Genomic DNA, 69,424 nt, shown 5'->3' with positions numbered 1-69,424 from the left:
GTGACAAGGCCGACGATTGAGTCGTTGGCTGCTGTACGGACAGTTGCAGTGGAGAAGAAGTGTGGGCCCACATAACCCATCACCGATCCGGCAGCGATCATAAAGGTCGCCGACTTCATCTACCGATCAGCTTCTAAATTTCTTCAACCAGATGATCACATCTTTACCTCACCCTCTTTCATACCCCTCATCTCCACCTGACCAAACCTCCACCTCTTCGCTCTCCGCCACCCTTGTCACCACCACCGCCACGCGTCCCCAAATCCCACCTCCACGTCTTTGATCACGACTAGAATCAATGGCTCAGATTCGCCCTCCATTTCCTTCCCATTCGTTCCCCCAACCCGTCGCTTCCTCTCTCGGACTCGTCTATCTCTAGGCAGACTCCCCCAACTCTAACAAATCCCTTGCGAGTCTTGCCATAACTCGGACCTGCATGGTCGCGTCATGGGTCAGTCCTGGTCGGCTCACCTAACAAACCAATTACCTCGTTTCCTCGAAAAATATTTTGTGAAACTATGATGTGTTTCCTTTATACAATGACTAATTACATTCCCCACGACGAGGAATTCTAAAATGAATACAGTGATGAAGCTTTTGTGTGATTCTTCAAAGACCTGCCTCGTATTGAGTCTTCTTGTTGTCGCCGATTTCTTCAACGTCTCTCTTATGACCTTGTCCCAACAAAAATTATTGTCCCTCAAATATAAGAAGACTATTTTATTCTTTATTTTTATTTTTCAGAACAAAATAATTAATATATATATATATATCTCTACAATCAACTCATTCTCACCTAATGCAATTTTGTCAAATTACACCATATTTAACAAATGAAAAAGGGTTTTGTAATAAATATATATACGTGTGTGTATATATATAGAGAGAGAATAATATTATGTGAGAAATGAAATACAAAATTGTCGCACAGAGATAGAACGAGAATGAAAAGAGAGAAAATGGAAAGCTTTTTTATTCAAATGTGTTTTCACCAAGCAGTATATACACATGGGCTATTTATAGGCTCAAACTTGCAGTTTCCCAAACAAGCCGTGAATAGCCCCAAACTTGCAGTTTTCCAAATAAGTCATAATAAGGCTTTTACTGTAAGCAAGAATTGAGCTTCCTCCCTACACAAAGTATGTCATCATGGATGACTTAAATATTGTGGACCCCACAAAAAAATATATATGTAACACTTCCCCTTGGAGTCCACAATACTACACTAAGAATATGCCTCGTTAAAACCTTACTAATGAAAACCTGGTGGGACAAAACCATAGTGAAGGAAAAAGAGTACAGTATTCTTGTGTATGGTATTGCATAGATTAAAATCTACCTCATTAAAACTTTGCCAGGAAAACCCAATGGGACAAAATCTGGACAAAGGAAAAAGAGTAAAGTATGCCAATACGTCTTTAATCAATTGTTCCCCCTCATTAGTTCAACCCTGAAGATCCTTTAGTTAACGCATTCCAATGTTATGCACCAGCTTCTTAAATGTTGTAGTTGGAAGCGCTTTAGTGAATAAATCTGCTAAATTTTCACATGAACGTATATTTTGATTATCAATATCACCCTTTTTCTGGAGTTCATGTGCATAAAAGAATTTTGGTGAGATGTGCTTGGTCCTGTCACTTTTAATATACCCTTCTTTCATCTGTGCAATGCATGCCACATTATCTTCATATAATACTGTTGGGTTTTCTTTTATTAATGAGATACCACATGTTGTTCAAATATATTGGATCATTGATCTCAACCAAAAGCATTCCTTGTTTGTCTCATGAATTGCGAGTATCTTAGAATGATTTGGAGAAGTTGCAATTATTGTCTGTTTCATAGATCGCCATGATATAGCAGTGTCGCCACAGGTAAACACATATCCTGTTTGTGAATAAGCTTTATGTGGGTCAGAGAAATAGCCGAAATCTGCATATCCAACTAATTGAGAACTTGATGCTTTTGAATAAAACAATCCCATATCAGTTGTGCCACGAAGATATCGCAATATGTGTTTGATTCCATTCCAATGTCTGCGAGTTGGTGCAGAACTATACCGTGCTAATAAATTGACTGGAAAAATTATATCAGGTCTTGTGCAATTTCTAAGATATAAAAGAGCACCAATCGCACTGAGATAGGGCACTTTAGGACTAAGGAGTTCTTCATCATCCTCTTGAGGACGAAAATGATCTTTCTTGATGTCAAGTGATCAGACAACCATTGGAGAGCTCAATGGATATGCTTTATTCATATGAAAACGTCTCAGAATCTTTTCTGTATATGTTGCTTGATGGATGAGAATACCGCTCGAAAAACGTTCAACCTGCAACCCAAGGCAGAATTTTATTTTTTCGAGATTTTTCATTTCGAATTTTTTCTTTAAATAAGTGGCCGTCTTTTCGATCTCGTCCAATGTTCCCACAAGATTCAGATCATCAACATATACTGCAACAATAACAAAACCAGATTCTGATTTGTTAATAAAAATGCATGAACAAATATGATTGTTTACATATCCTTCTTTGAGTAAGTAATCGCTAAGGCGATTATACCACATTCGTCCAGACTGCTTCAATCTATATAAGGATTGTTGTAATTTTATCGAGTATATATTACGTGGTTTTGTTTCAGGCATTTTAAATCCTTCTGGGATTTTCATATAAATATCACTATCTAGTGATCCATATAAATATGCTATAACCACGTCCATTAAATGCATATGCAATCTTTATGTGACTGCCAAATGTATTACGAATCTAAATGTAGGTGCATCTATCACAGGGGAGTATGTTTCCTCATAATCAATATCAGGTCTCTATGAGAAGCCTTGAGCTACCAGTCGAGCTTTGTATCTCACGATTTCGTTTTTCTCATTACGCTTTCGTACAAACACCCATTTGTACCCAACAGGATTAACACCCTCAGGTGTCTAGATTACTGGTCCAAATACTTCACGTTTAGCTAATGAATTTAGCTCTGTTTGTATTGCTTCTTTCCATTTTGGCCAATTATTTCTTCTTCGACGTTTTGAGATTCCGAATCCTCATTATCAATATCAAGAGTAACGACATATGAGAATGTATTGTCGACAACAATTTCATTTCTATTCCATCTCGTTTCATAATTTAGTGAGATCTCATCATTTTCAGGTACCTTTACCTCATCAAGGGCATGTGCCTCATCAAGGCACATATCATTATCTGTTGTTTTTGTCTCATCAACATTTATTATTTCATCATTTTTAGGTACCTAAGACTCATCAAGAGTCTCTGCCTTATCAAAAGCTATTGTCTCAGATTGATCAATAATATCTGTTGCTCATTTTGTGGCCTCTTCAGGAGTGCCAGCTTTTCTTTGTGATTTCCTCTTACGAGGAACAATATCTTTTGCACTGACTGATTATCACGCTTCAGGCGTATTTTAGATACATTTGTTGCATTACTGATAGAAGGTCCCTCAAGGATAACAATTCGTGCTGGAACATTTGCAGCTGGTATATGTGATTATTTTACTTTCTTTGTATCAGTAAATGCATCAGGTAATTGATTTGCAACATTTTGCAAGTGAATGATCCTCTGAACTTTTCGTTCACATTGATTTGTGCGAGGATCAAAATGAGACAATTTCAAGGCATTCCAAGTAAGATCACGTTGCTGCTGTGCCTTTTCTCTCCCTAATGGTGGGAAAATAGTCTCATCAAAATGACAGTCAGCAAATCGTGCTTTAAAGATATCACCTATCAGGGGTTTAAGATATCTAATAATAGATGGAGAATCAAAACTAACATAAATTCCAAGTCTACGTTGAAGACCCATTTTAGTGCGTTGTGGTTGTGCAATTGTGTAATACCCCTAATTTTAAAAAGACAGTCCTGGAATTTAATTTAGTTATTTATTGTATTTTTATTAAATTAATTGATTATTTGCTTGTTTTAATTAATTAATTATTTGTTTATTTGATTTATTTTATTTTTAATTCAATTAATTGTGTTTTTATTTCATTAATCGTTTTAAATTGTGTTTTCTTTAATTAATTACTTAAATTGTATTTTGGTTTGTTTCATTAATTTAAGGGTTAATTACAATCACACCCCCTGAAGTTTGCCCTATTGACAACCAGGTGAAAGATAGTCCCTTTTTGAACAATAACGACCCCTCAGGTTTAATAAAGTTAACAAAGACACCCCTAATGTAATGAATTGACATTACCACCATTTGACTTATTAATTGACCTATCATACAATCACACCCCCTGAAGTTTGCCCTATTGACAACCAGGTGAAAGATAGTCCCTTTTTGAACAATAACGACCCCTCAGGTTTAATAAAGTTAACAAAGACACCCCTAATGTAATGAATTGACATTACCACCATTTGACTTATTAATTGACCTATCATATTATGGAATTATATTTTTATCCTTTACCATTCATTTTATTGGACCAAACTACCATTTTAAATAGTCAAATTACCATCATTCTTCCCCCTGCATCACTGTCTCAACTACTGCCACCTTGCCCAGTCCCATTGCGCTCCTCCACTCTGCTGCCACACCCAATCCCCCAACCTCCCACCCACCCTCTCTCTCTCCACTCACCACCGCAACCTCCACCCCTACAACCACCACCCACTATTATATACACAACTCACAAAAATAAGTACACAACCCAAACCTCTCATCATCATCTTCAAGGTTGAACAGATACTCCACGTTGGTGGTGATGAGTGGTGGTAGTTGCAATTGGGAGTGTTGGTAAGAGGTGGAGCAATCTGACGACGTCAACGGTGTCATGGTGCAAGACACCAAGAATCAATGGCGTTTTGGGATCTGTCGAAAGCGTTAAAGAGGGAGAGGTCGATGCCGTCATCTATGGCGTCGAGCGGTGGTGTTGGGAGAGGAAAGTTAAGTCATCGTTATCATTGTCGGCAATGGCTCGTTTATGTTTAGAGATGTGGTTACGGTGGTGGCAATTTCAATTTTGTGTTCGTTTTGATGGAGAAATTACAAAACCCCAAATTCTGTGGGGGTGATATTGGGGAGGTTATGTGTGCATGTTTGTGGATATGTATCTTTATGACTGTGTGCAAGAGACAGAAGATGCGTAATTATCTGTGTATGTATAGATATATGTGTGTTCGCAAAATAAAGAAGAATCGATTTCAATTGTCCCTGGTATATATATATATACATATATATATATATATACACACGTATATATATACATATATATATATATGTGTGTGCGTGACTTTGTGTCTCTGTCCAAGAGAGATAAGAAACGATTGATTTCAATTGTCTATGTATATATATATCTATATATATGTGTGTGAAAGAGAGGGAAGTAGCATAATTTGGGGGTGGTTGTAGCCCTAATTGTGGATGGTGGTGATGATGGGTAATGGTGGTAAAAGGTGGAGCAATCCAAAGAGACGGTGGCTGTGGCGGTCGGTGAGGAGAGATGATGGTGGCAGCCATGGTTGAAAGATGATAGTGGCAGCCATGGTTGAAAAATGGTGTCGGCACAGAGAGAGATGAAGATGAGGAGTGCGTACGTATGAAAATCGTTGGACAAAGTAGTCATTTTATAATTTGGGATATTTTTAATTTTTATTATTAAGATAACTTAAATATTGAAGGATAAACTTGTCTTTTCCCAGCGTTTAAGGGTCTGTTTGGATTCAAATTATGATTAGGGGGTGTCATTATTCAAAAAGAGGCCAACTTTCATATGGTTGTCAATAGAGCAAACCTCAAGGGGTGTGAATGTAATTAATCCTTAATTTAAATATATTTCTCAAGTTTAAATAATTACATGCTTATGTGAATTCACTGTTTTGGTAATTAGGGTTTCATGTTTTACATCGTGTTTAGGATTGGAGCCGACATATAATTGGTTTAGGATTTACTTTAGGGTTTGGTTTAGGATTTAAATTAAGGTTTCAATTAAAACCTATAAATACATAAGTATAGGTCTACCAAGGGTTTTGTTAACCCTATTCACGTAACAGAGAGTTGTGAGAGATAGAGAAACAGAGAATGAGTCTGACTAATATACAGAGAGGCTCAAGGAGGAAGGAGTGGAGTACTTTTGGGTTGAACCAAGAGCACCGGAGGTGGTGATCGGCAGCCTAGGACGTTGACGGGAAATCCAGAGACGTTGGTTTACAGTTTCAAAATCTGAAATTACAGGTAAGTCATTGTTCTTACTCTTTCCCTTTAATTCGTGTTCTGTGGGTGTCTAGTTAGACTCCAGGAATTAATCAAACATTAAAACAGATTCAACAAATGTTATAATTCATCTTGTATGCATGTTGAATCAGTATTTTGTTTCCATTGAATTAATCTGTTTGATGTTGTTTAAAAGTTTTAACAGAAATCTTGTTGCCGATTATTTTAGCACTTGTGTTAAATTCCTGTTGTGATTGGATATCTATGTTTTAGTATTAGTTTGAGACATTTAAATGAACACTAGAATAAGTTCTTAAAACAGTAATGAAGATCACCAAATAAATCTGTTGTGGGTTGCTTAAAATCACGGACTAAGTTTCTGTGATCGATGCTTCAAAACCTAGGTTAAATACTTGTTATATTTGGATATCAGAGATTTAAAATCAACCTTGGACTGAGTTTTAAGCCTAGAACAAGGATTAAAATCAGTATTTAAGTTCAAAGAAGGAATATGTGTGGAATTGCTTAAAAATTTCTAACTGACAAATTCTGTTGTCATAGTTTTCAAATGGCGTGTTCATTTCATGTCGTGATTGTGTACCGTTGATTTACGGTTAATCTAGAACAATAATGGAACCCTAGAACAAGTATTAAAATATTTACCAAGGCCTGGGTAGCGCCGGATGCGAGGAAGACGAAGTGGAAAAACGCAGAACGCGCCGGAAACGGAGAGAGCAGGCTCTCAAAATGAGAGAGCCAGCTCCCTCACACAAAGAGCCGGCTCCAAGGGGGCCTGGAGCCGCCGGCTCCATGCTGCAAAGAGTAGGCCCCCTAAGTTAGGGAGCCGGCTCTAACATAAAAGGAGCAGGCTCTAAATTTTTGGAGTCTGCTCTTGCCTAGAAAACTCATATAATATGGTTTTTGTGCGTGTTTGGGTTGTATAGTGTTTTCAGAAGCTATTTAAAGGCTATTGTAAGGTGTAATTAAATGTTAGGGACTTATATTAAAATTGAAAATGCTTAGTACAATAATGGATTAAGGAAAGGAGTAATGAACAGCTCAAAGAAACGGCTATACGTTGCACTGTTTGGCTAAGAATTTAATCACCGAAACTTAGCAAATTGTTGGTATATGAATTAATTATATTTAATCATATTGTCCACCATGTTATGAACGTAGTGAATTATCTGTAAATTCAACTATGATTGGTTGGGAATGAATTGGTACTTAATGGCTGTTAAAAGGTATCAGCTTATGGACTATATGTAGAATTTAAATACTATGAAATATTTTAGCAATTTAAATTGTTGGAATATGATATTTAGGTTCCGAAGTGAATACCTAATTTTGTTATATATGTATGAATTTATATTGATGCGTATTTTGTTAGAGGATGTAAAGGGTTGCATTTGTCATTGCAGTTTACAACATTTGATATGATTTTAGGGTCTGTATTGAATGCCTAATATTTATGTATATGCATTTAATTTATCTTGTGCATATTCTGGAGTATGGTTGATGACTATTTAATACTGTCTTTGTCAACTGTGTTAGCTGGAGGATTGTATGTACCGGTATGGGACGGTGACATACTAGGTATGGACTAGTTAAAATACTAAGTTTTACCTAATTTGGATTAAGGTATGGATTAATCATAAATGTTAAATCCATCACCTATATGTGTCATATCAATTGTGAATTGAGTAACCTACTTTTGGTTTCAGGATGGATGCGTTATACATTATATCAAACCACTACAAAGTTGGATGATATTTTGTATTAGGAGGAGTACGGACTTTATATATATATTTTATGAGCCATGGGATGAGCCTGAGTTTCAGGACCATGGTTAGGGCACGTATATCGTCTAGGATGGATAACTGGATATATGTGTTGTTCCTTGGTAGGTCTAGGTACTCATGCCAACCTTAGGGTACGTATTTGCATGTTGCCTTCAGATAGACCTATTGAACTAGCGAGCGTCCTATAGTGTGTACTATATATACATATATGGATTACTCTAGATATTGTTGAGTCTTCCTAGGATGTATCTGCGTATCGAATTACTGTATGGATCGTAGTAGAATAGGACTTGCATGTGGGCCTTACCCACTCTCTTATTTTTCAGGTGGTCGTCAGTTCCAGGGTTAGAGCTTGGACGTGCAGAGCAGATATAGATATTCATTCCTCCGACTACGTAGGAATCTTCTCTATATTAGCTTTAGACTTTATTTCAGTCATTTCAGTTTTGGATTGAGAATGTTAATAAGGGGTCCACTGGATGGATTCCCGAGTTGTAAACTTATGAAGTTTTGGATTATTGGATTTGGATAATTATATGTATTTGAGGATTTTAAATTAGTTTTCATTCAGCTTTTAATTTTATTTCATCAATTCATTTTGTATTCCGTGTTCGTTATTAAATATTAATTGTCTGATATCCCTCGGGTTTGGGTCTGAGCCTGATCAACCCGTGTCTCGGATTCGAGGGGTATCACAAATTGGAACATATACAGCACAACCAAAAACTCGTATGTGCGAGATATTTGGTTGTTGACCAAAAACAAGTTGCAATGGTGAGTACTTATGATAAGTAGTTGGTCGTATACAAACTAATGATGCAGCATGTAATATGGCATGACCCCAGGCAGAAACAGGTAATTTTGTTCGCATAAGTAAAGGACGACCAATTAACTGAAATTTTTTAATAAAAGATTCAACCATACCATTTTGAGTATGAGTGTGTGCAACAGAATGTTCAACATTAATTCCAACTGACATGCAATAATCATCAAAAACTTAAGAAGAAAATTCAGCGGTATTATCAAGACGGTTCTTACTTGGGTAATTAGGAAAGTGTGCCTGTAATTTGATGATTTGAATAAGAAGTCTAACAAATACAACATTACGAATAAGAAACATACAAACATGGGACCATCGTGTTGAGGTATCAATTAAGACCATAAAATAACGAAATGGTCCACAGGGTGGATGAATTGGCCTACATATATTCCAGTGAATTCGTTGTAAAAATGGGGGAGACTCAACAATGACTTTTGAAAGGGATGGTTTGATAATCAACTTACCTTGTGAGCAGGCGGTGCATATATGATTATTTGGTAAGATGAGTTTTTGATCTTTTATTGGGTGTCTATGTGAATTTTCAATAATTCGACGCATCATTGTACTTCCCGAGTGACCAAGTCGATCATGCCAAAGCATAAAAAGTTTTGGGTCACAAGATTTTTTATGTATCACAACATTTGACTCAATTGTCCTAATAGTTGTATAGTATAATCTAGAAGAAAAAACAGGGAATTTTTCTAATATCTGCTTTTTGCATGAGGTAATGGAAGTAATGTAGAGATATTCCACAGTTATCTCATTTGCGGTCTCAATATGATACTCATTACGACACAAGTCTTTAAAACTCAACAGATTTCTCCGAGATCTTGTAGAATATAAAGCATCATTGATTTGTAATCTTGTTCCATGTGGTAAAATGATGTTGGCTCATTCGAAGCCTTCAATCAAGTTGGTGGGACCTGATATTGTACTGACACTAGCGTCTGTCAGAATTAGGTGAGAAAAATATTTTTGATCTCGAAGGATTGTGTGTGTCGTTCCACTATCTGTAAGACATATATCTTCTTCATTTATTTTGGAACTAGTCAGATCCATTCCTATTCATGCAAATTTCTTTATCAGAAAATAAACTTTTATAACAAAAGAAACTTTAATACAAACTTGAAGATAAAAACTTTAATATAAGGAAAACAAAACATAGTAGACAGAATATGAAAAGAAAATAGGATTAATTGGTGTGGACATTTCCATCACCAATCAGGAAGTCTATCTTTCCATCACGGTCCTAAAAAAAATCTAATACATTCAGATTTGTGATGTTAACTAGCTCATCATGATCAATAAAATTCATTTCCTTTTGTTTCCCCTTTTTCTTTCATTGAGGCTTAGTAAAGTTCAGCCAGATGCTTAGGTATACGACAAATGCTTTGCTAATGCCCTGTCATGCCATACCGATAACAAGTATTATCATGTGCCTTGGGAGGTTGAGCCACATTCTTCCCTTTTACTTGTTTCATTTCATTATAATCTCGCTTTTAAGGATATAACGTGAATCTCTAATTACGAAAATGTGAGGATAGATATCCTTCACGGTAATAAGAATGATTTCTATCACAACCATATTCATTATTGTGGTAGTTATTTTTACCATGACCATATTCATTATTATAGTCATTTCTACCACCACGACCATGTCTACATCCACGTCCACGACTATGGGATGAGGCAACATATGTTTCAAGGATCGTTGTCGATCCAGTTGGATGAGACTGGTGGTTTCTTAATAAAAGCTCATTATTTTGTTCTACCACAAGTAAATATGATATCAGTTCTGAATATTTTTTAAATCTATGCTTTCGATATTGTTGTTGTAAGAGCACATTCGAGGCGTGAAATATGGTGAATGTTTTTTCCAGCAAAAGTTCATCAGTAATGGTATCATCACATAATTTCAATGTAAAGCTGATTTTAAATAGGGCAGAGTTATATTCAGCCACAGTTTTAAAATCTTGCAACCGTAATTGCTGCCAATCATCCCGAGCCTTTGGGAGGATAACTGTTTTTTTGATGATCATATCTTTCTTTCAAATTGTTCCACAAACACAATGGATCTCTTTCAATGAGGTATTCAGTTTTTAGCTGCTCACTAATATGGCGCCGAAGGAAAATCATGGCATTCGCTTTGTCTTGTAATGATGCATCATTCTTTTCTTTAATTGTGTTTCCAAGGCCCATGGCATCTAAATGGATCTGAGCATCTAGAATTCAAGATAAATAATTTTTGCCAAAAATATCCAAGGACATGAATTCCAGCTTTGTCAAGTTTGACATTTTCAGAATAACTAGATGTAACAATATAAAATTATAATTTAGAATAGTATATAAATAAATAAAATGGCATTAAATGAAATAAAAACATAATATGAATTATTTAAATAATAAAGGTGGTAAAATCAGCCATAATGAATAAATTATTAAACAATAAATGTGGTAAAATCGGTCATAAATCATGAAATAATAAAGGTGTTAAGACCGATCATAATTAGTAGATAATAAGGTGGTAGAACCGACCATAGTGTGAGCACATATATTATTTAAGTGAACAAATTTATTTTATGAATAATAATCCATAATTAAAATTTTCTTACCATTTGGAGTTAGAAATACTATTTTCTTTGATAAAGCAAACCAACCCAACAATCTATCAAAACTAATATCACAAAATAGATATATAGTTAGGATAGAAAGAGGGAGATAAAGCTTCTTCTTCAAATTTCAGATGGATATAGCTCGTGCTAATAATGTATAATAAATATATACATGTGTGTGTGTATATATATATAGAGAGAGAGAATAATATTATGTAAGAAATAAAAAACAAAACTGTCGCACATAGAGAGCGAGAATGAAAAGAGAGAAAATGGAAAGCTTTTTTTTATTCAAGTGTGTTTTCACCAGACATAATATACACATGGGCTATTTATAAGTTCAAACTTGGAGCTTCCTAAACAAGCCATAATAAGGCTACTGTAACCAAGAATTGAGCTTCCTACTTACGCAAAGTATGTTATCATGGATGACTTAAATATTGTGAACCCCACAAATATATATATATATAACAGGTGTCTTAATGAGTGTTTTGTTTTGTGTTTTTATTTTAATTTAAACGTTAATTTTACTGACCTCTCAAATATTTTTGGAAAATAATTATCACTTAGGTTTATTTTTACTTTTTCGTCATAATCTCCATTAAAAATATGAAAAATGACAACTTTATTCCTAATTTTTTTAATTCTATTTATTCTAAAATATCAAGTTATATAAATTACTTTTATACCCTTATTATTACACCAGCTGACCACCACCACCCACACACACAGCCAATACACGGATCCGGAGCTTTCCGCCTCATCCGTGCTCTACATGGCCAACCAAAATTTCACAACCCAATTAAAGAAAACAAGTTATCTCCATTGTTATACATATCATATCTATTTTACAACTATAATTGCAGGAGAAAATATTATGCCATTAAGTTAGAAGCAAAAGTAAGCTTAGTTAATTGCTTACCCAATTGTCATTAGCATCGAAACAATTCAGAGAATAAAGACAACAGCTTTCCCATTATACATAACAAAGAAGACAAAACTAAAAGCTTGCACATCAATGAACCTAAATTTCAGAATTATAATTTAAAAATTGAGAGATATGGAGAAAAAAGAAAAAAAAAAGGAACCTCCTTATTTTCCACTTATCAATCTTCAACCTCTTCTTCCGCAAAACTTAAAGCTTGACAAACTGATGGCTCAATCTCTTCTTCTGTGCAAAAGTATGATTTACTTCCAATCAATTCAGCACCCTTATCGCGGGTCCTGAATCCCGGGGACTGTCAATGATGCAAAAGGCAGTCCTAATCCTCGGAAACATATCGGAAATTTTATTAAAACTATTTTCCAACAAAAAAATTTCATGGAAAATTGCAGGGACCATCAATGGTGCACTGCGAATTTGCCACTTCTTCTTCACTCTGCTCTCCATACATTGATCACGGCTTAGTTCGGGCAGAGTACCACGCGATCTATTCACCAATGAAGCGCTCTTCTTCACTGTTTGTAATCTTTTTTTTTTTTTGCGATCAGCGAACGGGGTAGCCGGGGGCGAATTCGACGGCAGTCGTTGGAGGGGTTGAAGAGACCGGGCTTGGTGGATGACAAGGAGGCGTACCGGGGGTCGCTGCCCAGTCAAAAGTATTTGGAAATTATGAATGGGGAACTATCAGTGAAGTGCCTATCGTAGATACTATACTTTTCTCCATCTTTGAAGAGCTTTGGCTGAATTGATGAGAGAACCCCATCATCTTTCTTTAGAGAAGCCCACCACTCACGGAGTTTTTCTCTCTCTGTATAATATAATTTATAAATTTACAAAATATTTAGGGAAGGTTTAGTCTTTTGCCTAATTATTTAGGTTAAAAAGTTATTTTGACAAAGTTAAAGGATATTTAAGTCTTTTTACATTTTGTCAGAGCAGCGGTTGGACTGTTAGTGAAAAACGGAGCAAAAGTTTGTAATTTGAGTGTTAGTTATTTTCAAGAAATATTTGAAATTAACTATTAATTTTAAAAAATAATAATAATTTTTTTTTTGCAAATTGTTCAATAGCGTTTAGAAACATATTTGGAAATTAATATTTTTGAAAGTAAAAATATAAAAACAAATTTGGTAAAAAAAATATGTAAGATGAGGCTGGTTAAAAAAGGCCACCGTTACACTACAAAAATTGCCAAATATATTGGGGTGTTTATTTTGCTCCGGTACAACAGAACGACACACACCCAAAAAAGAAAAAAGAAAAAAAAAAATGGGGTTTCCAATCAAGGAGCAATTCAATGAAATGTACCATAAATCAATGTGTTTGTTCTAAAATAGAAGACTACACCTCACTAATATGGGTGACCCTCCTAGGATCACAATAATATGCCTCTTCAATTCCATTATTGTTAGTTTCTAAAATATATTCCTACAAGCTTTAGTAAAAATTACAAACTTTATTTTCAAAAATATATTCTGAAAATCACTAATTCTCCTACAAGCTTTAGTTTCTAAAATATATTCCTGCATTTGTGTTAATTTCCGCTCCATTTGTTTTGACCTAAAGTTTATTTTTTAAAAAATATTTTACTTTTTTAAATAAATATATATTTTTATAATTACTTTTTCGGTGTTTGACAAGGTTAAGGTCGGATCTATCAGGCGTAAAAAATAACTTACTCCAAATTGTTGGGTAAAGTTATTTTTATTAAGTTTTAATTTTTTTTTCTTCGTAAATATTTTATAACAACCAAATACCAAAAATATATATATATATTCTAAAAAATATTTTACATCCAAAGAAACTATAGTTATGGATTTGATAGCTAGAAACAGATTTAAAAATAATAATAATTTTTTTAAAAGAAAATAAATTGTAGAGTTAGAGATGGAGCACAAGATGGAACCACAAATTTATCTTAGTGAGAAAGAGGATTTTGATCCCAATGAGACACTCCCTCTCACAATGTAGCACAATATTTTCACCACTTTCAATTTCCTGACAAGAGTAGGGACATGCCTTATCTTTAACAAAGCTTCTCTTAATTTCTTATATAGTATCTCAGCCATGGTTAATAATACAGATTGAAAATTTAATTTCTTATATAGTATCTCAGCCATGGTTAATAATAGACATTGAAAATTTTAGATAGAGGAGTTTTTATTCACGCTTAATTACCAAAAGTTCCCCTAAGAGGTTTGTATTTTAAGATGTGTGTAATTTGTTTTTATAATTTATAAAATTGGAAAAATATAATTTGATTTAACGAGTAAAAGTATGGCCTTTTAGAATTTTTGAAGCTGGATTTGATAGACTCAGTTTATGGACAATTGAGTTTATAATTGAATTTATTGGTTTATTACAGATGAAACAACTGTGAGTTAGGAGTAATCTCTAATTAAATTTTAATTTGGAGAAAACAAATTATATATTAAAATTGTGAAACTTCAGTCAAATTAACTTTTAAAATCCTTAGAAAATAGTGGGATTCCATGGAATTTACTCCTCATATAATTTCGTAAACTAAAATTCACATTTTAATATCCCTGCTTTATGGAGTATCTTAAATTACGCACATTCAAAAAAAAAAGAAAAAAGAAAAGACAGTCTAAAATTTTTCATTTCTTTTATTTTCAAAAGGATTTGAAACAGAGTTTTAAAGACATAAGAGTTTTAAAATTATAAAAATAAAAAGAGAAGTAGGGAAGATAAAAATGAGAAAATTGAGAAAGTAATTCGTGTTATTTTATAAAGAAAATCAGAATCTATTAGCCGAAAAATCAAGATTTACTAAACTACGTACAAGGAAATTTTAAGAAAGAAAAAGAGAGAGACTATTAATCATGATTCACTCTCTCTCTCTCTCTCTCTCTCTACAGCGTTCACGAGTCTATTGTCGAGTGCAGATATGCATATAAGCAGATGGGCTGCAGAAGAAGTGTGTCAGTGGGTGCAAACAACTAAAAGCTCGTGGATTAGGCCCTTCTCCAATGAGCCCATCAGGTAGCTTAGGGCCAGATCTTAGGGTCCATTTGGTAATTGTACTATTATTATTATTAGGGTAAAGGACAATAAACCCCCTTAACTTTACTCTCTCTTCCAAAAAACCCCTCCAAACTTCTATTTTTACAATAAACCCCCTAAATCTATTTCCTTTTCTACAAAAAAACACCAGGTGACACTATGTAATACCCCTACTTTAAAAAGGGATAAAATTGGAATTTAAATGTTATTTTATGTGCATTTTTATTTTATTTATTAATTTTATGAATAAATGTTTATTTGTGTGCATTAATTGACTTAATTGGATTATTTGATTTAATTGATTTATTATTGTTTATTTTAATTAAGGGTGTAATTCTTTATTTGTTGGTTTATTTTAATTATTTTTTTTAATTTATTTTATGTGTTTTAAGTGATTCGTTGCTTCCTTATTTGATTTAATTAATGGGTTTAAATTAATTGTTTATTAAGTATTTAATTTTTGAACAGGGTAATTATGTCATTCCCATTAACTAGGGTTTTAGATACGTTTTAGTTAGGGTTTTTGGAGCCGTCTCATAAGCATCTGATATCTAACTAAACTCGGATTAAGTTTAGGGCTTTATCTCAATGTGACAAGGATTAGGGTTTGAGTATTTAGTTTATAAATACTCCATTATGCGTTAAGCTAGGGTTTTACGATATATCACATAGTATATATAGTCGAGGGTTCTGCAAAACACAGGGAGATGCAGAGTAAGGGTTGATATAACAGAGCAAATTGTGAGTTCTCGACTGAGGTTTCAAAGCCAAACCTAGGAGAAGGGAAACACAGAAGTAATAGGAGGCTAAGCAGTATTTTCAGTGTGGCCAGAACAGAGGAAAGCAGACCAACTATTACAAATGCAAGTTCTATCTTCCTCTTTCCCTTTGAGCCGTGTTCTGTGCACCTAGATATGCTCTAGGGTTTTAAGGAAATTAATAACTAAATCATTCATGTATGTTATACATCAGATTAATCATATGTATGCTTTGAATTATTTCTGTGATGATTTCTGCAATATCTGTTACAGTGCATGCAAGTTGGTTCAGTTTTATGTCCTTTAAGCAGGAGGGTTCTGGTCGTAGTTTTGTCTCTGTTTTTATTGCAACTACTGTAAACTACGTATGGAAAGACTACGGGAGTTATGTAAATCTCATAGGAGGGTTGCTATTAATATTTTAGATCTCTGTTGCTTTTAGCTTCGTTGTAATCTATGCATGAGGTTTCAGTTTTGCACAAGTTTACTTCTGTTAATTGATTTAAATTGCTATAATCAAACCTTGGGGATGCTATCAGGAGGGTATTAGATCCTTTAGATCAGTTTAAGAAACAAGCAGAGGGGTAGGAATTGATCGGAGAAGGAGCAGATTGACGGAAACGGAGCAGAGACTGAACTGGAGGCTCTCAAGAGGGGGAGAGCCGGCTCTAGGAAGTCAAGAGCCGGCTCCCCTTCAGCAAGAGCCGGCTCCTAGGGGATTGGAGCCGGCTCCAATAGGGGAAGAGCCGGCTCCTCCATTCCAGAGCCGGCTCCAATTTGTTTTTACGTCCAGAAAGTGGTTTTAGGGCTCTGTTTGGTGTTTTGAGCACTGTTTGGGCTTCTGAGTGATTCTAATGAACTGTAGGGACTTAACAGAGGATCTAAGTAGTTAATTTTAAGTGTTATTAAACTTAATGTTGCATGGTTTAAGTCTTTAAAACAAAGGATGAAGCAGTGTAAAAATATACCACGGTGTATGCTACTATCAGAGAAAGGAACTAAATGGCTTGATTAAATTTTAGAAATTTAATAAGACTTCACGGGGGATTAAATAGTTAATTTTTGGGTGTTATTAAGACCCTAAATTAATTTAAGGTTAATTCTAAATTAACGGATCAAACTGTATAACACTTATGTACAATTATATACGGTTGGTGGATGAATGAAGTTTTAAATGCTTAAGCTTATTTTTAGGCATTCCAGTGGGATGTAATATATTTATAAAATGGTCTTAAATATATTATGGGGTCATTGATGTGTTAGATGTAATCTATGCAGGCTCTGGAAGTTAGTTGTTGATTTATTAATTCATCCCCTGCAACTATATGGTTAATTGGTTGGATTTATATTGCTGAAACATTTAAAAATCTTCGGTGATTAATTGGATATTGGTTTTGGATTTTAAATTACTGTACTATCATTCGTAGTCTGTAATTTACATGGTTTTGGTTTTAAGTGGTTGAAATACTAAATACTATTCTACAATAATGTGGATGGTTGGTTTTGGACTATAAATTACATGCTTATTATTTATGCCTTGTAATTTACCTGGAATTATGTATTGGAACATAATTGCTGAATTCTTATACTTAATTCGGTCAATTATTTGGAATCATATATTGGATTATAATTGCTGAATTCTTATATTAGATTTGACCAATTATTTGGAATTATGTATTGGATTTTAATTGCTGAATTCTCACATTAAAATTCTGTCAATTATCTGGGTTTGGTTTTGCATTGTAAATTACTTGCTTATCATTTGAATGTTGTAATTTACATGGATATGGAGGATGGTATGCACCGGTATGGGACGGTGGCATACTAGGTATGGTTTAGTTCAAAATGCTAATTCCTACCTTATGGATTTTAATTGGTGAACAGTATGACTGGTTCTATCAATTATATGGACTTTGTGGATTGTATGCACCGGTATGGGACGGTGGCATACTAGGGACAGACTGATTTAAAATACTCAGTCCTACCTGTTTTGGAATAAGGGAACGGGTTGTTAAATAAATCCTCCTTATATATACATAAGTCGGTACGGTTGAATACGCCGAATGACTTATTGGATTTCTTGTGAATGGTTAGGAACGGAGTTTAGATATATATGTTTATGGTACCATGAGTTGAGCTTGAGTCTCAAACTTGTTGGTTAGGGTGCGTATATGCAGTGGACGTGTAGCTGGTTATAGTAGGTTGGGTGTACCCTGTTAGGTCTAGGTACTCATGCCCACCTTTGGGTGCGTATTCGCATGTTGCCTTCTATTCAGGTTGAGACCCCTACTGTAGTTCAGTGAATGTCCCATAGTGTGGATATATATATGTATGGACTAGATAGATATTGTGAGGTATCTATGGTGTATCTGCGTATCGGGTCACTGTATGGATTGCAGTTAGATTAGAACTTGCTAGTGGGCCTGACCCACCCTTTTATTATTTTTTTCAGGTGTTCGTCAGTTCTGGGCTGTAGAGGTTGATCGTGCTGAGCAGATACAGTTATTCACTCTACTAATGGCGTAGGATTTTATTTCATGTTAAGACTTGGGTTTTGTTCCAGTCTTTTGAGTACCATTGGATATTTTTAGGGGTCCACTAGATGGATTCCCGAGTTGTATAAATTGGAGAATGATTTCCATTCGTGGTGGATCAGTTGTATCAAAAATAGTTTTAATTATCAATGAAATTATTTATTCTGAGGTTTTCAATTATTGGATTATCCTTCTAGATTCTTTTCAGCAAAATTTTATTCATTCTTGTTTTCTATATTGTATTCTGTGTTCATTAAATTGCTAATTGTTTTGATATCCTCGGGTAATCGGGCGTGGGCCTGGCCAACCCGCATCCGGAAATCCGGGGGTATCACACACTATTCCGGCACTTATTCATCACCTGACCCAATATATAATTTCAAAATGACTGAGTTACCCTTATTATTATTAAGAAAATAAATAAATAAAAATTCCAAATTAAAAAGTCTTTGTTTAACCCTAATTTTCTTCACAAGTCGCCATTGCCATCAACAACGACCGGTCAAGTGCGGCTTAAGCTCGCCGGCGTTAGCGTCGTCTTCCTCAACATCGACGAAGTTCCCTGCTATCTCCTCTGCCACACCCATGTTCACACCCATTTGACACCAAAGCCGATTTCTGCCATCACCATCGAAATCTCACCTGCCACTTTTGCCATCACCGATCTCACCAATCAAGTCTCCGCCGAGATCGCCGCCGCCATCCATCTCAGATGGAAGTCGTATTCAACAACAGAATTGAGTTCACCGAACTCAGCCTCAACCTTGGGCTCACCGTTGCTGCACCACCGACCGACCGCGAGCCCCATCAACCTAGCTGCAAGTCTAACGGCCTAACTCAGTCTCGCCGCCTCCGGACATCACAGCTGTCTTCTTGTCTTCTTAACCATCGTCAACCACCACAGCTCTCCGCTGTCATCTCTGCCATCATCAATCCCTGCCACTGATCATCACACTGCTGCTCTCCTCTGTCATCAAGCTCGCCGCCACCCACTGCCGAATCCCTACCACCGATCCTTGCCGTCTCCCCGCCGACCAGCCGAAGCCATCCTTTCCACCTTCAACTTTAACCTTCCCATTCTCTCTCTGTATATACCAAAATTGTGGGTTATACTTTGAACACGCCTTCTCAGTGATTGAAGACAATTGTGACCCACATGCCATCAAAAAAAAATAATAATAATAATACTTTGCATCAGACAGAAAGAGAAAGTGAGAGTGATAAAGGGTTGTGGGATCCCTCCTCTTCATGGCGGCGTAGGATTCCGAAGATTCATACAACAATAATTACTATGGCTACTAGGAAAGGACACGCAGGCGTTGATTTCGTGATTATTATGGTTTGATTTGCCAAGTCGAGTCCGAGACAAAATATTAGGAGTTGGCCGTGATTCTCGCTGGCGTTATGGGGGTGGAGATGGTGGTGGTTATGGGGATAGTTGGAATGATACCTCCACATCTGTGCTGGTGGTAATGGTGGTGGTGCCGCCACGACTGGATCAAAGGAAAGACGGTGGTTTGTAGAGAGAAGATTAGGGGATTGGGAATATGAGATTACTTAAATGTCCCTATTATTAATGATGTGGCAGTACATGATGCGGATATTTTTGTCCAAAAATAATGGTGATAAGGCATTTGTGCTGTCACAATATCATTTGTTGTTACTAGAGGGCAATTTGTAATTCAATATTTTCGGTCAGCTCAGGTGTCGGCAAATATAGATTTTGTCCTGAAATTATACTTTTTAAATAGTTGAGGGGGGCATTACTTAGTTCAGGGGGGTTTTGTGCTTTTGCTTGAAAGTTCAGGGGGGTTTATTGCCCTTTACCCTTATTATTATAAAAAAAGGAACAAACTAGAGATAGAATATATGGACATATTTGGTTTAGAAAATAAAAAAAAAAAATGTACCAAAATAAAAAAATAAAATATTGTTGCGTTGATTATTTTTTAAAATCGTTACAAAAATCTCTTTGGTGGTCTACTCTTGAAAATCATTTTCTAAAGGGACAATATCGTCACTAGTGAGGATGTACTACATCTTGTTGGTTGATGTGAACTACTAACAACAAATGAAAATGTATTTGTTAATAATAAATTTAGGAAAAAAAATAAAATAAAGAATAATATTTAAGTGCTTACCAATGAGTATGTAACTCATTATCTCTGATTTTGTAACTAAAAAACGTTTATTTATTATTAATTCACATCAACAATCAGATCATGATCATGATAGAATTTTAAAAACATGTGTTTATTTGTTATTAATCCACATCAACAATCAGATCATGATATAATCTTAAAAACATGTGTTTATTTGTTATTAATCCACATCAATTTAAAAATACGTGTTTATTTGTTATTAATCCACAAATCATGATAGAATCTTAAAAACTCAGCTAAAAAAACCGTTATTTTCAAAGACAAAACAGTTTTGTATTTTCAGGATTTGAAAACTATTTTAGAATATTTATATATTAACTCAAGTTGGTTCCATTTAAACATTCATAAGCACTTGTAAATTCGAAGGTCCTATGGTTCCATTATGGAAATAGCCAAAAAAAAAAAAAAAGGAAAATTTTTATAGTCACCTAACTTTCTTATAATTTTTTATTGGAAAATTTTGATTTCTTAAGAAAGTTTTCTGAACTTACAATAATGCCCTTTCTCATGGTATGCAAAAATAATATTTTTTCATAAATTGCTTTTCGAAATTTCTAATCATATGCAAAATAAAAAATTTATTTTCTTTCAATGCCATACTCATCCCACATTATAGAATAACAATATTCTTCTACCTATTCTTTCTCCTCTATGTTCATCATTAATTTTAAAATTTGATACGTAATGTAGTCAACAACATTAATCCTTGGCATCATTTGCACACTCGAATTTTTACATACAATCTGAATTTTTACCTACTACACCAATAATTGAAATAAAATAAAAAATAAAATGGAACAATAAATAAAACATAAAGTATAAAGTAAGAATTAGGCAAAATCAATTCAGAGCTTTTCAAATTTACACTTTAGATATCCTATTAATGCAATATCCTTAATTGCTAATGCCACCTAATAATAATACTAATAATAAAACAGAGAAGAGAGAAGAAAATTTATTTAAGCCCTAGTGGTTTTATGATTCTGAGGTAACGCTTCATGTCTTTAATTTTTAACATTCTGTTCCTTCTTGCTTCAGAAGCAGTCGCTGCTGTTTTGGCTCTGTCATCCACCACCAATGAGGGAACACCATGTGGGACCACCACCATAGGACCCCGCGGGAACAATTGATCACCTGCTCGGCCAGGTGGATCGGGCTTCTTTCTCCCTCGGGCTTGGTTGCGGTGACTGGATTCTACATGCTCCTCCCTCGTCCAGTCTCAACTTTCCATACGTTCTACCCGTGCCCAGAGTTCTTTGTTCTCTCTGCTTAGATCGTCAAGTTGCTGCTGCAATTCCTCCATACATTTATGCATAACCTCCTCTCGCTGCACAGAGGGTTCTTTTTTGCCAACAATTCTAGAACGTAGATGGACCATAATTCTTGCGGGATTAAGTCACTTGTTTCTCACGGAAAGCGCTAAATGTTGAGATTTTACCTATTGTACAGCTGTAGGATTGAATTATTTTCTCATTGATTTAGCGCTAATTGGTAGGTAATTAGTTTCCCGATTATTGTATATTTAGTTACCTATTTTAGCTAGATATTACTTTATAAATTGAATGTAATACCATCATGAATAATATCGAATAAGAATTTTGAACTCTCATATTCGTTCTCTGAATTTCAAGATGGTATCAGAGCCATCTGTATTTTTTTGATTTCTTTGAATTTCGCCTTGAACCCATACCCAGACTCATACACAACCAATTTATCCATATACATTCATACAACATAATCATACCCATACAACATAACCATACACATTCACAGTGATTCACCCATCACAAGCCACTGCCAATCCGCTGAAGATCTCACCGGATCGGGATCTGAAACGACGACGACGAAGCCGCAGCCTCTGCCATCACAAGTCTCAGCTGTCGCCGGACCAACAGCCGTAACCAAACCGCTGCACCTCGATGGCTCTGTATCGTCGTCACTGGACTTGTATCGCCATCGCCGAATCGGCCGCACCGTCTAAACCAGTCCTCTCCGCATCACAGCCGAGCCATCATCGTCGGCGAACAAAGAGAAACACCCACAGCCGCAGGCTCCAACATCGCTGCCAGATCTGATCTCCATCGCCGGAACTACTGAACCGAACCGGAACTACTCTCTCGTGGCTTCGATCTCTTGACAACCCTCCACCGCCGGTCGCCTTCCTCGACTGGAGCTCACGGCCGAGCTCTACCGCTGGTTCGTTTTCTCCTCGCAAGACTTGTCTTCCACAAATCCTTTCTTCTTTTGTTCTTCTGATTCTGATATATCATATATATATATATTATATTTCAAAAAAAAAAAAAATCTGTTTGGCCACAAGTGTACTCCTATTCCAATTCTGGATTAGTTCAAAACTAAACTAGTTTTTTGTAACCTCATTTGAAAACTGGTTCTGTGATAAACCAGTTCCAAAAAAAAAAAAATGTGTGAAAAAAATATTGAATTATTTAGAGCAGACAAGTCTACCTACAAATGCACTCATTGCAACCAGACTAGTCATACCAAAAGTCGCTGTTTCAAACTTGTGGGATATCCGAAATGGTGGGATCTTCACCGTTGGAAGAAGAATTCAACAAAGACCTCCACTGCAGCAGTTGTTAAGACAACCGATAGTAGTGGTAAGAATTTCAATATTTCTACACATGTTGCTAATAGTGCATGGATAATTGATTCTGGTGCTACAGGAAATGATCCTGAAGAAATGAAGGCTCTCAAGAAGTACTTGTCCAGAGAATTCGAAATGAAAGATCTAGGTTTTTTGAGATATTTTCTTGGGATTGAAGTATCTCGATCAAATAAATGAATCTTTCTATCTTAAAGAAAATATGCCTTAGATCTATTACAAGAGATTGACATGACAGCATGTCAACCAGCTGAGACACCAATGGAAGAAGGACTGAAGTTATATGTTGAGTCCAATCAAGTACCTCCTAATAAAGGAAGATACCAAAGACTTGTAGGGAGATTGATGTACTTAGTTATATTTGGCTTATGCATTGAGCATTGTTATCCAGTTTATGCATGATCCTAGAGAGCAACATATGAATGCAGTTATGCGCATTCTAAGGTTTGAAATCTGTTCCTGGAAAAGGAATTTTGTTCACTAAAAATGTTGGTTGTCAAAACATAGATGCATATACTGATGCTGACTGGGCTGGAGCTATAGATGATAGGCGATCTACTTCTGGTTACTTCACTTTTGTGGGAGGTAATCTTGTTACATGGAGAAGCAAGAAACAACATGTTGTTGCTCGCTCGAGTGCAGAAGCTGAATTCAGAGGTATGGCACTTGGACTTTGTGAAACTTTGTGGTTAAGACTTCTCTTGCGGGATTTGGGTTATCTACCTGGGCAACCGATTCAATTATATTGTGACAATAAAGCAGCATGTGATATTGCCTATAATCCAGTTCAACATGATCGTACAAAGCATGTCGAAATAGACAGATTCTTCATTAAGGAGAAGTTGGATGGAAAAATTGTGGAGTTGCTTAAAATTCGATTTGAGGATCAACTAGCCGACATTCTCACCAAAGCAGTCTCAAATCAAGTGTTTTCAAAATTTTTAGACAAGTTGGGCATGTGTGACATCTATGCACCAACTTGAGGGGGAGTGTTGAGATTTTACCTATTGTACAGCTATAGGATTGAATTATTTTCTCACTGATTTAGGGCTAATTGGTAGGTAATTAGTTTCCCGATTATTGTATATTTAGTTACCTATTTTAGCTAGATATTACTCTATAAATTGAATGTAATACCATCATGAATAATATCGAATAAGAATTTTGAAGTCTCATACTCGTTCTCTGAATTTCAAGACTAAAGTTTGAAAAAGGTTTTTGACCTTATTTATAGTGGTAAAATTTTTACTAACTTTCCCTTTCTTTCCTTATCTCATTAAACCCTTCTTCTATTATGAAAAGGATTCCGCTTGGACTCGATGGTCTGCTTGTCTTAAATATTTTCCTTTACTTAGGCTATGTTTGGAATCAAAGTTTTGGAATTTGGATTTAAAATTGGAAAAAGAATTAGATTGGAATTAAAATGAAATTTCATTAGGTTGGAATAAACTGGAATTCAAACTAAATGAATTACTTTCTTATGTTTGGATGCAAAAAGAATTGGAATGGAAATATTATTTTTTACCAATTTATCCTTATAGAGAGGTGTGTATATACATACTATATTTACATTAATTTAAGTAAAGCTATGTTTGTAGGACATATATTGGTACTTAAACCAAAATTTTTATTTGTAATAATTTTGGCGACTTAAACCACATATTTGAAATAATATTTTAATATACCTTTTTACTTTTAAATTTTTTTTATTATTAGTATAAATATACATAAATATATACATAAAAATATACAAACAATAATATGTAAAATTAGATGGTGTTTTGTTACCATTTTTTTTTTCTTCTTAAAAAAAGAGTGAAATAAGTTAATTTGGTCAAATTTTCTAAAACATCATGCTCAAACATTATTTGAGTTTTAATCAATCCTAATAACAAATAAAATATCTAAATGAATCTCCAAATGAACTAAAGTACTTTATTTTAATAGAAATATTATTTAAATATGTTTTTCTTATTAAAGAGATCAGAATTGATGTATAGAATAGAAAAAGCTTACAGTTTGGCCTGGTCTTGCGTATTGGAAGACAAAGAAGGAAAGACAATGGAATGGAAGGACATAATTCATACAAATATTCACTTTACAGAGAAAGTGATACCTCAAAAGAGGAGGATATTTTGGTAAAATTAAGATACTTCCGAAAAATTGTTACTTACTTCATCACAAAATGAAATTTTGCCAAATTTTCTCAAATTTGTTACAATTACGATATTTCCTATCAAATTTCATGAAATCCAATTCTTGTTAGAATTTCTTCCTTTCCAAACAACATAAATTCCATTCTAAAATTAAGTCCCGTGGAATCTTATGATTCTAAACACAGAATGATGACTTAACACAGTTCAAATGAGGGTATTTTTTCTTAAATACCAAAATTACCCCTAAAAGGTTTGTATTCTAAAATATAATTATATAATTAGGAATGCATTAAAAGCTTAACGGAGGTCAATTCGAAGTATGGAATCTTCAAGTACTAATCAATAGTCCAATTCATGTTAATTTTTTTAATTTGAGGTTGAATTCAAGCTTGCAAGAGCTTTCAACTCAAATATATATGGCTTCAGTTGGTCCGTCATGGTAACCGAATTTGGTTACTTTTTAACCCGAATTGATTGGCTGATTAAATTTTAAATGAAACAAGTGTGAGCTAAGAGGAGTAATCTCTAATTATATATATATATATATATATATATATATATATATATATTTTGTCGTTAAGTTAAAATTATGAAACTTAAATTACGAAACTTTAGTAACTTTTAAAATCTTTGAAAAATGTTGGATGTAATACTTTACTTATCTAATCATATCCCCACATTGGTATCTTAAATTCCAAAGATTAAAAAAAGAGAGTCTAAATCCTTTTATTTCTTTACTTTTAAAAGGATTTGAAGCTTAAATCTTAATAATAGTTGAAGCTGTTAAGGCTATATGAACAAAATTGAGATAAAATATGGCTAGATAAACTATGTACAAGGAACAAAAGCACCGAGAGACTATTAATAACAGGGGAAAAAGAATTGTACAAGGAAAGTAAACAACAAGAGACTATTATTTAAATTGACATATATATATATAATAGTTGAAGCTGTTAAGGCTATATGAACAAAATTGAGATAAAATAAGGCTAGATAAACTATGTACAAGGAACAAAAGCACCGAGAGACTATTAATAACAGGGGAAAAAGAATTGTACAAGGAAAATAAACAACAAGAGACTATTATTTAAATTGACATATATATATATATATATAATTTTATGGGGAAAATAACTGAGAAGATCAAAAAATGATCTGAAACAAGCTTGAGAAAAGAAAAAAGAAAAAGGGAAATCGGGAATGGTTTGGTTAACACACATCAAACTTGCCTAATTATTTGCAAGCTTCTCATGGATTAGGCCCTTCTCCAATAAGCCCATGAGATAGCTTAGGCCAGATCATAGGGTCTGTTTGGTAATTGTAATTTTATTTTATTTTGTGAAAATCAGGTCAAATGTACAAAATATGTTTAGTTAACTATTTTTGAAAATTGTTTTCCGAAAAAAAAAAAGAGATTATTTTTAAAAAGACAACAAATTAGTATTTTCTGACATTTTTTTAGAACTGTTTATAAAAGAATTGAACCAAAAATGTCCTTTATGTTGGACACCATTGGAGGATTTTACTTAAATATTAGTGCAATATATATACGTATATATATATATATATATATATATATATATATATAATATGTATTTAATCAATTTATATACTTTATGTGTGGGTGGTCTATGTTTCTTATATATTTTAAACTCAAGTTGGTTCCATCAAACATTCCTAAGCAGTTGTAAATCGGAAAGTTAGTCTAGGCAGACCAAAATAGCAAGAAAAGAAAGAAAGTATAAATTTTTTATAATAGGAATATTTTCTTAGATGATATTTATTTTAGAAAGGTTACAATTTGTAGGAAAAGGAAAATTTTCAGCAAAATTTATTTGTAATAAACCAGTTTGAATGGATTCTATATGACTTGTTTTTGACTACTAGATTTTCCAACACCTAATTTTTTGAATTTACAATAATGTCATTTCTATTAAGGTAAGTGGTTCCTTGCAGTGTGTGCAAGGCTGCAAGCTGTTGTTCAAATTGGGCTAAGCTTCTGCTTCATGTAATGGGCTAAAGCCCCCTTTTTTTACTTCGGCCCAGTTAAATATGATATGATCAATTATTACAAGTGTCATTCCTTTCCTTTCTTTTCTCCCTCCAACCAAACACAACATTTGTCCTCTGGCACCATTTGCACACTCCAACTTTCACAAACAATCCAAACTTTTTTAGACACTACACCATAATTAAAATTAAATAAAAAATTAAAGAAAACATAAAGACAAAAGATTAAAATAAGAATGGGGCAAATTTTTTATAGAGTTTCTCAAATGTACATTTTAGATATCCCATATGGAATGTCCTTAATTGGTAATTCCACCTATTATCAAGAATAATAAACACAAAGAGAATTATATAACAAATTTTTTAAAACAAAGCTTCATCCCTCTCATTCTTATCATCCTGTGTTTTCTTGCTTCAGCAGCTTTGGCTCTGTTACCCATCATCACAAACCTAGTCATCAGATCGAACGGCTGTGGAACCAATGAATCATTAGCAGACACGTTGTTGTTGTTATTAGGAATAACATGTGGGACCACCAGCCTAGGACCCCCATACATCGTCCGATTCACAATGAAAGACTGCTGATATGGAATTTGACCATGCCCTATTTCCAACTCTAGATTTTGGGGTTGACCTCTTTCACGCCAAAAATTTAGCTGTCGAAAAAAAACAAGTACCAAACAAATATAAATAAATAAATAAAAGAAAAAAAGTGAGATAAAAGAGAAAAAAAAAGTGAGATAAAAGTACCTGTTGTTTAAGAGTTAAATTGGTAGCCAATAACTCCTCGTAGTGTCTTTTCACCTTCTCTACCGACTGTTAGATAGTAAAAGAATTTTAGGGTTTTGTTCAAACAATTATACAATAATTATATTCTAATTTGTAAATACTATTCAATTAAAGAAACTCACCTCAGTTAGACATTGTTTGCGCTGAGTTGACTCATTTATAATTCCCAACAATTCTTCTCTTGACTGCAACATAATCAATAAGAAACATTAAGAAATTTCTAGACGCTGATTACACACAGTCACACACACATTGACAGAAGTAAATGTGTCCAAAACAGGGGAGACATTCAAGCCAAAAACCAAGACAAAGAAACTAAAAGGTAGACGAAACCCAGTTTTCGAAAATCAAAGAAAATAAAAACCCTTTTTTTGGAGACGTTCTTGTGCGAAACAGAAAGAGGGAACAAGAAATACCCTTTTTTTGGAGACGTTCTTGTGCGAGTGCTGGGGCCTCTCGCCGGATTCACCGTGTAGGAAAGTCGCCGTACTCGAAGTCTCGACGACAAATTTGGGTCCTCTCTCTGTTCTCTGCGGCGGCCGAGGCAGTGACGGCGACGGTGGCGAATCTAACACCGATCTCCTTCTTTTGGTACCCCACCGCATACGAGCCTCCAATTTGGCTATAAGAATTGGAAAATCGAGCAGTATGTCGGCCACCTCCATCTCGACTTCGTTAAACAAAACTTCATCTTCATCATAGGGAGGAGAGAGAGTGGGGATTGCGCTTTCCATCATCACTTCGCAGATTTCAGAAAAATCTTAGTTGAGAAACAGTGGAAAGTAGAGAGATAAAGAGTAGAAGATGGGAATTTATAGAGAGAGAAAGTGAGATTGAGTTCCTATAAACCAATCCGAAGTAGGACTAAATAGAAATTCATGGAGAGAGAGTACCGAGGCTGATGCCACGTGTCAAGCAGTATAGATGGAGGGTTGTTCTAGGGTTTATGTTATGCTAGTATTTGTTACGGTGTGTGTGGGGGTGTACACTCCTTCTAAGAGACCATACAGCTTTACTGCGTGTGACTGAATTACTTTGACAACAAGTAAATAACTGTCGAATTAAACTTACCAAAATTTCTCTGACCACCACCAAATCTTACGAAATTACCCCCATGACACTACACTGCCTTACAATCTATTCTCTCATTAGAATATAATAATATATATAGAGATGTTGTCCCTCCTGTCCAAATAAAAATAAAAATAAAAATAAAAATATTATTATTATTATTATTTTTTTGCAATTTGTTCAATAATGTATAAAAACATGTTTGGTAAGTAAAATTTTTGAAAGTAAAAATATAAAAATAAATTTGGTAAAAGAAGTGTTAGACTACTCTGGTTAAAAAAGGCCACTGTTACATTATAAAAATTACCAAACGCGACTATTCAATGAAATGTATACATATTACTAATATGGGTGACACTCCTAGAATCGCAATAGTATGCTTCTTACTTCAATTCCATTATTGTTAGTGTAAAATCACTAATTCTCCTTTAAGCTTTAGTTACTAAAATATATTTTGGCATTGGTGATAATTTTGGCTCCATTTATTTTGACGTAAAGAATTTATTCAGTGTTTGAAAGATGTCTAGGTTAAGGTCGAATCCATTAAGTTGAGACATATAAAATAATTTTTTAAAAATTGATAAATAAATTATTTTTATTAAATTTTAATTTTTTTTAAAAAAAATATTTTACGACAATCAAATACTAAAAAAATAAAAAATATATATATTTAAAGAATATCATGGCATTAATTTCCTGTAAAGATGGTGGAGTATTTCGAAGAAATCATCTGCCAATTTCAAAGAAAATAAAAAAGAAGCAGTTTCTTGTTTATACTTTTCTTACTCTCTTCTGTACTGAATGGTAAATAGTGGCCGACATTTCTTCATATCTGATGTGGGACCCACATGTGTCTATATGGTTGGACACGTGTCCTTTTTAAAATGGACACGTCTGATCAATTTGTGAATATATATCAAATTTTCTATCAAGTGGTGAAAAAGAGTGGTGCTCAGTTTGAAACTTTGAATTTAAAAATCTAACGAGATAAAAAACAATAACTTTAGTTTTGTTTGGTTAAGTGGAAATAATTAGAAAAGAAAAGAAAAGAAAGAGAAAATTTTTAAATTTTTTTTAGAGTTTGCATAAATAGAAAGAAAAATTTAATAAAAAATTTAATTTCTCTTATTAAGTATTTTTTCTCAAAAATTTTCTCACGAAAATAAATAAAAGAAGCGCTTATTTATTTGCAATTCATATTTTACCCAGATTAACTTAATCGTGGAAAGTTCTCTCTAAAATAACTTCTATTTTGAGGTAAGTTCTCTTAAAAATAAATTATATATTCTGAGGTAAGTTAGTAAGACAAATTATATAATTATATATGCAGAATATCAATGATAATTTGAGTAACACTACTCAAAATAGATCATGCTTCTAAATAGAATTATTTATTTATTTATTTATTTTTTATTCTATATTGCAATTCTAGCTACTCATAATCATGTATGGATATATATATATATATTTTATATGGTGAAATATTTGATTTTTCTCTCAAATAGTAGTATTGCCTTTTCATCTCTAATTTTTATTTTATTTTTAATTTCTTTATCTTAAACTAATAATTAGTTTTATCCAAAAAATATATATTATTAAGCCTTATTCTAAATATAAATAATATAAATGAGTATAAACAATTATGTATGTGAGTTTAATAATTTATTATTTTATTTTACAATGGTAGTTTTGGTATGCATAATTACTTTCTTTTCACGTTCAGGTTATCTAAACTAATAAATTAATATTTTTCTATAATTTTTTTGGATAAATTTTCATGTTAACCAAATGCATGCTAGAAAATCTCTTTTCTTTTCATTCACTTAACTTTTTATTTTTTTTTTCACTTTCACTTTCTATTTTTTTTTTTTTTTTTTTTTTTTTCATCTCATCTAACCAAACAGGGCCTTAAAGTCCAACTTAACATCGTGTGGGAGATAAGAAAAGGAAGGAGAAGAAAAAGAAAAATAATAGAAGAAAAAGTCTAAAAGAGGAGACATCACCCATAATGTAATGTGTAAAGTATTATTGAGAAATTGATGAAAGTTAATTTTTTGGATAAAATATTTTTTTGTTTTCTTTAAAACTTTTTATATTTTATTTTGAGATTTACCATCTTGCTTGTGTCGTACCCATGTTCCACCTTCCTACACATATGGCTGAGACAATTTGCAAACGTTTTGGTTGTTCCATGTTTGGATTCGGTCAGCTAATCATGAATGCTAATTGTGAGCAAATGAAATAATATATAAATTACATCATCATGCTGTTGATATTAAAATGATAGTGTAATTTAATCAAAAGAAAGGGTATAAAACTATAATTGACTGATACGAAATTTTGAATATATAATTTTTATACAATTTTCTTTCAAATTGTTAGATTCGCGTCTTAATATTTGTGATGATCATAATAAATAGACAAAATACTAATGAAAAGTGTCAACAAAGGAGAGTTCTTATAGTAGGCGTTACTCTAGTGTTTAAGACAATACAACAAAATAGCAGGCTTTTTAGCAACATTAAATATGCAAAATTAATATTAGAAAAAGACTGGTTTAAAAATAAGCTATTCAATTCCAATTTTATAGAATAAAATTTATGCTACCAAACACAGTATGAATAAATTTGAAGTGGTAAATTAGGACATCTCTTCCTTGATTAGCAATACTCCCTCCCGTGTCTAACGGATCAGGATCCTCCCCATTTGTATAATAGTCTATTTCCTCCATTTTTGTGGGTAAAAGTGCATACTAATATTTTCATAAGGTGCATCCTAACATTTTCTTACGGTGCATCCCAACACTTTCTCACGGTGACTTCCAAACATGACTGACGTGACCATTTTTGGGTCACTTGTTTCAAAATAGAGCAAATGTGTATTATTTCACTGGAGGTGATTTTCACCTGTGTCTAACTTACTTGGGAGAAAGAAAAAAAAAAGAAAAAAACCAAAATCGATTAAAATTTGAAAACATTGGAGAACTCTGTCATAAGCACTGTTTCTTCAATTTTCCTATTCCAATACTAATCCACCCTTGATCAACAATGTGAAAAATTATAATTCAAAAAACATACCTTAAAAAATTAATTGCGTATATATATATATGTATAATTATACATACGAAGGGCTAAAATCATAAAACTCCCCCCTTGTTTCAAAAAACGTTATACAACCCCCTCAATTATTAAACAACCTCGTAAACTAGCAAAAATTATCACGTTAATCCATTTCCGTGACGGACCGTTACGTTCTTGCAAAATGATTGGTGATACGATCCCTAAATAGAGAGGTGGGATGATATGATAGACTTCTTCAAACATGAAGAGATAATATGATAGTTTCTTTAGTTTGAGGAGTTAATTAATAGTTTTTGAAAATAAGAGGGGGTTTTTATAATTTTAACCATATATATATATATGAACTCCTTGATTTATTGTAATAATTAGTTACATACTGCATCTATTTAGAACTTCCCTTCCTGGAAGGCGACGATGGAATACACCGGTACAGTTCCGGCAACGCTTTGGCCTCGGCCACCTCACGTTCTTCTTCGTTGAAGAAATAGTTCGAAGCCATTTTCGTTCTCTGATTTATCGACTCAAAAAACAAATTTTTTGGAGTACTCGGCTAATCTTTTACGTGTGTATATACACACACACACACACATATATACTTATTGAAAGCTTCCATGGTAGTGAGAGGGATTTTTTTCCTTTTGGAAGTAGGATTTCAAACAGCTATTTTTATCCTACCGTGCAAACTGGGAGTGACTCTAGTTAGAGTCCAAGTTTATGTAATCTTCTGTGTATAATATATATATTACTATATTATTTCTATCCTCCATAAAAATAAAAATAAAAATAAAAATAAAAATAAAAGTCACTTACTGGTTTATATTGTCCATGGAGTTCAAAAGGCAAAGACATAATGTAACATGTTAGTAGTCCAAACACCATGAAAATAAGAGACAACTAGCAAATGCTGATAAAACTAAATTAATCTACTCTTTTTTTCTTTGTTACTTTCTTTGCAGAGCTAGTAAAGTCATCATCTGATTCATCACTGCTCTTGCGCTTCTTGGACTGTTTGGATGCAGTTTTAGAGTCCGGTGTCTTCTTTTTCTGGGAAGCAACTGGGGAGGATGTTATTTTCCTCTTGACAGTAACAGAGTGGGTGCTTTTCTTTACAGTAACAGAGTGGGTGCTTTTCTTTACAGTAACAACAGCTTTCATTGGCGATGAACCAAGCCTTTGCTGTTGAACTTTTTTCTGTTTCCTCTCAAAAATCTTTTTCGCCAACTCCTTGGAGAGCAAACCGGACTCCATCATCCTGCAATTACATTAAGAGACGAATAAGTGCTTGTTTAGAAGCTCGTAACAAGGCATAGCATGCAAAAAATATAATTCCATAAATAAGAAGCTAATCTTCCAAATCTACATCTAAGCAAAAGACGATATACCGCAATAGGAGAATTAAACTTGTCCGAATTTTGTTCAACATAATAATCATCTAGGCATGAGGTGACTCACTAGTGTACAAGAGAGCGAGAAATCCTAAAGCATGGATATTCATTTAAGCCATAAAAGATGTCCACAGATTTGGATCAACTTAATCTTTCACTTGTCGAATATCTAAATCGTTATTGAAATGGTAAAGATTTGGGTTCACATGTTAAGAAACCAAAGAGCTACAATGGCTCCAAAAAACTTTAACATGATTAAATAGGGTGGGATTCATGGGCCATGCACCATGCCTACATAGGTGTAATGAAAATTTTCTGAACATCTCCCGAATACAGATAACACTGCCAAGAAATTGGAAACGTGCAGGCAAAATGATGTTGGTAAGAGTGACCGGAAGTGAACAAAAAGTGGTCCAAGGTAAAACTATTTAGAGACCATAGAACAAAATTGAGCATATGATCATATAGGTCTATTACCAACTGAAGAAAATGGTCAGTAATAAAACATGATATACTGATATAGGAACTAAGAGAAGGATCAAAGAAGAAAAATATCATGTCCACCCTTGATGTGACAATCAGATCAAGTATTTTTGTTTTTCGTTTTGAAGTGGAGTGGCTCTGGTTTGAGCAAGTGAGGAGCAAAGTCAAAATTCAAGGCTATAATTGTTGTAAAAACATGTATATACACATGTATCAAATAGTCCGCAAGTTGTATGTGATATGAATAAGGCAGGACACCCTGGACTCGACTGATGAATAAAAACTAATATAACCATAGCACGGAAAAGACATTTTGACAATTTAAGTGCACCAAAAAATCTTTTTCATGCAATTTAAATGACCACCATAAAACAAGAAAGTGCTAGCCCAGTGCACGAGAATATCCCTGTTGAGGGTCAGATGTACACAACCTTATGTTTCTTGTTTTGAACCCGTGACCTTTTAGGTCACAATGGAGCAGCCATACCATTGCGTCAAGGCCTGGTCTCAATTTCTTTAAATACTGGTGATTAATTTTTTCTGAAAAAAGAATAATTTAATGGTGCATCCCACCTTGATTGCACTTTTGATGATCCAACAATTGTAAGGAAACTGTCATATGTTGTCTTTTTCAATCTTGCATTTCATAATCAAAATACAGAATTTGTAACCAGGCTACCCTCACTTTCATGGAAGAACTAAGAAACATGCATGTTATGAATGAAAATTGTAAGAAAGGAGAAAGAATGTACTCCACAAGATATGGGTCCCAACTGGGCCATTAGAGATTATACTAGTGACCATCAGAAATGGATTCTTCCTCACAGTTGGTACTGATCAGGCACCATGCATCAAAAGAGTAAAAGATAAAGGCCATCACCCACTCGTCTGCCTATGCACAAGGGTGGATCTAAACTTTTATTTGGAGGGGCCGAATTAGTAATATGTTTATAAAATTACAAAAAACTCTTAGAGAAATGTTAAGTATATTATTTATAGCACAAAAGATATTTCATCAACCCGCTAAGAGCATAAACTGAAAAGATGAATGAAGAATGACGATAGGGGTAATTATATGGAATTTTTTACCTTTCCTTTAAAATGTGGGCTTTTGTAAACAGGACCTAAAATGGCTCAAATTGAGGTTATTTATAAGTTTTGTAGGGGCCATATATTAAATTCTTTTTACCAATTTGAAGTTCACTATAAATTTGCAGGTGGGAGACATGGCTGTCCCATTTAGTTCAGACCCTGCCTATGCAAGATGCTGAGAGCGGTGAACAAGATACCAAAAGCCAATAAAAAGAGAAAAAACAATAAGGTTGCTGCACTTCAAGTCCTGGAATCTTATTCTGTGAAGAAATAATAAGGTGAATTAAAGAAGTTTAGTGGTGAAATTTACTACAAACTCTGCATGTAAGACTTTAATGGCAATTCTTTAGTGCAGCAAAGTCAAAAAATTACAGGACAAGTGTAACAACTCAAGAAATTAACCATGATAACTGCCATGATTACACTAATGTCGTTGGAAAATTTTCCAGTTAACAAATATAAGCACCGAAAAGGTGCGCGTTTTGTGTATATGGTGTTCTGCAATAATATATACCATGCAACAATAAACAAATAATTTGCAGCAGAAAATGAAAATAACAATTCAATCATGATGGTAAGCACTAAGCAGATTTCAAGTAATTAGCTTAAGAAAAGTTCCATTTTTTTTTTAATTAAACAAGTAAATTCACAAAAAGAAGATGCCAATCTTAAACATGATGGGTTCGACCAAAAAGTTTTGCTCTAAACTACAACTTATGTTAGTAGTGATATATGGATATTAAACTTCTCGTGTGTCTGGTAAAGCAAATATATAATTGTTGTCCAGTGCTAATCACAAGTCAAGTTTGCTGGTAACATATGCTAACAGTGTTTTTGGTTGTCCTATGGATATTTGACATTGTTGCATTTTATTAGGCATTTGAAGATAGAAATTAACTCTGCAAAGTGACGCTATTTAAAAAAGATAAATCATCTCACAGTTGCTGGTATGTGATAGGCTTTTGATTTTCATAAAATGCCATATGTTCCAATTCTTAGGGATACATGTCTAATGGCTTTCATCTACTGTAACAACTCGTCCAGGATGATGGATTCAAAAACGAAGATAACATATAGAACACAATAAGCACAAAAAAACGGAATACATGTCTAATGGCTTCGATTGGATTGGCCACCCCCTTTCTAATTTCTCTAGAGACGGTTTGCCAGGCCTGTGCTCAGGTTACTTGAGTTTCTTAGGGTTAAAATCACAAAAAAATTAAAAAGAAAAAAATAAAAAATAAAAAATAAAAAATCATGCTATGCAGGTTTGCCTAAAAGGTCATAAAAACCCCTAGACTATAAAAAAATTGATTAAAACAGTCCAATTCATGACAGAACTGTTAATAGCAATACAAAATGACCATTATGCCACATTTCATTTCAATAAAAAAGCAACAAAATGTTCAAATGTGAAAAGACACAGTAATTCAACATATGAATCGGTGTTGGGGTTTAAAGTTAAAACAAGTAAACGACCCTCTCACTCTCAGCGTCATATTGAAGCACATCTCTCATTCACTGATCTCATATTAACAGGCTATAAACTGATGCCTAAGGCAAGGATGCAAGTGGGCAAGAAATTCACCAGAGTTGATAATTTTCATTTGACCAGTAAACCTCTCTCCAAACCTCTCTCCAAAAGGGTTTCAGGGAAACATAGGTCCCAGCTACATATGTGTGTGTGTGCACGCTGTGTTTGTGTCTCTGTGTGAGAGATTTTTTTTTTTTTTTTTTTTCCAAGTTTTAACGGCTGTGAGAAGCTGGATGGGGAGCAAGTGCTAAAAGGCCTCCATTTTAGTGATGTAAGTGGTTGCAAGAGGAGAGAGAGAGAGAGCAAGAGAAGAAATTTACCTTTGGCTGCACAATAGAGTAACAGCATGGGTTTTGGTCGATGCTAGTGGAAAATGATTTTTGACCGATTTAATGTGTAAGTAGGTGGCAAGGGTAGTTTTTTTCTTCAAAAGGGCATTTTGGCCTCTAAATGCATAAGATGTGGCATATGTTCTGCTCGTGATGGCTCTTTCCGTTACTTTTTAACATCAAACAAACAAACAGGTAGGGGTCCTTGATACATCTTTCAAAAGTTCAGGTAATTATTTGACAAAAATATAGTACAAGGGGTTACATGACACAAATTTATAGTAAAAGGGGATTTTGTGATTTTAACCCAAGTTTCTTGTGATTGATTTTTGTTAAGTAGCATTAGGTATATCATTAAGACCCTAAATATACATCAAAACTCAACAAAGGAAGAAAGTTCACATTTTACACTTGCAGCAGATCAATAAATGCCAAAATCTCTGGAATAAAACACAAGAAAACAATTCAGTTACCATGTGAAATCTAGATGTGCCCATGGGTTTGTTATCTTACATTATCTGGATGTTTTAGACTAAAGCAATAAAATAGCTTAGTTTCCAACTCCCTGAATTGGTTTACACTCCATCCACGTGACATGATCCAATAAATTATTTGATAGTGCAGTACTCCAGCAATTTCTAAGTTTAAATCTTTATCCAATTCTTCTCAACTGTTCAAACAAATGAGGTGAAACAAGTAATATTTGCAGTAAGGTCAATACTAACTAGCTTGGCAGTATTTTCACATCAAGGGATGTTTCCTTTTAATTTGTTTTCTTAACCCTGTCTTTGGGCTAATTGTGTTCTTTTCATCATTTTCTTGGGTTTTCCAGTCCCAAGTGTCATCCCAGTTTTGTCTCAGCAACATTAAAACCCTACAATCCTCGCAGAAGCTCGGAAAGGGAGAGAATGTTTTTACAATTATACTTCCAATTGATAATAATGAAGTAATGTGGTACACATCAGCCAATCCACGTTTACAGCCAACAATGGTAATCAAGATTTCCCTTGCCCACCAAGTAGCAATTGAATAAATGAATAGAAACCATTGGTCCAATAAAAAAAGCACAAGAAGAGCAGATTGTTCACACTGCAAATGTACGATAAAAAAGTTGTTCATTTCATTTCGGAGAGAGCGGGAGGAAAACGATTTCTTACCAGAAAGCTGCCATTTCGCTCTCAGGTACTTGCTTATACAAAGTCTCATAGAAAATCCTCAATGGGTCTCTCTGCAATTCAAAAACCTCAAACCAATTAGTCAATAGTATATGCATAATAATAAACAAGCACACTAAACAAAATTAGCAAGAAAACATACTTCCTCAGGAGGGTCTCGTTTCTGACCAGGCAAATCATACACCTTTTTTTCCCTCTTCTTACCATTCTGCTCAGCTTCTTTGGCACCTTTAATTTTTTTCTCCTCCTCCTTTTTCTTCTTCTTTTTCTGCATCAACAAACCCAACCCAAAACAGGAAATAAACCAAAAACCAAGAAAACCCATTATTTAATAACAAAAAAATCAAGCTAAAAATGAAGAGAAATTACTTTAGTTAAATGTTTGGAAAAGCCAAGAAAAACCCGTTATTTAATAACAAAAATCCAAGCTAAAAATGAAGAGAAACTAATTTAGTTAAATGTATGTATCACAAACCTTATCAGTCTTGTCCAAGCTCTTCTTAGCCGTGGACTGCTCAAAATCCTCATCAGCTTCTTCTTTCTTCACCTTTTTAGCTTGATTTGGAGAGCGAGATTTGGGAGTAGCATTCTTGGGTTTCTTCTTGCGGCTTTCAAGAACAGAACTGAGGCTCTTATCATCCTCTTCGTCCTCAACCTCCTCTTTCTTCACGAGCTTTGAATCCTCGGAGGGCATTCTGTGATATATATCAGAGTAGGGATAAAATTGGAAGAAAAACCACAGAAAATGAACTTGGTGATGATACTGTGCAAGGTGAGGAGGAGAGAGAGAATCGAAGAGAAAGCGAGGGTTTTTGTGAGGAAAAAGAGAAACCTTTCGATTTTCTAGAGAGAGAAAAAAAGGAATCTGGAGAGAGAAAAAACATAATCTGAAACCCAAAAAAGAAAGGCCGAAACCAATTCAGTTCATACCAGCCCAGCCCAGCCCATTTATGTCAGTTCTCGACCTCCACCTGCTCGAAAGTCCAATAAGCCCAGTCTATTTACAAAAAGCAAAGAGTTTATTAAATTTAATAATAATTTGGAGATGACATTCTAAAACGATTGAGCCATATCCCTGTGACTTGTGAACTTAGTGAAACAAATAATCAAAAACTCTATAATCAATGGATTTTTATTAATTTTTTAAAGAGTACTAAAATGACATTTACACCTGGTTTGAGAGTTACCTTCACAAAAATTTCAAGAATAAATATAGGTCCAATTAAAAAATTTAATATAAGGGTTGAGTTTAATGTGAGCTGAGTGTGAAGTTGAGGTGTAATTAATTTGGTTTAATTATAAATTAAAATTGCCGACAAAGAATCTTTGTTGAACTCTATTCATTGGAGTCGCTGTAAAAAAAGAGAGTAATGATGCTTGCACCTAATGAATTACCTAATGAAAAGTTTCTAATTAGTTATTTATGTACAATACAAATAAGTAGATACTAAATTGACAATTACTTTCAATTTACTGTCATTTTTTTTTTTATTTAAAAAATAATAAATTTCCTGCCATTCGAGCAAGCCTTTACAATAATATTGCTCCAATTTTATTTTATGCATGTTGATATGGTCAAATAAACATGTTGCTCCAAGTAGTGATACTCTCACACTGAAGAATAGTCTAATAGAATAATTTTTAATTAATTATTTATACTAAATATAAATAAGTGGAGGCCTTCATTCTCATATTTATTATATAAATGACTAATTAAAAACAACAAATTTAATAATTTACTACAACTATTTTATGTAAGAATCATTTTCATATATATAAAAATCATTTTCCTTATTTGATAAAAGAATCATTTTCATATATATAGAATCATTTTCATGTATATATATATATATATATATATATATATATATATATATTAACACAACCAACACTTTCGGTGATGAAATGGTAAAGAATATATTCCTTAGTCTTTCCATCACTTAATTAAATTGGCAACTTGCTGAATATTGAGCATGATTGAATTCGGAAAAGAAAATTTGCATGGTTGGCAAGAATCCACAGCCATAGAATTTATGCCAAAGCAATTCAAAACACCCTTCATTAATTCTTCTTTACATATATATGTGTATATATATATATATATATATAGATACACACACACACACACTATAACCCAATCCTCACTTCCATCACAAATTAGCGCGCGCACACATATCTATATAGATAGATATATAGAGAGTGATGGGTTCGTTCTTGAGAGAGAGAAGGGGGCCACGATGGAAGCAAAGCTGGGCAGAGTACACCCTTTCTTCAATATCTGCACCTCCCATGCCATTACTAGCCTGCCTTGGCATAGTTATTTTTTTATGGTCTTTGCAAACCTTCTCATACTACCAGGTGCAAATGGAGAAAACCAAGATCAAACTGAGGCTACTTCTCTTCCTCTTGCCTGTGGTGGCGATCCTTGTCGCGCAATCAATAATCATGCTAAACAGGAGGTTTGTGGTTCGAGTCGTTGGTGATCCGCGTAACCGAGCAGGTGGATTCCCTTGGGGTTTGGCCTTGGCGGTAGGGCTGCTTCTGGTTTTGGTCTACTATCAATCCTCTGTACATTCCAAATTTTTTAGGTTTCTTTAGAGATCACATTTTATATGGTTCATCATATACTACTACTGTACATGAAGAGCGCGCACACACACACACACACACACACACAGATATATGTTTGGTATCCTAGGGAGAGGAAGTACAATATTAGTTTCTACTTTGTTTTGTTAGAGTTTATTATTATTAATAATCATGAGTTTAGTTTGTGATGGTAGTTTTCTTTAATACTTTTGATGATGTATTTAATTATTACAATATTAATTAGTACTCTTACCTTATTTACTCAGCCTAAATTGTAGAATTCACAAAATAGATAGAGAGCAGAAAGTTATTGCAAAGTATTTAACAAAACTGGAATGCCATTGCCAAAATTTTCAAAGCTCATCTTATCAGTGCATTGATATCTTATTTACAATTTACAGTCTTGGAAGATCCAACAATAGAACAATTATCATTCTTGCCATCACACATATTACATGGAAAAACATCAATGCTGAAACAGATACATAATAAATTACATGATAGATGCATGATACAAAACTACAGTCAAACGTATACACGTATGAATAGCAGCCCGCCCGGAGAGGATGCCAGAGGGGGGAGGTTAAGTTACTAACGGAGACGAATTCTTCAATTTAGGAACCTTGAAAGTGGACGAGAACAATTTTGCAGTTTCTGAAATGGGAATGGTGTCAACTGCTTTTCTCTTTGAACTTTTGCATCCCTATAAAAAAAATCAAGAATTGAAGTTACATAGTACGTACGTACAAGATGTATTCTTTCACCTCATTTACTTTCTTGCAATTAAAAAAACCATTTAATACTTTATTATTATTGATAGAAATATGAAAAGAATATGTAGATTATGGTCTAACTTTAGATTATGCATTGCCAACTACCAAACAAGCGGTACATCACAACACCAAAACATTGTTAGATTCGGTACCAGATTTAACCCAAAACTTTTGTCATGTTCAGCTTTGTTTGAAAGGGACGAGGATTTGGGTTTTGGAAAGGAATATCTTCTACTTACCAGATTTAACCCAAAACTTTTGTCATGTTCAGCTTTGTTTGAAAGGGAAGAGGATTTGGGTTTTGGGAAGGAATATCTTCTACTTACTGAGTGAGTGATACAAATTATCTGTGCAAGTCCAGCAAAATAGATCTTCCAACATGTGGGATTTTCCCCCTCTTATCGAATTATTCAGTTCCTTAAAAATTAATTATTAAACTTCAATGACATTCCAAAAACAAATTTCATTTTTTTACACTGTATCAACAACCCTGACAGAGACAATGAATAGAAAAATAAGGTAATAACCTAAAAGCAACTACTAACCCTACGGAAGTGTCCTCCAACCTTTAACAGAATCAATCATCAGGTAGACAGGGTTTATATTTTACAACAGACCCAATATCAATCTTACAGAGGCTTAACCCTAGATTCACCGCAATATTTTCCCAGTAAGATCATAATAACTCTAGTACATTAGTAAAAAAGGATAGAGCCAAGATGAGATCCAGAAAATTATATCTTACTATACCCACATGCATAAGAGACCATATTAACTATCCTAATCTTATTGAGGGCTTAATTATAGAATTTTCACTAAGACCACAATCACTCTAACATACTAGTAAAAAAGATTAGAACCAAGATGAGATATAGATAATTTCATATGAAAAATACGATCACATCCATGATGTCTAACATGGACAATACACATTTTATGAGGTCCATGTGATAGAGCAAGAGACTCCACTGATCTGAGACAAGAATGTAAGCTGAAGCCAAACTGTTCATGCAACCGGCAATACTGATTCAAAAAGTAAGTTGCAAGCAAATCTTGGGGGATAAAAACCAGTAATCAGTGCACTAACCAAGCAAACAAAGTTTTACCAGTAAATTTTCCAGGCAAAAAAAAATCTGCAAACATATTTCAACATAAAAACTATAAAACAGAAAAATTCTTTGCAAGTTATAACAGAAACCAATTGTATGGAATTAATAATATCTCCAGACTGCCACTGATTATCTAAAAATGAACCAACTCAAGAAAAAAGATAGTTATTTAGCGTTGCATCATTAAAAACTAATTCAAATCCAACTCTGAAGTCGTGATTAATGAACAAATACCTTTTCAGAATCCTTCAGACGATCAGGGTTTTGTGGAGGATATGATTCTTTCTTCACATTGATATTCCGCCCATTTGTGTCACTGTTCTTGCCTCCCAACCGAGACGTTCCTTTCTCTGCTGTGCAACGACGTAATACAGGTGTAACAGAATCAGTTCTAGATTTTCTCAAGGACACCAATTCCCTGGAAAGTCTGGAAATTTCTTCACTCTTTTTAATTGAGTCTGCCTCCAATTGAGCTATATCAGTTTTAAATTTTACAATTATATCATCCTTTTCACTCACTGACGACTGCATTTTCTCCATGGCAGTGAGAAGTTTCTCTATCTTCTCATTAGCCTGTTCAATTTCAGTGCACTTACTCCTTAGCAGTTCAGTTTTTTCCCTCTCAATCCTATTATACTGGTTCCACACAAATTTATTCTCTGACAAGAGAGCAGACACCTCAGAAGTGTTCTTTGAAATAAGCTTCTCATTTTCAGATTTTAGCATCCTCAATTCGTTTTCCAATGCCTTATAATTCCTCCCTTTGCCCTTAATATCAGAAGTCTTCGACATATCCTGCAAACCAATTGAAAGGTCACAACTCCTATCAAACAAGAGATCCACAAAGAATATATTAAGTAATGCAGTCAACATACATTTAGCGTGGAGCATTCACTAGATAGATAGTGAAACCACTCTTTAAAGTCTGCCAATTCACCTCCCGTATCTTCTGCAGTTTTTGGAAGAGAAAAGATTGTGCAACAATTAGATTATGCATAATAAAATATTAATCCCTCAATCATTATCTCACTCTCCCACTCCTCCTCCAAAAGAAGAAGAAGAGGAAAAGAAAATTAGAGTTTTAAATCCTATTTTTCCCCATTATGACATCAAAAGAAAGTTTTACAACCTTTTAAGTGGAAAGAACAAATGTATGAAGAATTCAAACTGTATATCAAATTTATAGGAGTTTTGGTGAGATTTATTAGAATTCAATAGCGCAATCAGCCATCAAATTTAATTGGGTTTTAGTCAGATTTCTTAGAATTCAATAGTGCAGTCAGCCCTTAGCCAAACATGAAGTGATGGATTTTATAGGTGGCAAGTAACACACGCACATATAGAGAATTTTCAAGGTTTTTTTTCTTTAATAGAAAAATCTTTTCTTTTGAATTTTATTTTTTGGTTAATTTCAACACTAAATCAGTCAGGAAAGAAGTTAATATGTTTGTAAATCTAAGAAAATAAAGAAAGTAAAAGCCTCAAATTGGTTAGGAAAAAGGATAAAAACCCTAAATCAGGAGTAGTAAGAACTAACCTAAAAACACCTAATTCAGAAGAAGAATAAAGAACAAACCTAACTTAAGCTTGTTAACAAAAGCCTCCCTCTGCTTCAAACCCAGAACCATATCCGACTTTGCGGCATCAACAACGCGTTCCATATCTTGCACCACCAAATCCCTCTTCATCTACAAATAATTTCAAAGAAAAACATTTCAAAATCTCTCAGAAACCCTAGAATCAACAGTAACTCAAAACCCTAATTGAACGTATCAACATAATTCAGGACAGGGATTACCTGTGAGATTTGATCGTATTGCAACTTAATTCGATCTTCGAGGAGTTTTCTCTCACTCGTTAGAGATTCGACCTGCGTTTGTTGTGTCTGTAACATGTGTACGAGAGCGTTGAAAATTTTCTGCCATTTTTGAAGATCGGAAGAGACGTTAGAGGCTTTGAGTGTGCCCATCGCGCGGAGTTTTTGTAGAAGAGCAATTGAAGAAGAAACAACCGGTTCAAATCTTGGAAGAATATTAGGAAAGAGAGTATAGCCGTTGAATTCGAAAATGGCACAACGGTCGACTGGAGTGCGTTTTGTAAAACCCCAAAGAGAAACCGACTCTCGACTACACACACTACGTTTTTTGCTGTGTGTGTCACGTGACTAACGCATGGTAACACGGAGACGGTAACATGTACTCCATGACTCAAATGTATGTGCGACAATTATTAGGAGTATGAGGAGTCCATTTATATAGTTATTAGGAGTAGAAAATAGAAGGATTTATTTATTTATTTATTTTTTTCAAAAACACTTTCTTTAATGAAATTTTTTAGCAAGTAAATTTTTTACTCTCTCCCTTTTCTATATTTCCTTTTCAACTATCGTATAACCGTACTAATTAGAGAAGATTTAATATATGTTATAAATAAAAAATAAATTAATATACGGAGTACTAAAATTCATTAATGTATTAAAAATTTTCGTATAATATATTGAAACCCTTCGCACTTTCAATAATATATAATTACTTTGATTTGTCTAATCCACCTAAATAAAAAGTTAAAAATTGAGTTCTTAGGACAATAAAAAAGTATTTATGTAATTATTTGCTAATAAATAAATAATAAATGAGAGTTTCTTTATTTACCTTAAAATATTAATTGTGAATGTTATTTTAATCACCTTGAAAAATGAGGTTTTTATGTTTAAAATGGAAAAAAGCGGATGCCCAAGTGTATCTTACTTATTCAATGATAATAGCAGCAACTGCAGTTTCTTCTTTTTCACGGGATTCAAAATTAAAGTAATTGTGGAATAGTAGAGATTTCACTAAAAATAGAAATAAAAATGAATTGACAGAATAGTAGAGATTTCACTCTTAACAAGTTTATTTATTTATTTATTTTTTGGGTTCAGCCTCGTGGTTTTAAACCCGACTGCCAATGCCAAAAATTTCCAATCGCTTCTATCAGCAAAAAAATATTAAATACCTCCGAGTATGGTACTCTGAAGTCATTCATCTATCAAATGTTATGAGATTTATTACTATATTCATGATCCAATGACTTTTCTGTCCTCATACATACCCGGGCATTGATATCTTATTTAAAGTCCTGAAGATCCAACAAAAGAACTATGGTTCGCGCTATGATATACATAGAAAAACATCAAATATGAAATAGAGCAATAAATGACATGATGGAGGCACAAAAAAAAAAAAACAGTCGACACACGTATAGAAGTAAAAGCAGATACATAAATTACATGATAGAAGCAAAATACCATTCATCAAATCTGCAACAGATACTTAAATTACATAATCATCCTTGGAAGAAACTAAGAATTGAAGTCACTAATATTCAAAGAAGGTTGATATTGGTGTTATGACCAGGGGCACAATGTAAAAATAAAAAAAATAAAAAAAAATAATCACGACAATATATATAGATTCTATAAATCAAGAGATAAAAGAAGAAAAATTATTCAAAATAATATATCAATCAATGAGTAATTTAAGAAAGATAAATAATTAACAAAAAATTTAAAAAGAAAAGAAAAATGAGAATTTTGAAAGGGAAAAAAATTGTAGTTTGATTCAAAAAAGAAAAATTTGACTTTTTTTTAAAGGAAATTAAACGAATTTAAAGAATAAAAAGAGAAGAAATACAAAATTTAAGAGATAATTTTAGAAAACAAAAATTTTAGAGGGGCATTATATGAATTTTTTTTATATATACATGTAAATATATATAAAATTAGTATATATATTATAGTAAGCGGGGCTAGGCCAAGGGCATGTGCCCCCCTTGGGCATACACTGGCTCCGCCACTGGTTATGACAAACGCAGCTAATCAATTAACAATTATGAAACTTGATAGAGGAATAAACACACCATACAAAGAACACAAATATTTATACATGATTTGACAAAGCTTACTTCTACGGTGGAAATCGAGCAAAATCCTTCATTATGTCTAAAATCATATAACCAGTTTTAGTCCCTCAATCTCTATATATACGATTTTCAGTGTCTCTTTGTTAGGAATTTAGCAATTCTGATGTTGCAATTGACAAGTTTTGTCGTACAAAACTCACTCTTGTAATTTAATAATTAGATAATTAATGAGTGAGATAGAAATAGATTAGGTAGATGATTTAAGATTAAAATTGCTAGGAGGAAACTACATCAAAGGGCAATAAAATTCAAGATCTTCAACAAAAAGGTAAATCAGCAAAGAACTACAATAATGAGCAATTATTCAAAGTTCTATCTCAAAGGGCAAAATAGTCTAAGAACCAATGCAAGGGCAAAATAGTCCAAAGTTCTACTACAAGTTAGTCTAGAACCATTGAGAGGCAAAATCATCCAGATTTCCATAGAGAGGGGCATAATAGTCCGAAAATCAACTTCAAGAGTAAATATGTATATTCTCTCAAGTATGAATTTCAAAGTTAAGAATCAAACTTGAATATCATCCATCACCGTTTAGATTCATGCATAAATATTATTGATGATCAAATGCTCTTAAGTGCATGGTAATTCATATGGTAATTTATTTATTTAAATATATATATTTTGAAAAAAAAAATGTTAAGGATAAAAACATATATATTATATTTAATTTAAGTTTCTAGAGCTTTTTACTAAATATATATATGTGTCATATATATATTTTCCATAAATATATAGAATGTCAATATTGCTCAAGTCAAATTTACCAAGAGTGCTAGTACTTTCTGTGATGACCCGTAATTTTTCGTATTAAAAAAAAAAATAACATTTTATTTTATGAGAAAAAAATACATTTTGCATGATAGTATTTCTCACGTGAGTATTGACTTTGATTTGATTTTGTGGAATTTTATTATTATTATTGTGACCCGTAATATAATTGTTACCAATTAATTTATGAAGTAAATTATATGTTGAACGTAGGTGTATTGATGTAGATAGTTAAAGGTGTTCCAACTTTCAATAAAAGTAATACACGTCTATATATGTACAAATTATATATATAAATTAAAATACTAGTTGTGTGTGCATATAGATATATATTCACACGTAAAGAGGTAAAATTATAACATTCATGGATAAACTAGCAATAAGTATAGACAGTGGGTTGCAATAAGTATAGACAGTGGGTTGCAATAAGCTAGAAATTTAAATAGGAATCTGATCCGTTGCTTTCTCAATGAATAAAACAAAAGGGCCTTTTGATTTGTCAAAAATAAATGCGACTTTTCAATTGGGCTCATATCAGTTAAAGAAAAATGGATATGAATTGGAGAATTTTTTTGGGTAACAAAGGGAAGGATTTAAGGAAACTGAGGTAGGGGATTTTCTCTGCATTTATATATGTTTGTAGATAGAATGAGGATAAAATTGTAGAAATTAAATTTACTCTAAGTTTATATATATTCATATAGATGGAATTAACTAATTAGATTAAAATGATAAATTTATTTGAAGAAATCTGTTTCCTTTTTCTTTAATCATTTACCGGTATAGGTATGTATACATGACTCTCCTAATATATTTCTTTTTTCTTTAATTATATGATAGTATATGGATGTATACATGACTTTCTTAATTATTTGTTTCATTTTCTTTAATTATTTGGTAATATGCTTATGTTTATATAATTCCCTATGTTTATATAATATGCTTATGGTAATATATATATATATATATGGAATATATATAATTAATAATGTTACACTTAGCTTTCAGTTTACTAGATACGTGTGGGTATATATATATAAATAAATAAAAGAGAGAATCAATTGAGATGGTTCTACAATAGTATTGGTAAATTAGTGTAAACTACTATGGGAGATTTTAGCCCTTAACATTTAATTGTGTCTATTAACATTGAAGATGACATATTGCAATTATTATTGGATTATGTGTGTGTGTGTGTGTATATATATATATATAATAGCATACTATAAATAATATGAAAGAAATCTTATGAAAGAAATCTTAGTGCATATATATATACACATATATATTTTTCTAACTACTTCAAATTTGTTAAGTGCATTTTGTATTTGCTTAAGAATCAATTTTTGCACTAAATTCATTGTTGGCATGCATATTTGAAATGGTCATTCATAACTTGTTTTTGTCAGGCTATGAATGATATGATTTTCTTGTTAAGAGAAACAAATAAGAAATATATTTTGTTTTGAGCAAGAGTTTTTTTTTTTTTTTTTTTGGTTAAATGGGTGAGCTTTTATAAATAAATAGAGAAAAATACTGTACAACAATGACCACAAAGCAACACGAGCTATTACATGATCAAAATCAAAAAAGGGAAGAAGCCAAATCCAACTGTCAAAACAATCAGACAAAATCAACTTGGTAAGCTTAGGAACTTGAACTCAAAGCCAGGAATCAGTGGAGCCACTGACAGCACCCATAGACAATAAAAGGACGATAAACAAAGCATCCACATTTAGTTGGTAACTGGACTGTAAAAGAGCAAATGAATATGCTGCCAAAGAGAAACAACACAACCTTACTGAAGTAGTTGATGTAGATCCTACATTAGGTCAATTCTTTAAAGTCTTCACTCCAACATAGGTTGATTGGGGCACCTCCTTAAGGTAAATGAAAATGTTGTCCTAGGGAAACCGCACAACCTTGCTGAAATAACTGTTAAAGATCCTCCATTGTGCCAATTCTCCTCAAGTCTTCACTCCTTCTTAATTTGATTGAGGCAAGTCTTGTCTTAACACAATTTCTGATTGCTCTGATGAGGATGTGAGGAGGGGATGACTTGTTCTTGAATGCCCTTGAGTTCCTTTCTTGCCAAATGAAATAAATTGCAACTGACAGAAGGAACTTGTGAGTGGTAAAGTCACCATGTTTCCAGAACTTTGAGCACCAATCAATCAGACCAGTCCAGCATCTTGGCAATATATAGAAACCTGCAACATTTTGAATGAAGTTCCAAATGGCACTGCTGTAATACCCCTAATTTTAAAAGAATAGTCTCGGTATTTATTTATTTATTTTAATTGTATTTTTTTAATTATTTAATTAATTATTTGACTAATTACTTATGTGTTTAATTGAATTAAGTATTACTTGATTAATTGTAAATTAAATATTTTCTTTTCTTTTATTATTTTATTTTATTTTTCTTTTATGGTTATGGTTAGTAGTAATGGGCCAACCAATTAGGTCCCATGGACTACTTGGATAGGAGGGTGGATGTGTATGAATTATTACCCATGGATAATGTATGTGTATATATAGATATATATTATATACATATATAAAAAGGAAAGTAATTTATTAATTATTTTTAAGGTAACTTGGGTAGTAATATTTAATCTGATGTATATATTTTATATTTAAATAATAAAAATATACATAGATTTGATACGTGTTATGTTTTAAGTTACTTTATAATATTATGGTAACTTAAGTATTATTGGATAATCCATTAATAAATAATGGAATGTGTATAATTTATTTATTTAATAAATATATACATAAATTATATACGTAACATATTTTACTTACCTTTTGAATATATATATAAAATAGAAAGTAATTTATTAATTACTTTTATGGTAATTTGGGTAGTAATATTTAATCTGATGTATATGTTTATTTAAATAATAAAAATATACATAAATTTGATACGTATTATGTTTTAAGTTACTTTATACTATTATGATAACTTAAATATTATTGGATAATCTATTAATAAATAATGGAATGTGTATAATTTATTTATTTAATAAACATATACATAAATTATATACGTAACATATTTTGCTTACCTTTTTAATATATATATATATATTTTTTAGTTGACTTGGATTGGGAAAAGGGTTAGGGTTATTTTATTTAGCCTATAAATATATAGCTATAGGTTGTAAAAGGGAGTTAGAAATATTCACGTGATATATATTGGAGAGATAGTGTTAGAGATGGAAGGAGGAAAAGGAAGGAATGAGGAGAAAAACCCTGTAAAGAGAAGATCAAGGAAGAAGAAGTTTAACTTTCGATCCGAAAGTTTAAGGCAAGTTCTTCTTCTATCTCTTTTCCTTTGATTCGTGTTTCTGTACATGCCTAGGAAATTCCAGCATTTATTAAACATATAAAATTAAATAATTATGCATGTTTAATTGGGTTAGAACATAGGTTTTATGAAATTGGTTCATATCTGTTCTTGTGTTATGAATTGATAAAATGCATGATTTTGATTTGATTTCTTATATGAATTTTTACATGTTTAAATTATGTATTTTTCATATCTGTGGAATGATGGAACGTAGAAACATGTCTAGGATTCCTGAACATTGAATAGAAACTAGGTTTGGGTTTAAATAAATTTAAATAGACTCAATCATAATGATGCTTGCTATTTGAATGTTTTAAACAAACGAATGGATTTAATCTTTTAAAATATTTTAGCAATTGAGATTAAATGTGTAGGATGAATTGGATATAGAGAATCCTTAATTAACGGTATAATAAAATATCATCATGCATAAGATTCAGTTTGTGTAGGACATATGATATAGGAAGTTTAAAGAAATAATAAGTCATTCCTATTATAACTTGATATCATATTTATCATAATTATTTATGGAATTTTTGATGTATTTCCTTAATTGTTACATCAATTGTTGGATTGTGTGGTTTAATGCACCGGTATGGGACGGTGACATTCTAGGGATGGATTAACTTATCAGTTAAGTCGTACCTATTTTATATAAGGGAATGGATTAATTAAAATGTTAAATCCTACTTATATTTAAGTCAGGTCAGCTGAACAAGTTGAATGACTTATGGAGGATTAATTTATTATATAAGGGAACGAATTAACTAAAATGTTAAATCCTACTTATATTCAAGTCAGGTCAGCTGAACAAGTTGAATGACTTATGGAGGATTAATTTATACTGGATAGGATGGTTACTAGATTTTATATATATAAGTATGGTGCCATGATATGAGCTTGAGTCTCAGGATCAATGGTTAGGGCGCGTATATCGCCAGGGATGTGTAGCTAGATGTAGTGTAGTTGTGTACCCTGGTAGGTCTAGGTACTCATGCCCACTATATGTGCGTTTTGTATGTTGCCTACTATTCAGGTTGAGACAACCCTATAGTCTAGTGAGGTTCCTTTAGTGTGTGTATATATATTTACGGACTACTAGTTACTGTTGGATTAACTAGGATGTATACGTGTATCGGATCTCTGCTCGGACTGTAGTAGAGTAGAACTTGTTTGTGGGTCTGACCCACCATTATTTTTCAGGTGTTCGTCACGAGTAGAGGTTGTTCGTGCTGAGCGGGGATCAGTCTACTTCATTCTTCCGATGCTACATAGGAGTTCCTTTATGATTCAGTTTCCTGTTTTAGATTACTGTCATTTGTTTAGTTTGGATTTTCTAGGGGTCCACACAGTTTGGATTCCCGAGTTGTATTTTGGAGGATCAGTTGTATCAGAAGAGTTTATTAATTAATGGAAATATATTATGAGGTTTATTATTAGATTATCATTTTAGTTTCTTGTCAGCATTTTATTTATTCTTCTTTATTCTTTTGTACTCTGTGTTCGTTTATTATCAATTTGTTTTGATATCCTCGGGTATTCGGGCGTGGGCCTGGCCAACCCGCATTAGAAAATTCGGGGGTATCACAGTTGGTATCAGAGCACTCCAGGTTCAAGTATCCTTAGGAGTATCTATTGTTATATGACTTCCGCGTTGCGTCTCTTAAAACTTAGATCCCATATTAGGATTCGTTGTACTTTATTTACGGTTTGTTAGGAGGAGCTGATGTCAATTATATTCTATAGTCATAGAATGGTTGGCACTAGAAAAAGGATGGGTTCAGGGCGAAACAATAAAGACCCAAAGGAGTAGAGGAGTATGTTATCGATTTCGTTGCCAGAAGGCAGAGTTAAAGATTGACGGTTTAGGTTCGTTTGGCGTTACTTTAAAAGTATAAGCCAAGAAAGGATTTAGGTGTACGTAATAGGTCACCCCATATCGGGATCAACACGACTTCAGTTGATCTCAAAAAGGAGACAAGCAAGGAGTAGGAGCCGAAGAGGATCCTAATGGAGGAGATTTATGTGTATCCAATAGAGAGGGTACTAAATCTTGAAGAGGGATGATTGCATGAGGTGATCTGAATTGCTAGTAGTATAGCGAATGTTATTAGTAGAATTGGGGTTGATCAATCTACAAATAATTAAATCTTTATTATCATTTCTAAAAGAGGTATATAAGAAGTATTGTTCAGGAGTTTGGGGATTGGATGTGTTCTTATCAGAACGAAATACATAATTTTTAAATCACATACAAAAAGGCATTGGTATTATGTTGTGACGTTCTAATTCGATTTATAAAGTCAAGTAAGACAGTTTACATTCCCAATATAAGGAGGATGAGGGTTAAGCCTTTGGTATTTGCTTAGGAAAACATTTGTGCTTTTAAGCGATGTTTTAAAGGATATGTTTCGAGGTTGAATGATTATTTACGAAACTATAAAAGGAAATTTTGAAACAATCTAGTAAGGTTGATTTCAAATGAGACTTTCTTTTCTAGAAAGAACGATGTCCTAAGTAGGAGTATATTTTGTTCTATTGTGTTTATCATACGTGTTTTATTTTATTTTTTTGTTAATTACTCGGGATTTGGTATGTGGTTTAGTTGGGAACATAAATGTATGATCAACCAATTATTGTTTTAATAACATGGAGTCATAGCGATATTTACGCTAAATTTGTGAGCATACGGTCATAGGATTTGGTAGATACACATAAATCTAACCAATCTATTGGACCTGAACATGTGTCATTATGGTGTGTTTTGGGATGGGATAATTAAACCATCACTACAAGTCAAACAATTTAGAACGATTAATTTGATATACTTTACGTTAGGTATGGATTCGTATCATAATACAACGCCATGATATTGGTAATTGTTAATGTTTCGGTATGCGTGAGGTAGTGGTAAATAAAGATCACTAAAACGCCATGATGATATATCAGAGGTGCTGGATTTGCTGAACATCTTCTTGAAAATTTCAGAAGTTGTTACCAAGTCAGAAGGAGGATTTAGTATTGGATTAAGTACTTATTGGAATGACACCGAGTGAGGATAGGAGACTGAATAAATATTCATCAGTAAATTCTTAATCAAGAATTTATTCAAGAGGGTGTGTCATTGGGAGGAATTTGCTGGTGTTGCACATGGAGGAGGAAACTAAGTCTCTTCATTTCCATAAATAATATGGAATTATTTTTTAGTCACAATTTGCAACAATTAGCTGTTGCAAGGAAATTGATGACTTATGTAGAGGATGGGAAGATTTCATATTCTTTTGAAGTTAGATAAAGAAGTCGGATTGTCATTAACTTGTTTTAAAGAATCAGAGTGTGTTAAAGACAAGATGGTGAGACCAAATACTTATATAAAGATGAGGTGCATGGTATGTATGGAAAGGTCATAGTTTGTTGACTTTTGTTGAGTTAAAGTCATAGTTAACTATTGATAAATTGAATTACCGATTGATTTTTAATATCGGCAAGTTTATCACGAATCAGTGGTGGATAGATTTAGTTACAGAATTCGCTTTTGAAGATGCTCCAATTTAAACAATGGGTACAGACGAAAGCTGGTGGTACCGGACTAACGGTACGTTCTGTAGATAAATTTGATGGAGGATGCAAGGATTGAGTTTCATAACTCTTAGTTCTTTATTCACCCTAGTAGAAACATGATGCTTCACAGTATGAAGCAGATGTTTGGAGGACATGCAGGAAGAGGAATATAGTATTTTTTTCTCTAAGTCTAATATTTATTATATAGTAGAGATGGACCATCAGAGATCACTGGATTCTTGCAGCTATTTTCTATACTGAAGTGGAAATGATAGAGCATTTTCACGGATTTAGTTGAGGGATTGCTGATTTGATGCAAGGGTCAGGATTCTAGATAGGATATTGGTTGACTGATAAAATTAAATCAGTTTCATTTTGTCTATTTTGATCGAGCTGGTAAGATATCAGTTCATACGAATATAACGGATCACGAGACGGCTTAGATGGATGCAAAGTGTGAATAATAACACTTGTTATTACCAAGGTAGTTCAGGAGGTCAATTTTGAATATCGGAGCTGACCCTAGAGAAGGTGTTACCTTACTCAGATGGAGTTGAAGGTACTGGAGGAGGAGTTAGTAGTTTCTATAAATAGTGATATGACTGTCGGGCGACTGAGATGGAAATTTATAATTTTTCTTGGTACACCCAAACGGTTAGAAGGTACATCATGACATCAAATGTCAGTTTTGGTGAACAGGTACGGATAGAGACGTGTATATAATTGCCCTAAGTGTAAAACCTGCTACAAAGGTGGAAAGTTGATCATTAGATATCATAAGAATCTTTAGCCACTTCCTATAACAAATATGGAAGTTGAACTAAACAGGAGTGATAATTGGTGGGAAGGATCGACATTGATTTGGAATTTCAATTTTCCATATGGAATCCGAGTGGTGGATTGAGAAAGATTGCTTGAGGACATAAATTTGAGTGATGCTTATTTTAGAACTTCATAGTAGTTATATAATTCAGTGATAGTGGTGTTATAGCATGTGGATGTCCATATTAGTGGATGCAAAGTGTTATTTCGAAGGAGCTTTATGAAGATTTTTGAGCAGCAGCTCTACTTCATATATATAGACGGATGAATTAATCGAGAGATTAAATTAGACCATAAATGATATGTTTGAAACGTATATCCTAGATTTTCATGGACTATTGGAAGTGTTTACTTTACTTGTCGGAATTTTGTCTGTGATATTATTGGCACAAGGAGGTTAGTGTGACAACTTTGGAGGTTTTATATCTTTCACAATGCATATCTCTCATTTGTTGGTTGGAAATGGAAGTAAGGGTTGTACAATCAGACCTCGACTTCATTTAAAAATATGTCGGAAATAGATACTTCCCTTTATATTGAACTGCGTGCGATTGGGAGGCAACAGTAGGATGTTGTAAATAGTTGAACTCGTATACTAGAGTTTTTCTATCAGGGAGTAGTTGCTCGTTCTGTTTTCTATATAGGAAGAAAGGCAATTTTTGGAGAAAGGTTAATTTTACTTATTACATTGACTTTTAGAAGATTGTGTTTCGCAATTGAGGCAGTCACCTCTGAATTAGCGTTACCAAATTATTAGCGCTGGGTGCATAGGAGTTTGTGTATATATTCTATGGCACTTGGAGGTATGTAGATCATTCCCTTGTCGACATAGGAGGATTACGTTGTTAATTGATACAGCCTACGCATTGTATGATTATTGTGTTTCTTAAAATATAGGAACTTTGTATACCACTTGGTATATTGGAGTTAAGTGGAGCCCTTATAGTGAGGTTGCGTCTATTTGGAATATGAGGATGTTTTTCGCTCACAGTTTCCAAGCATAATGGAAGAAAGTAAGGGCGAATTCCAAGGATGGAATTTCTTTTATTAGGGGGGAAGAATGTAATACCCCTAATTTTAAAAGAATAGTCTCGGTATTTATTTATTTGTTTTAATTGTATTTTTTTAATTATTTAATTAATTATTTGACTAATTACTTATGTGTTTAATTGAATTAGGTATTACTTAATTAATTGTAAATTAAATATTTTCTTTTCTTTTATTATTTTATTTTATTTTTCTTTTATGGTTATGGTTAGTAGTAATGGGCCAACCAATTGGGTCCCATGGACTACTTGGATAGGAGGTTGGATGTGTATGAATTATTATCCATGGTTAATGTATGTGTATATATAGATATATATTATATACATATATAAAAAGGAAAGTAATTTATTATTTATTTTTATGGTAACTTGGGTAGTAATATTTAATCTGATGTATATATTTTATATTTAAATAATAAAAATATACATAGATTTGATACGTGTTATGTTTTAAGTTACTTTATAATATTATGATAACTTAAGTATTATTGGATAATCCATTAATAAATAATGGAATGTGTATAATTTATTTATTTAATAAACATATACATAAATTATATACGTAACATATTTTACTTACCTTTTGAATATATATATAACAGAGAAAGTAATTTATTAATTACTTTTATGGTAATTTGGATAGTAATATTTAATCTGATGTATATGTTTATTTAAATAATAAAAATATACATAGATTTGATACGTGTTATGTTTTAAGTTACTTTATACTATTATGGTAACTTAAATATTATTGGATAATCTATTAATAAATAATGGAATGTGTATAATTTATTTATTTAATAAACATATACATAAATTATATACGTAACATATTTTGCTTACCTTTTTAATATATATATATATTTTTTAGTTGACTTGGATTGGGAAAAGGGTTAGGGTTATTTTATTTAGCCTATAAATATATAGTTATAGGTTGTAAAAGGGAGTTAGAAATATTCACGTGATATATATTGGAGAGATAGTGTTAGAGAGGGAAGGAGGAAAAGGAAGGAATGAGGAGAAAAACCCTGTAAAGAGAAGATCAAGGAAGAAGAAGTTTAACTTTCGATCCGAAAGTTTAAGGCAAGTTCTTCTTCTATCTCTTTTCCTTTGATTCGTGTTTCTGTACATGCCTTGGAAATTCCAAGATTTATTAAACACATAAAATTAAATAATTATGCATGTTTAATTGGGTTAGAACATAGGTTTTATGAAATTGGTTCATATCTGTTCTTGTGTTATGAATTGATAAAATGCATGATTTTGATTTGATTTCTTATGTGAATTTTTACATGTTTAAATTATGTATTTTTCATATCTGTGGAATGATGGAACGTAGAAACATGCCTAGGATTTCTGAACATTGAATAGAAACTAGATTTGGGTTTAAATACATTTAAATAGACTCAATCATAATGATGCTTGCTATTTGAATGTTTTAAACAAACGAATGGATTTAATCTTTTAAAATATTTTAACAATTGAGATTAAATGTGTAGGATGAATTGGATATAGAGAATCCTTAATGAACGGTATAATAAAATATCATCATGCATAAGATTCAGTTTGTGTAGGACATATGATATAGGGAGTTTAAAGAAATAATAAGTCATTCCTATTATGTGATAACTTGATATCATATTTATCATAATTATTTATGAAATATTTGATGTATTTCCTTAATTGTTACATCAATTGTTGGATTGTGTGGTTTAATGCACCGGTATGGGACGGTGGCATTCTAGGGATGGATTAACTTATCAGTTAAGTCGTACCTATTTTATATAAGGGAATGGATTAACTAAAATGTTAAGTCCTACTTATATTTAAGTCAGGTCAGCTGAACAAGTTGAATGACTTATGGAGGATTAATTTATTATATAAGGGAATGGATTAACTAAAATGTTAAGTTCTACTTATATTCAAGTCAGGTTAGCTGAACAAGTTGAATGACTTATGGAGGATTAATTTATACTGGATAGGATGGTTACTAGATTTCATATATATAAGTATGGTGCCATGATACGAGCTTGAGTCTCAGGATCAATGGTTAGGGCGCGTATATCGCCAGGGATGTGTAGCTAGATATAGTGTAGTTGTGTACCTTGGTAGGTCTAGGTACTCATGCCCACTATATGTGCGTTTTGCATGTTGCCTACTATTCAGGTTGAGACAACCCTATAGTCTAGTGAGGTTCCTTTAGTGTGTGTATATATATATATACGGACTACTAGTTACTGTTGGATTGACTAGGATGTATACGTGTATCGGATCTCTGCTCGGACTATAGTAGAGTAGAACTTGTTTGTGGGCCTGACCCACCATTATTTTTCAGGTGTTCGTCACGAGTAGAGGTTGTTCGTACTGAGCGGGGATCAGTCTACTTCATTCTTCCGATGCTACATAGGAGTTCCTTTATGATTCAGTTTCCTGTTTTAGATTACTGTCATTTGTTTAGTTTGGATTTTCTAGGGGTCCACACAGTATGGATTCCCGAGTTGTATTTTGGAGGATCAGTTATATCAGAAGAGTTTATTAATTAATGGAAATATATTATGAGGTTTATTATTAGATTATCATTTTAGTTTCTTGTCAGCATTTTATATATTCTTCTTTATTCTTTTGTACTCTGTATTCGTTTATTATCAATTTGTTTTGATATCCTCGGGTATTCGGGCGTGGGCCTGGCCAACCCGCATTCGAAAATTCGGGGGTATCACAACTGCTATATCTACATTTAAAGAAGAGATGGTCTAATGACTCCCAATTAGCCAAACACAGAAAGCATGCATTTGTTTTATGTTTATTTCTTATGGGTTTTGAGTCCAGTGTGTAGAGCCTATTCTTAATGGCCATCCAAATTATATGACCATGCTTTAGGATATGATGCTTAAACCAAATAATGTGGTGCCATACAAACAAGAAAGAAGGTGGAGTGAAGTATCCCATGGTGAGCTTGTGAGAGTAGTCTTGCTGAGCACTTGGTAACCATTGGATCAGGTCTGCTGTTGGTGATGGTGTGACTATGCTGTTGAGCTAAGAAATGAAAGATTGAGATTGGAAAAATGGATTTTGTTGAAAAGAAGGAGGGATCATCCATTGAAAATTGGAAATTAGGCTATTAACTTTGACTTGGCAGTCCAGTTGAAGAATTTCCACTTTAGTGAGATTCAGTTGAGAAGAAATAGGTCCATTAGGGAGCCAGTAATCAATCCAAAGACTTGTATTCAGACATGAGCCAACTCTGTGCCTTATTAAACCCCTTGACATGCCTCTTAGCTTTAATAGCCTTCTCTAGAACCCAGAGCTTAAATGTAACGACCCGGTCATTTGCCTTCCTTTCATTTTTCCTGAAATTTTAGGAATGAATTTTTTTCGTTTAATTTTCTTTTCTGAGCTCTGTTTCGTGTCGCTTAGTGTTATCTCGAGTGCTCAGAATTGGTTTCTGAGACTCTTTCATGTGAATTGACAACTTCCTTTGAGGACCGAGTCATTTTCGCATTTTTCGTTTTTGGACACTATGCGCTATTTCGTCCTTTTCCCTATTCTGTCTTTTCCCCATTTGTCACATTGTTGGCACAACCTCACTTCTCATGCTCGGAGTTGGTTTTTGACTTCACGTGCTTTCATCTTGAGTGGTTTCCTCGAAATACGTATCTTTACTTTTGCAAGAAAATACTCTGGTTGCTCCCGGTGTCCATAGGGGCATGGATGCAAAGTTCTTTGAAATTATTTTCTTTTCTTGAGGTGTTTTTCATAAATATCTTTTGAAGATATTTTATTTCAGGGGTTTTTAAGAAAATATTTTAGAAATATATTTTCATTCTGGGCCATAAGTGCAGTTTTCACTTTTTGGAGGGGCAATTGTGCAATTAATGAAAGTTATTGCAAAATGTCTTGTTTTGAGCCTAAATCCTCGTACATGATTCATTTTCACATTTCGTCGAGTTGTGTACTCTTGGAATTTTCTCTTGGTCGATGTTTTCCAGTTTCAGGGTTTTTGGCCCTAGTTTGCGCCAAACTTATTTTGGGCATAACTTTCTACTCAGGACTCAGTTTTTGATGCCGTTTCTTCTGTTGTTTATATTTTATCATTTTGAATCTTTTTTGTTCACAAAGTTTTGCCATTTGACCGCGTCTTCTCAAATTATACTTTTTCAGACTCGGCGGGGCCTGTTCAGGGCAATTTTTGAGATTTCTATAAAAGGGTGTGAGATATTTCATTTTTCATCTTCTCCCCTCTTCATGCACGACCTGGAGCTCCCATGGCAGCCCAAGGGGTGCTGCCATCTTCTCTCTCCTCTTTTGGTTCACTTTTCCTTGATGGAAAGTCTTCTACCTTAACGTTTGTTATTCCCCTCGCCGTGCTCTACCTTTCCCCCTTATTAGAATTCAGTTTTGACCATTTCTTGAGTTTGGTTTTGAGGTCAAGTTATGATTTTCATGGGGCTTCTTGCGGATTCTTGTTCACGGTGTTGTCCCCGACAAAACCTCTCGGTATCGTCGAATTCGGAGCACTTTTATTTTGGTGGGCCTTTGGAATTTTCATCTCAAATTGAGGTAGGATATGTTATAGGTTTAAATTCTTGTTATATAGCATGCTTGTGATGCTTATACTACTTGTTTGCATGATTAAATATAAAATCTAGAGATTTTATTATTTATTTTTCTTGTACGGGATCTAATTTTTCCGGTTACTCATGACTTGGTTTAAACATGTAGCATGATTTTATATTGCCCCTTGATATGCTCATTGTCGTGTATTAAAATTGGAACATTTGAATAAGTATTAAAGATTTTATTTAATATTTATCTTAGGTGAAAGATTAATTCACATGGCCTTAACTAGCTTGAAATTAATATGTGTTAGCATATTACATTAGGCCTTAGCATGCTCTTCAACATAGTTGAAATTGAAAGTAATTGGAGGTGTTTTGAAAATTAGTAATTATTAATTAATTTGATTAATTAAATTGCCCCGAGTGCACTATTCACTCCTTTTGAATTCCGACTTGATATTCTTGATTTACATGCCATATAACTTCACATATATTTGATTTAATATATTCGGTGAGGTTTTGAAACCTTTCATTTAATTAAATTCCATATTTAAGATTTAATCCTCATGGTGATATACAACTTGGAATTGAATTGTGGCATGCTAAAAAAATTAAGCTTTGGTGTGGTTGTTCACATATATTAAATTGAGATTAATTGTATGAGAATTACAACCTTTATTCTATATTTAACTTTAGTGAAAGTTTTATTTACATAGCTGTAACTTGCATGAAATAAGCTTGTAATATGATATTACATTAGTCCTTGGCATATTCTCTAAGATATGTTAAATTGAGAGTATTTGGTTAAGTTTGAAAATTTAGAGATTTTAATTAAAAGAATTAATTAAAATCTATTTTGCGGTCCCATTAGCTTAATTAAGGTTTTAACTTGATATTTGTATTGGCCATGACTTGTTTACTAGTATATATTAATTTGGGACTATCTGAAGTTGTTTTAGAACCTTGGGATTTAAATTAGCATGATTTAATTAAAGTTCTACTTTGTTGTTCCAATAACCTAATTGAGTTTTAGAATGGATATAGGTGATGACCATGCCATGTTCTTTAATATGTATTAATTTGAGGTTATTTGGAATTGAATTAGAATTTAGGGAATTTAATTATTTTTATTTAATTAAATTATATCGAATTGAGCCATGGATTTAATTGTGTTCGAAAGTCGTTTCTATATCAAAATCCTGGACATGGACTTGTTGTATATTCATTTGGTTATGTTTTGAGCATTGGATAACATAGTTGTTATGTTTATACTCATGAGAATATGTTTTCCTTATTGAATATATTGTTGCCTTGTGTAATGATTTGCACATTTCATATTTAGCATCATTCATGTATAGCGTATAACGAATCGCACACTGAAGATTCGATATTCATCACATCATATTAGTTGTGGACTTAGAGCATATATTGTATAGGTTTCCAAATTTGGTTGTGCTTGGTAGATAGTTGATTATCTTGCATATTCCTGTTGATATATGCGTTGTTACACAACTTGTTGATTTTGGAAACTTGGGGATGTCGTTGTTTGACTATGGCTAAGACGTGGTTCTAGTACGGGGGATAGTCCCTCTATATGGTCTAGTGCGCACATAGGGAGGTTACCCATAGGCTAGTAACCCTAAAGTAACTATGTTGTCGGTTTGATCCGGCGTGACGTCCGAGTATCCACTTTGTTTGATTTCGCATTTCATTTTCAAGTTGATAACTAGATGATGTTGTCGTTTCTTATTTGTCGTTCCATTTTAAGTTACAGGATGTTAACTTTGCGAAATTGTGCTTAATGCGTTGCATTAGAAGTTCCAATGTTGGTTAAATTGCATCGATATTGAAAATCGTGTTTTGACGTTCTAATAAAGCTTAGGATTGATCCTATTGATTCATTTATAATATAGACGTTAGGTGGCATGAACCACTACTGTTATTTTGTGCTTTAGATTCTAAGTTGATGGCTTTGAGAACTTAAACCTTGTTGCATTGTATAACATGCTCTTTTGTTGTTGAATTGCATGGATAATGTGATTCTTGTTAACATGTATTCAAATATGCTTTTGTCATGTTGTATGGATTACTCTAGACCTAGTTCAATTGTATTGAAAATGCAATTCATGTTAATCTATGCTCAAGCATTCTTCTTGTCGTGTTCTGTGGATTATTCCAACCATGATTTGTTTCATACATGTATGTATATCATGATTCTTGTTGCTTAGACTCTAAGGTAGCTTAGGATGCTCCCTGAGTCTCACTTGGACATAGACGTTAGGTGGCATGAGCCCTTTTAACATGTTTCACCATAAGGTGATAAATTTGTAAAATGCTAGGTCGATGCATGCTCATCTCCTACGAGTAACTTTATGTTACTCACCCCTACGATACTGGGGCATATTTCAGGTACGAAGACTTGGTTCGTGACGCCTAGCATTCTTTGGATGTCGTGTAGCTTTCAAGTTTCCATTTCATGCAAATGTTAGCATGAAATGTCATTTTGTAGACTTATATGTCAAAATATGTATATTTGATTCCATGTATGTAATGTGTACTTAAGTACACTCCTTTCAATGTATTTGATATGTGTGAGATGAGGCCGGAGGCCAATGACCATTATATTGTATCATATGTATCTTTTGATTTCTTGAAAAGTTATGAAAATCTTGAAAAATCGCAAGTCATTGGTTCCCCATAGTTGCATCGGGTGTGGGAATTCCATTTTCATTCTTTCATAGGGTCTTATAAATCATGTTTGAAGTGTGGCCAAGGGCCAAACGGTCATTTGACCCCGTTTTGTATTTTTGGATTCCGAGTTTTCATTCCAAGTTCCATTTTTGCCTTTTTGCTCGTTGGGGGGTCGGATTTTGTATCGGTGGTATTTTTAAGTCGTGGACCATTGTAGCACGTCCAAATAGGTAAGTTACGTTTGCGTGCATGGTCGTTTCCGGGCAAAACCTTATCGTTTGTGTTTTGAGCCTCTTGTGAATTCATTTCGCATTTTTTTTGCATATTCTGATCTAGGGGCATTATGGACCTTTCACCTCAGTTTTATTTTCTTCTTTCGACATGGTCGTTTAGAAAACGTGATTTTAGGGGGGGTTTCTTTTTTGTGTTTTTCCAGAAAATGTCGTCTTGGTACCGGAAATCCCTCGTGAAGTTTCAGCTTTCAGTTTTCATTTAGCAGCTTTATGACCCTCTTGTTCAGTTCTGATCTAGGGGCATTTTGGGGATTTCACAGTGATTTTTTTTTGATTCCGTCTGCGCTGTCGGGTAGAAAACTCGATTTTAGGGGGGGGTTTCTTCTTCGTGTTTTTCCAGAAAAACTCGTCTTGACCTCCGTTTCAAGCCTCAGTTCTGGGCAAATCAAAAAAAATGTAGCAGCAGCCAAGGGCTGCCATCAGCCATGTCTTTGGGCGCCGGCATGCACGCCGGTGGGCTCGCGCATGGGCGCCGTGTGCGCCATGGCCCCTCGTCGGGCCCCCGCGACGTCAATTCTTCTTTTGGGCTTTTCTCTTTCGTCCGGACTCTAATTCAAGTGAATTTTTTTTTGAACTTGACTAATTTTTCGCTGTCTTTCCAACGGTGTGCTTGGTTGCACCCGGTTCTTCCTGGATAATTACCATTTTACCATTTTTGCTTTAAGTGCTCGTTTTTCTTCGTCATGCCGTTTCTCCTTCGTTCGGACTCCGAATCATGCGATTCTTGAGTCCATCTTGATTAGTTTTTTGTTGTCCTTCCAGCGGTGTGCTCGGTGGCACCCGAATCTACAGTTTTTAGAAATAACCATTTTGCCCTTGGGGCCTGTTTGGTCTTTTTTCTGATCATTCGTTCCCGCATTAGTTCTTATTGAGTTCCACGACCTCATGGAAGGTCACTTTGACTTCTTAGAGTCTTGTTTTCTATTTTCGCTTCTGCATTCGGATCCGTTATCGGGTCAACCTTCGGTTCATCACAGGACACGCTGGCCTAAAAACCAGGGTCATCACATTAAAGTAGAAGGTTTGACAGTCCAAAAACTTCTATTCTTTATGAGGTATCTGTGAATCCAAGCAACCCATAAGGAGTCCTTCCTAGCACACAACTTCCAAATGTGTTTGAGGCTTGAAACCTTGTTTGTTAACTCTAGGCAAGGAAAACCTAGTCCACCATAAATTTTAAGCCTACAAATAGCTGTCCAAGCTACCTGTGCCCCTCCCTTCCTCAATTCAATTCCAGACCAGTAGAAGTTTCTAATTATTTGGTTGATTTGGTCGATCACTTTTTGTGGCAGTATGAAAGCTTGTGTCTAGTAGGCTTGGATGGAGTAGAGTATGGATCTAATCAGCACTGCCCTACTAGTATAAGATAAAAATCTTGAAGTCCACATTGTAATTCTCTTTGTGATTCTATTCATCAAAGTTTGACAATCAGTTGCATTGATAGCTGAAGAAGATAGGGGTAAACCAAGATAAGTAATTGGCAGGCTTCCAACCTCAAACTGAAGGAGAGATAAAATGCTTGCCCTAGTTTGTGAATCCACCTTAGCAAAGAACACTTGACTCTTTGAGCAATTAATTGACAGTCCAGAAATTTGTAAAAAATTGTTCAAGGCTGAGAAAAGCACCTCAACTGAAGAGAAATTACCATAGGAGAAAAGAAGAATGTCATCTGCAAATGCAAGATGAGTAATGTCTAATTTACTGCACCTCCAATGGTATTTAAATGAGGGATTCCGAGAGATGGACTTTGTAATGGCTAGTGAAAGAACTTCCATTGCCAAGACAAACAGTAATGGTGAAATTGGATTCCCCTGTCTAATGCCCCTTCTACCATTCATTCAAATAGAATAAGAGGGGGTTGTGATACATTGTTGAATCCAGTGTATGAGCTGATTGGGAAAGCCAAAAAGATGCAGTGAGTCAAGGATAAACTACCAGTGTAATGAATCAAAGGCTTTTTTCAAATCAATCTTGAGTGTACAGCATGGTGAATGGGATGATTTGTGATATCCATTAAGAAGTTCATGTGCAATCAAAATGTTGTTTGAAATTTGTCTATCTTTAATAAATGCATTTTGTGAGGGGGAGATAAGGAAGGGAAGAACAGAACTTAGCTTTGTGGCTATTAGCTTAGATATGCATTTATAGAGGAGGTTACAACATGATTGGCAATGGAAGACAATAATTTGCATTGGATTGCCCCTGCTTGTATATGTGTAGCCGGTTGAAATAGGAAGGAGTGAGGATCCTGTGCTTAATTCTATAATTAAATGTCTTGAATAAAGTGTGTTTATTGCCTTTTGAAAATAAGTTTATTTAAATTTTCAGTTAAGTGTGTTAAACTATTAATATAGAATTAATTGTTTTGGATATAATGAAAAGAAAACAAGAATAGAGTGTGTTAAATAAAACCATAAAACATGGTGTTCAAAACATTAACTGAAGTAATCAAAGTGCCTTTGCCCTAGCGGTGTCGGTATCCTCAAAGAGGAGGAATTCGAGTTGGGATATGAACAAAAGAATGTGTGTACGTGTTTGTTTTTACCATTTCAAAAATAAAAAAAGAAGAAGAAAATAAGCAAAAAATAAATAAATAATACAACTCTTTGAAAGAGTAGTCGATTATGATTGATTTTGATTTCTAGTAACAATGCGTGTGAATCTAAAAATAATGTGTTTAGATAATTTTAATTTCTTTAGATGTTTTTTATGATTTATATATATATATATATATATATATATATATATATAAAATACATTAGATTACAAATATATAAAATCACATTAAAAAGTGAAATTTGGAAAATAAAATTTCTTTTTTAACTATATTTTTATTATCATTTTCGTACCATTTGCAAAGTTAACGTCTTTTTGTGTTAAAATTTAAAAAGGTTTACAAAACGATGAAGGGAAGAATTATTTTTGAAAAATAGACGAAAACAATTCTATTGCATGGTATAACATGACCTATTACAGTAGAAGATCCGAACGCTCTCCACTGATTGCCTCGAAAATTAAAATTTAGTTGTTCGCAAAAATATTTCTAATCAAACCATGGATGTGTTTGCACAACTCAGATAAAATTATTTTATTATATTTGATCACTTGACACCTGTAAGTGATCACAGTGATCCCTTTTTGAATACCCACAAAGGATGCTGACATTATATTCTCATCCACTTAAATAAAAAGTTAAAAATTGAGTTCTTGGAACAATAAATAAGTATTTATGTAACTAATAAATAAATATTAAAAGAGTTTTTATAATGTAAGTTTACCCTAAGTTACCAATGATGTAATTTTATTGAATTATACACAATAAATTATAGATTCTTTATTCACTTTAAAATTATTAACTCTGAGTGTTATTTTATTCACCTTACAAAATGAGGTTGACAATTTAAGTTTATAATGGAAAAGAGCGGATGCAAAGTGTATCTTACTTATTCAATGATAATAGCAATTCTTTTATATGCAAATAAGGATTTTCAGATTCTCAACTATGGAATTTAGTTAGCAATGGAATCATACCAGGTTTAAAATTAAAATTATTAGCATTCAAAGGAAAAATAATGCATGAAGGTGCACTAGTCCTAGTAGGTTGCAAACAATCGCTAAGAGTTCTAACTTGTGGTTGATATCAAGTTGCAAATTAATATCATTAAGTGGCAAATTATTATTTTCATGATTATTTGCATTTTATTTTTTCATTTTCGTTTTCAGCTATGTTGTCAAAGTGTGTGATCATGAACAGAAAAATCAAATAAATTACCAATTAAGTAAATTTTTAGACTCAACTAACTAAACAATTAGTATGATCACATACCAAGATTGCATAAATAAAACTAAAATAAACAAAAAAAAGAAGATAAAAATAAATAATAAAACTAAAACTAAAAGTGTGGAGAGTTTACCGGATTAGTGAAGAATTCGGAAACCAACAAACATACACCAAGAGAAGTAATTCTGAATATTTATTTTTATATTTTCTGCATTGTCGAAGTAACTTCAGTAGGCTTCGATCAAAGTCAGAGTGCTCTTGGATCTATCGAGGTTGTTGTAGCTTCAATCAATAGAACAAAGTAAAATCACCAAAACCTGTTTCGGCAAAAACTTCTCCGACAACAGCGCCATTGCGACTTTTATATTGCTTCCAAGTGCAAGATGTTACGAAGTAATAATTCTTGGTCAGTCCAAGGTCGAACCACATGGAAAGGGAAAACAACAATTTAAGGTGAAAGCAAATAAAAATAATTTAAAAGGTTTTGAATAATTGGTTGGTTGATTGTAGAAAACTGATTTTGAGTAAAAACAATATTTAGAAAACACTAAGGTTTCAGAGATTCACACACAACACATCCATGGTATTTGCTAACGATTTTAATTTATAACTCAATTGAGATTCATATGAAGAATGATCCCAATTGAAATATATTTATTTTATCCAAATATTTCTCAAAAGATGATTTTATAAAACTGATTGATTCATAAACTTGACAAAATGAGTAATTTAATTCATAGGGAATCCAAAGATATTCACCGTACTCACAGTCAAGATAATCAACAATGAGTAAGAGAATTATGCAAAATAAATATTTTTCCCAAATAATAGAATCAATTCAATAATATGAAAATTTACATTAAATCCATAAAAAAACCGTTAAGCAAACACCATATCAATGTTGTGGCTTCATTCATAACCTTAGCAAAAGGTTTAGATATCCATAATAAAATTATAAAACTAAAAATAATGATAATAATGTATGTATGATATTCTAGACGGCTCCCTCTAAATAGATGTGTTTTAGGGTTTTCTCCAAGGACAGGAAAATAGAAAACTCCGGAAAAGGAAAGAAGCAAAATCAATCTTCAATATTTTTGTCAGTTTGTAGTCCCATTTTGACCTGTTTGTAGTGAGAATCACGTAATTACTATTATACAAAAAAATCGATGGGCTTCTAGTCTTCTTTCCAAAGCCAAAGAGCAGCTGAGTTTGCGTAGTTTGAAATTTCGAGTCAAAAGAATACTGAAGCGGGTCCAAAATATCCAACTCAAGTTCTTTCCTTATTTGAATATAAAAGCTTCCTTTCTTCATGTAATGACCAGAAATGAATTTTGCTTGCTGTCTAGCTACTAGAATTATCCTTGAATGATCTTGGCCATTGGATCACCTTGGATACTCAAAACTCTTGCATTTTCCATCCGTCGATCGAACATAGTGCACCATCAATCGATCGAAGCTATGTAGGTTTCGAACAAAGGAAAACTGACTTTCTGGATTTGATATTATTCTTGGGTCGATCGATCCAGACTCTGGAGTACTGCTCTAATTTTCTACAA

General features: G+C 33.4%; 3 protein-coding genes across 3 annotated transcripts; all 3 read right to left on the bottom strand.

Annotated features, from left to right (window-relative positions):
• Positions 1-27,848: 27,848 nt before the first annotated feature.
• Positions 27,849-29,302, bottom strand: LOC132278546 (uncharacterized). Its single transcript, XM_059780359.1, has 4 exons — positions 28,823-29,302; positions 28,529-28,591; positions 28,368-28,433; positions 27,849-28,273 (listed from the first exon to the last, which is right to left on the bottom strand). The coding sequence occupies exons 1-4, from the start codon at positions 29,141-29,143 to the stop codon at positions 27,965-27,967; spliced, it is 759 nt and encodes a 252-aa protein (XP_059636342.1). The 5' UTR covers positions 29,144-29,302; the 3' UTR covers positions 27,849-27,964.
• Positions 29,303-33,341: 4,039 nt separating this feature from the next.
• Positions 33,342-39,408, bottom strand: LOC132279012 (uncharacterized). Its single transcript, XM_059780929.1, has 4 exons — positions 39,031-39,408; positions 38,698-38,823; positions 38,538-38,608; positions 33,342-33,809 (listed from the first exon to the last, which is right to left on the bottom strand). The coding sequence occupies exons 1-4, from the start codon at positions 39,247-39,249 to the stop codon at positions 33,476-33,478; spliced, it is 750 nt and encodes a 249-aa protein (XP_059636912.1). The 5' UTR covers positions 39,250-39,408; the 3' UTR covers positions 33,342-33,475.
• A 2,086-nt stretch (positions 39,409-41,494) lies between these two features.
• LOC132278899 (uncharacterized) lies at positions 41,495-45,234 on the bottom strand. The gene is made up of 5 exons (XM_059780800.1): positions 44,825-45,234; positions 44,603-44,714; positions 43,902-43,975; positions 43,261-43,821; positions 41,495-41,847 (listed from the first exon to the last, which is right to left on the bottom strand). Exons 1-5 carry the CDS (start codon positions 44,993-44,995, stop codon positions 41,728-41,730), a joined length of 1,038 nt encoding a protein of 345 aa, XP_059636783.1. The 5' UTR covers positions 44,996-45,234; the 3' UTR covers positions 41,495-41,727.
• Positions 45,235-69,424: the final 24,190 nt, after the last annotated feature.

The sequence above is a fragment of the Cornus florida genome, unplaced genomic scaffold, assembly GCF_030987335.1.
Source record: "Cornus florida cultivar Cherokee Brave unplaced genomic scaffold, ASM3098733v1 CherokeeBrave_3.0.0_Hap2_Chr10, whole genome shotgun sequence".
NCBI lineage: Eukaryota > Viridiplantae > Streptophyta > Magnoliopsida > Cornales > Cornaceae > Cornus > Cornus florida.
This window is presented reverse-complemented; position numbering and strand designations above follow the sequence as displayed.

Excerpts from the sequence above, each read along its gene's own strand:
- LOC132278546 (XM_059780359.1), bottom strand. The coding sequence starts at position 29,143 with ATGATGGAAAGCGCAATCCCCACTCTCTCTCCTCCCTATGATGAAGAT. Across the intron at positions 28,592-28,822 it reads AGAACGTCTCCAAAAAAAGG|TCAAGAGAAGAATTGTTGGG; the intron begins GTATTTCTTGTT and ends ATTATGTTGCAG. Across the intron at positions 28,274-28,367 it reads ATTTAACTCTTAAACAACAG|CTAAATTTTTGGCGTGAAAG; the intron begins GTACTTTTATCT and ends TTTTTTCGACAG.
- LOC132279012 (XM_059780929.1), bottom strand. The coding sequence starts at position 39,249 with ATGCCCTCCGAGGATTCAAAGCTCGTGAAGAAAGAGGAGGTTGAGGAC. Across the intron at positions 38,824-39,030 it reads GCTTGGACAAGACTGATAAG|AAAAAGAAGAAGAAAAAGGA; the intron begins GTTTGTGATACA and ends TTGTTGATGCAG. Across the intron at positions 33,810-38,537 it reads AGCGAAATGGCAGCTTTCTG|GATGATGGAGTCCGGTTTGC; the intron begins GTAAGAAATCGT and ends ATGTAATTGCAG.
- LOC132278899 (XM_059780800.1), bottom strand. The coding sequence starts at position 44,995 with ATGGGCACACTCAAAGCCTCTAACGTCTCTTCCGATCTTCAAAAATGG. Across the intron at positions 44,715-44,824 it reads AATACGATCAAATCTCACAG|ATGAAGAGGGATTTGGTGGT; the intron begins GTAATCCCTGTC and ends AATTATTTGTAG. Across the intron at positions 43,976-44,602 it reads TGTTAACAAGCTTAAGTTAG|AAGATACGGGAGGTGAATTG; the intron begins GTTTGTTCTTTA and ends CAAAAACTGCAG.